Source organism: Quercus lobata, chromosome 11 (genome assembly GCF_001633185.2).
Source record: "Quercus lobata isolate SW786 chromosome 11, ValleyOak3.0 Primary Assembly, whole genome shotgun sequence".
In the NCBI taxonomy this organism is placed as follows: Eukaryota; Viridiplantae; Streptophyta; class Magnoliopsida; order Fagales; family Fagaceae; genus Quercus; species Quercus lobata.
The window spans coordinates 10,100,984-10,173,072 of record NC_044914.1 but is presented as its reverse complement, the minus strand read 5'-3'; the positions used below and the strand labels follow the sequence as shown (position 1 = coordinate 10,173,072).

Here is a 72,089-nt window from a genome sequence, read left to right as displayed (position 1 = left end):
ATTTGTTCATGGAGATTTGTCCTTTACAGATTTGTTCAGGAGATTTATCCCTTTTCAAAGAATTGTTCATGGAGATTTGTCATTTGAAGATTTATTCAGGAGATTTTTCCTTTTATGAAGATGTATTCATGGAGATTTATCCATTGAAGATTGAAGTGTAGGAGATTTATTTGTTGAAGATTGAAGTTTAGGAGATTTATCCCTTTTCGAAGATTTGTTCATGGAGATTTGTCCCTTGAAAATTTATTCAGGAGATTTTCCTTTTCGAAGATGTGATTAGGATATTTTTCCTTTTGAAGATCTGTTAATGGAGATTTATCCATTGAAGATCGATGTGTAGGAGATTTATCGTTTTTTCGAAGATTTGTCCATGAAGATTTGTCCTTTGAAGATTTATTCAGGATATTTTTCCTTTTATGAAGATGTGTTCATGGAGATTTATCCATTGAATATTGAAGTGTAGAAGATTTATCCCTTTTCGAAGATTTGTTCATGGAGATTTGTCCTTTGAAGATTTATTCCAAAGATTTTTCCTTTTATGAAGATGTGTTCATGGAGATTTATCCATTGAAGATTGAAGTGTAGGATATTTATCCACTTTCGGAGATTTGTTCTTTGAAGATTTATTCAGGAGATTTTTCCTTTTACGAAGATGTGTTCTTGGAGATTTAAACATTTAAGATTGAAGTGAAGGAGATTTATCCCTTTTCGAAGATTTGTTCATGGACATTTGTCCTTTGAAGATTTATTTTGAAGAATTTTCCATTTTGAAGATGTGTTTAGGTGATTTTTCCATTTGAAGATGCGTTCATGGAGATTTATCCTTGGAAGATTGAAGTGTAGGTGATTTATCCCTTTTTGAAGATTTGTTCATGAAGATTTTTCCTTTAAAGATTTATTTAGCAGATTTTTCCTTTTATGAAGATGTATTCATGGAAATTTACCTATTGAACATTGAAATGTAGGAGATTTATCCCTTTTTGAAGATTTGTTCATGGAGATTTGTACTTTGAAGATTTTGTCAGGAAATTTTTCCTTTTATGAAGATGTGTTCAAGGAGATTTATCCATAGAAGATTGAAATGTAGGAATTCATCCCTTTTCGAATATTTTTTCACTTAGATTTTTCCTTTGATGATTTATTCAAGAGGTTTTTCCCTTTCAAAGATGTGTTTAGGAGATTTTTCCTTTTGAATATGTGTTCGTGGAGATTTATCCATCGAAGATTGAAGTGTGGCATATTTATCCCTTTTCAAAGATTTGTTCATGAAGATTTGTCATTTGAAGATTTATTCAGGTGATTTTTCCTTTTACAAAGATTTGTTCATGGAAATTTATCCATTGATGGCTAAAGTGTAGGAGATTTATCCGTTTTCGAGGATTTGTTCATGGACATTTGTCATTTGAAGATTTATTCAGGAGATTCTTCCTTTTATGAAGATGTGTTCATGGAGATTCATCCATTGAAGATTGAAGTGTAAGAGACTCATCCCTTTTAGAAAATTTGTTCATGGAGATTTGACCTTTGAAGATTTATTTAGGAGATTTCTCCTTTCCGAAGATGGGTTTAGGGGATTTTTCCTTTTGAAGATGTGTTGATGTAGACTTATCCATTGAAGATTGACATGTAGGAGATTTATCCCTTTTCGAAGATTTGTTCAAGGAGATTTTTCATTTGAAGATTTATTCAGGAGATTTTTCCTTTTACAAAGATGTGTTCATGGAGATTTATCCATTGAAGATTTAAGGGTAGGTGATTTGTCCCTTTTCGAAGATTTGTTCATGGAGATTTGTCCTTTGAAGATTTATTCGGGAGATTTTTCCTGTTTTGAAGATGTGTTTAGGTAGAAAATCTAAATTGAATATTGAAGTGTAAGTGATTTATCCCTTTTCAAAGATTTGTTCATGGAGATTTGTCAGTTGAAGATTTATTCAGGAGATTTTTCCTTTTATGAAGATGTATTCATGGAAATTTATCCATTGAAGATTGAATTGTAGGAGATTTATCCCTTTTCGAAGATTTGTTCATGGAGGTTTGTCTGTTTAAGATATATTCCAAAGATTTTTCCTTTTCGTAGATGTGTTTAGGAGATTTTTCATTTTGAAGATGTTTTCATGGAGATTTTTCCATTGAATGTTGAAGTGCAAGAGATTTATCCCTTTTAAAAGATTTGTTCATGGAGATTTTTCCTTTGAAGATTTATTAAGGAGATTTTTCCTTTTATGAAGATGTGTTCATGGAGATTTATCCATTGAAGATTGAAGTGTAGGAGATTTATCTTTTTTCGAAGATTTGTTTATAGAGATTTGCTCTTTGAGGATTCATTCAGGAGATTTTTCCTTTTACGATGTTGTGTTCATGGAGAATTATCCCTTGAAGATTTAAGTGTAGGAGATTTATCTCTTTTCGAAGATTTGTCCTTTGAAGATTTATTCGGGAGATTTTTCTTTCTATGAAGAAGTGTTCAGGTAGAAAATCTCAATTGAATATTGTAGTATAGGAGATTTATCCCTTTCCGAAGATTTTCTCATGGAGATTTGCCTGTTGAAGATTTACTCAAGAGATTTTTCCTCTTATGAAGATGTGTTTATGGAGATTTATCCATTGAATATTGAAGTGTAGGAGATTTATCCCTTTTCAAAGATTTGTTCATGGAGATTTGTCCTTTGAAAATTTATTTAGGAGATTTTTCCTTTGATAAAGATGTGTTCATGGAGATTTATCCATTGAAGATTGAAGTGTAGGAAATTTATCCCTTTTCGAAGATTTGTTCATGGAGATTTGTCCTTTGAAGATTTATTCAGGAGATATTTCCTTTTTTGAAGATGTGTTCATGGAGATTTATCCATTAAAGATTAAAGTTTAGGAGATTTATCCATTTTTGCAGATTTTTTCATGGAGATTTGTCCGTTGTAGATTTATTCCAGAAATTTTTCCTTTTATGAATATGCGGTTATGGAGATTTATTCATTGAAGATTGAAGTGTTGGAAATTTATCCCTTTTCGAAGATTTGTTAATGGAGATTTGTCCTTTGAAGATGTATTCAGGAGATTTTTTTTTTTTTTTTTATGCAGATTTGTCCTTTGAAGATTTATTCAGGAGATATTTCCTTTTATGAAGATGTGTTCATGGAGATTTATCCATTGAAGATTAAAGTTTAGGAGATTTATCAATTTTTGCAGATTTTTCATGGAGATTTGTCCATTGAAGATTTATTCCGAAAATTTTTCCTTTTATGAATATGCATTTATGGAGATTTATTCATTGAAGATTGAAGTGTTGGAAATTTATCCCTTTTGGAAGATTTGTTAATGGAGATTTGTCCTTTGAAGATGTATTCAAGAGATTTTTTCTTTTATGCAGATTTGTTCTTTGAAGATTTATTCAGGGGATTTTTCCTTTTATGAAGATGTGTTCATGGAGATTTATCCATTAAAGATTGAAGTGTAGGTGATTTATCCCTTTTCGAAGATTTGTTCATGGAGATTTGTTCTTTGAAGATTTATTCAGGTGATTTTTCCTTTTACGATGATGTGTTCATCGAGATTTATCCATTTTCGAAGATTTGTTCATGGAGCTTTATCCTTTGAAGATTTATTTAGGAGATTTTTCCTTTTATGAAGATGTGTTTATGGAGATTTATCCATTGGATATTGAAGTTGAAAGCACGAAAATGTGTTAAAAACACAAGAGCTGTTTAGACCCCCAAATAAAAGTTACGGCTTGATAGATTTTACACTAACTTAATTCTAAGTGCGGAATAGTGTAAATGCGAGCGGATAAACAAACAAGCTACTCTAACACGTATTCATACAATCACAGCAGTAAAATGAAATGTAAAAGAGTAGGGAAGAATAATGTAAACACTGATAACACGTCAATGTGTTATCGAAGAGGAAATCGAAGAACTCGGCGAAAAACCTCTCCGCCGCCCTCCAAGCGGTAATCAATCCACTAGACAATCAGTTGGGATACAAAGTAAGAGACCCTCCAAGCCTAATCTACCTGCTGTACCTAAGCCCTCCAAGCTCCTATTCCAACAAGGCTTCTTGGAACCGTGTCTTGTCTAGCTCTTCGAATCCAGAAACAAGCTCCATGTTGCATCTGCCATCCTTGGCTTCTTCCAATGCTTCCCAACAGTACCAAACGATCACTTGACACTCTGAAAGGGTGTGTTAAGTGTTTGGGCTATTAACCTCTCTATGGTATGGAAATGGAGAGGTAGGAGTTAAGGAAAATCCACAAGCTATTGTGTAGAGGATTGTGGGTATAACAATCTCTAACTCTCAAGGTGTTTGGCTAGGGTTTTCTCTCAGAAGCACTCCTTTACATTTGTGGGTAATGTGGGTATATATAGTGTGGGTACAAAGTGTGTATCAGATAGTACAAATTGGCAAAACAGAATGTCTCGCGGGTATCTCATTGGAAGGCCTTACCCGCGAGATACTCGCGAGACACAGCTGTCTCCATCTGTACTAACTCTTCGCATTCCAGTCATGTACAGGGCATATGCATTACTTTGCGGGATGCTAAGTCGCGAGATACCCACGAAATCCTTTTCAGTCTTCAATAGCTTGAGTCTTCATACTCTCTCTCTATCACACAACCCTTACAATCAAATCCCACAATAAATATAGGGTACACAAGATTGAATAAAATTACAATCAAATTTGGCACGGAATAAAAGCCAACTAAAACCATAGTTGTAAATCACAACTTCACAATCTACCCCTTTGGCTATTACATGACCAAACCCCTATAACAGACTCTAGACTTAAACGTGAGTTTGGGAACAGTGGCAAAACTCACTCACACCAAATCTAGAAGTTGTGAAGCACTTGCACTTATATACTTGTAGCCTGAAACGCTTGCACACAAACAAAAGTTCCATTAAGCTTATGACAAGTTGAATACATGGTACGTATATGAGCAAGTAAAATGCGATTAAGTTAGTAAACACACTATAGCATGTAAGCAAAACTTGATCAAACAGAATCAGTCATTGAAGAATGACTACAATGAACATTTAGCAAGTAAATGCTCATCCGGACACTAAATGCAATAAAAAGCAATTCCACGGATCAATTGCATGTCCAACACTCGACCAATGTAAAATACGTGAAGTATATGCATCTAGGAACAAGATCCTACTAGGTCACAAGAGTGAGGTACTCAAGACATATAGGCAATATCTTAAGAGTACAAAAAGATGCTACAAAGCAATAAGGTAAACAACAAACTGAATATAAACTGAAATTAAAAACAGAGTATACTGAAGTTTTAAATGAAAGCTGTAAAAGCTATAAACAAAACCACTATCCAAGAGTATAATGTTGTGTGTTAGCTTTTCGATTTGAGCTCACAAAAACTCCACCTTTCACCATGCACACTTCCTTTCTTGTGATGCTCTCCCCCTTACTATATGCTATCGTCCAATCTATACATTCTGTACATGGGGTACGCTCTCCCTCTTTTTGGCACGAATAGCTAAAGGCTCTCCTCTAACTTGCGTTGAATCTCATCTAGCTGTGTTTCAATGGCAGTGAGTCGCATTTGAAGTTGGTTATTTGTGGAGTAGATGACATTTGTAAGTCTTGACACACGTAGACATGGCAAAACGGGCAAGTCAGGTCAGGTCAGGTCAATCAGGTTGGCGGGTCAAACAGGTCACGAGTCGAAACGGGTCAATCGGGTTGCGGGTCGGGTTAGGTTAACCCGTATTTTTCAAAGTTTTTATTTTTATTTTTATTTTTTATAATTACAAAAACAAATCAATGACAACCTGTTTAGAGAGAATGAATAAATCAATTAAGCAAATGAATTGCACATAATGCCACTTGTTAATATCCTTCCAATTCTAACAGTTTTGACTTTTAAGCATGACAAAAATTATTTATAGTCATAAATTCATGATGGAAAAAGTCTTCAATATTAATAGTTCACTATTAAAATGCATATAATTATAAGTTTACAACTTCAAAAAGAGATAGATCTTAAAACAAACAAAACAAGTAAGCCAGCAAAGTAGCAAGTTATTGGTCTTCTTAAGTGCACATGTTCCTGTTGCATTTAAAATAATAGAAAAGTTAGATTACTTAGAAAGATAAACTAAACAAAAAAAGATTTAAAAATAAACATAACATATTAAGTAAAGAAGAATAGTAAATATTTTATAAGAATTACACCTCAATCTCAATCTACTCAACATTGGCAGCAGATTTAGCACTGCAAATATTCATACTTGTAAATTGTAGCTCAAGTTGGCCAATTTCGTCAACATCTTCATCTACAATACAATATTTTAATATAACTTAATGTATCATAAAAGCAAATCAATAAAGAATTAAAATTGTATAATTATGACTATAAAGAAATTAAATTACCTTGAAATCCATATAGCCAACTTTTAGTACATAACGTAACTTCCACATTCTCAGATAAAAGACGTGATCGATACGGAGTAAGAATTTTTTTCCCAGTGCTAAAACTTGATTCAGAAGCAACAGTGGTTATCGGAATGCTCAAGAGAAGGGCAGAGGGCTGACTGCTAGGGTACTTTACCGCTTTGGCCCTTGACCCTTGTGGATTGTGGTCCGTGGATGTGGTTGTTGTGTTGTGTTGTCACGTTTTTGCTTCACTCTTCAAGTTTCATGTGACTCACAATTTTGGCTTTGGACTCTAGTCAACTGAATTAGATTTTTTTCTTTGGTTGTGTTGTCGAAGTCTTCTCATGTCAATTGTCATGTCTCTATGGTCTGTGGAGCAAAGCTGAAGCTTTTAGCTTTTTTGGTTTTGCCATTTCATTTGTGATTCGTGAAGCCCCAAGATCAAATAGGCAAGTTGCACTTGCATGTAAAAAGTTATTGTTTTGTCTTCTTGTAAGTTGTAATTTAATAATTTAATGACTATTAACTATTGACTATTTCCTATTGGTTTGGCTTTGCCATCTTGGTGCTTTGTGCTTTATGCACTTAGTATCAGGACGTAGTCTAAAAAAAAAAATTTGTAAATTTTTTTAACGGGTTGGGTCACGGGTTATTCGGGTCGGGTCGGGTCACGGGTCAACCCGTTTTTACTTCGGGTAAAAAAAATCGGGTCCGGGTTAGGTATTTTTTGGGTCGGGTCAGGTCGGGTTAGAAAATTCTGACCCATTTTGCCATGTCTAGACACACGCTCATGCAAACCTTCAACCAAGATGGTGAATCAGTCGACGTGAAAGCTAGATTAACTTGGTTGAGTGCTAACAGTCAGAGATGTAGGAATGTGAGAGGATGTAGTCTCGATATTGTGAGCAGCTAATCCATGACCTAAATGAGTGACATGTTGAACAGATTCACCTTTTGGTGGTGTGGACAGAGTTTGCTTTTTCCGCTTAGAAGAAGAATGACTTTTGCTCTTTTCAAGAGATGATATAGAAATTGGGTGACAACGAACTAAAAGCTTTCCATCTCTTGGTGGACTAACCCCTTCATGTAATATGATTTTCATGAGAAGACTGTAGAACGGAAGACACATTTTTGCTGCTGATCGTGCTGCTGTTTTTCCTATAGTCTGGAAGATATGAGCACAAATGTCAATCGGAGCTCCAGTGATTAGATCACATAAAAATTGTGCCTGTCCAAGATTGATAAACCCCGTGTTGGACAATGGATATAGATTGAAAAACATGATGAAGGTTAGAGTCTTTAGTTCAGGTTTGAACTTCGCTGTTCCGATGGATGTGCCTTTTGCTGAAACTTCATGTTCATCTCCAAGAATACGAAGAATATCCGTCATTGCAGGAAGTCTGTCATCGTAGGGAGACTTATCCACATTTGTAGGTTGGGTGATATGAAGAAGCTGTGCAATGTAATCTGGGGTGATGGTGAACTCTTTTCCCGGAACCCAACATTGTAGTTCTACTATAGTGAATCTTGCATTTGAATAAAACTCCTTCATCAATTCATCAGTCGGATACTCGAAGTCCCCAAATAAATCAGTCTAATCCTTGTCTGCAAAGATCCTAGGGATAAAGGTGGATCCTAAGGTATCAAACTTAACAATACGCTCCACCATAGTGGGTCGTCCTGAAAGATGCTAGAGAAAGTCTGAGAGTCCAAGTCTGAGAGTCTAGGGGAGACTTAAATCTCTCGCTGTTTGAGACTTCAGATGAGTGCCATGTCTGTTTTGACACTGGTGATGATGTGAGGTTAATAACAGGATCTTTATCACGAGAAGAACGACGATACATTTGCACAAATGGACACAGAACAAGGGAACAAATGCAAAACAACACAAACAGACCAGAAAACTTGATTAGATACAAGTTAGTCCAAAACAAAAGTAAAACACCCTAAAACAGAGCATAACTAACTCAAAACAGAGTAAATAAGCTCAAACAACATGCTAAAGATGTTAAACCAAGTAAGCATAAACACAATGCATGAAATAAGTAACTGAGTATGTGTGTGTTTGTGCTGAGCATGTGCTAATGCATGTGTGTGCAGCATGTGATGCATGGGGATGCAACATGAGATGCATGAGATGTGCCTAGAGGGCTATAGTGTGTGCCTAGTGTGTACAACATAGGCAAAGTGTGTGAAACACATAAGTAGTGACCAAAACAAGTTAAACAAGGTCAAACAAGTGTAAACCTAGAAATTGGAGGTCACTTGAATCCAATTTAGCACAAAAATGTCACTAGGACATTCTGTCAAGCATTTGACATGCCACAATGCACAAATGTTATGAAAAATGCATGATCATAGTGAAAAATACCTCAATACAAGCTCAAACTGCCATAAGGGGCCAACACAGATACACAAACATCAAATAGGACTCAGCCCAATCAAAGATTTTGAAAAAATTTCACAAAAATTAAGAACTCCAACCCATTTTCGAAAAATCCCCAATTTTTGAACCCTAACTTAAAATCTGCATAAACTAAGAAAAACATGAAGAAAATGTTTAGGAAAACATACCTTGAAGTAAGTTTGTAGAGATTTTAGCTTGAAAATGATGGCGTTTGAGTGAAAAATGAGTTTTGGGTTGAAAGGGGTTCGAGAGAGTTTAAGTGAGGGAAGTGAAGAATTTTTGAAAACCTGTCACATCTGCTACATAAAAACTTAAAACACGCATTTTTCGCGAGTCAGAATTTAGCGAAACAGTCGCGAGAAAGTCGCGAGACATACTGAAGCTTTCGCGAGAAGCCCTTAGTCGCGAAACAGTCGTGATAGCCTCTGTATAAATTTGAAAAAGTTCAGTTTTTGCCTAAAAACATTTCGCGAGAAGAGTTTGGTCGCAAAATACTCGCTAGGCAGTAGCGAGATTTTCTGTATGAAAATGTGACTTTTTAATTTCCCTCAAACACATTTTGCGGGAAGCTCTCAGTTGCGAGCTTCTTGCGAAAAGACCTCTTAACTAGTTTTTGAAGAAAAATACAAAAATGCATTTTGAACAAAAACTAAAAGCATGAAAGTATAAAATCACTTTCAAAAACATATAAAACACTCAAAAATCTTTTTGGGTTTGATCAGCAAGTACTTGAGCATACACATCACATTAGAACATGTACAATCACACAAATGAGATAAGCATTAATTGAATCGAAGTCTTGTGTGTTGTGGGTGAGTATCAAATGTGGAATAGTCCTTAGACCAGAGTGAAGCCTCAATGATCAATTCAATCAAGTCATACACAACTAGTACGAAATCAAGTGGACTATCTCAATTATAGAAATGAACATATATGACCTCCCACAAGAGAATGATTACAAAACTTAGAAGCTTTTCATTTGGCTTCTGCATAAATCATAACAATTGATCCTTTTTGGATAATACATCTCTTTTTGAGATTGGTGCTTGAAATTTTGATATTTCAACTTTTAGATTTAGCCTTTGGCTTTTTGAGCACCATACATTTTAATACAAAAGTTGTTTTCTCTTTTTCCTAGTCAAATACTAGAATGTGCAACAGGCTTTTGCAGCTCATTATCTCTTTTCATTTGGAGATTTACATTTGGAGAGCTCTATAGCAAAAACATAAAAATAAAGTGGGAAGAGATATAGGCACAAGTCTATGCAAGTATCAAGACCATCAAGACTATTGACCAATCATTCATGACAAGCTTGAAGATCTATTTACAACAATCACACATAGATTTCAAGATTTCTCACACACAGATAAATGTGCATACATAACAAGCTAGGCTCGTAAATGCACTACACCATTAGAATGAAGGTACTAGGCTAAACTCACAAGTGATACACACAAAACAAGTGATCAAACTTTTTGAAGATTTTTCAATTTTTATGGTTTTGAATTTTTGAACACACTTAAAAACAGAATCAAGAAAAGTAAGATCAATAACAACAAGTAAGAGCAAAATTTGTAAAAGAAACATGCTATATACAGAAAGAAATGCATGATATGATACATGAACCTATGATCCTAAGCATTGGAAGTATTGATGCATGGACATAGGAGATAATCATGCATGAGTACTCCTCTTCACCCACACGTAACGTGTGTTTGGGGTGATATCCCTATAGGATTGGGTACATGAATTGTGACCTTCAAACCTGTTGTTGAAGTTTGCCAAACATGTGGTGAATGCCTCAATCATCTTCATTACATCCATCACACCAGAATCTCCATTTTGACTTCTTGGTTGCCCAACAGCCCAATTCCTCTTCTCATCTCTTGGTCCTCTTGACCTTTGATCCCTAGCATTATTCAATGCTCTTAGCTTATGACAATTAGGTCTGGTGTGTCCTTGAAGTCCACAATGATGGCATACATGGTTCGTTCTTGAATCTCTTTGTGATTTTGAAGGTGATCTCCCTTTGGCTTTAGACCTGAAAGTTGATTGGCTACAAGGCTTGTTCAACATCCTTAGGTCAGCCACATTCTTCTTTTTTTCAACCTTTGTCTTCTCCATAGGAGGGGCAAGTACAACTGGCTCTTTGGCCTTCACAAACTTCACTTCTTTGGAGATATTCATGGCTAAACTACTTTCTCCGGTGTATCCCAATCCGGTTTTGTCAGAGAAAGGTTTTTGATGAGAAAGGACTTTATCGAGCTTCTTAGAGGAGACTTGCTCTACTTTAGCATTGGCTTGAACCACTTCAAGCTCAAGAAATTTTATCTTTGAGTAGGCTTCGATCAATTCTCCATTCAACGTCTCTATTTCACATTTGGCCTCCTTATAACGCACTAGAAGACTTCTATAGTCCTCCTCTGCTTTCTTCATCTTCTTCACAGCCGCCATGGCAACCTTTGCATATTCTCCTAACTTCTCAAGGAGAGAGTTGTAATTCTCTCGAGGACTGGCTGTATCTTCATCTACTTCAGCATCCGATTCTTCTACAATTCCCATGGATTCCTCATCACTATGCTCCCCAAGTTCTTGCACAGGCAAATTCAAGTCCTCTAAGGATTCAACATGAGCAGTAGTCATAAATGTTGAGAAATTCCCTTCTTCATCATTGCTATCCTCTGAATCTGAATTGGAAGAATCCGAATCGCTGAGAGTTGTGGCATATGCCTTGCCCTTCATTCTCAAATAATTAGGACATTCTCTCTTGACATGTCCATGTCCATTGCACTCGAAGCAAATGATTCCTTGAGTAGATTGAGGCTCCTCATATTTCTTCTTGAATTCCTTCCTATCACCCTTGTAAGATGAAAACTTCCCTTTGTTGAAAGGCTTCCCACTGTTTTTCATCTTCAAAAATTTTCGGAAGTTCTTTGCAAGGAATGATACTTCCTTCTCCACATCATCCTCTTCGAAGGAGTTGTCCATTCTCTCGGTGATGGTTTTAAGAGCAAGTGATTTGCTCGATCTATGAGAAGGCAGTCCCAACTCATATGTTTGGAGAGATCCAATTAGCTCTTGGATTTTGATCTCATCCAAGTTTTTACTCTCTTCTACAGCTATGACTTTTACTCAGAAACTCTCCGATAAAGACCTCAAAATCTTTCTCACCACTTTAGAATCTTCAATCTTCTCTCCGAGATTGAGTTTGGCAATTGCAATTTAATTGAGCTTTCCATAGAAAGAATCGAAAGCCTCATCATCTCCTATCTTAAGTTCTTCAAATCTGGTGGTAAGCATTTGAAGCTTCGTGTCCTTGACTTTCTTAGTACCCTCGTAGGTCGTTTCAAGGATCGTCCAAGCTTCCTTAGCTGTCTTCATGTGCGATATCCTGTGAAACTCATCAGGGGACACACCACAAAATATAACATTAATGGCCTTACTATTCGCATTACCTAATGCAAGAGCTGCCTTGTCCCATTCAAACTTGGTAGTTGTGGGTTTAACATACCCATTCTCAACAGAATCCCATACAGACTCATCTATAGCACACAAGAAAGCTCTCATTCGGACCTTCCAAAAAGCATAGTTGACTCCATCAAAGAATGGTGGGGCATTAAAAGATTGTGACCGGTCCATCACAAAGGGTCAAGGAACACACTCAGGTATTTAAACCACAGCGAGTGTACCCGCTTTGATACCAATTGAACTCGAAAAAGTGTTAAAAACATAAGAGCTGTTTAGACCCCCAAATAAAAGTTACGGCTCGATAGATTTTACACTAACTTAATTCTAAGTGCGGAATAGTGCAAATGCGAGCAGATAAACAATAACACATATTCATATAATCATAGTAGTAAAAAGAAATGTAAAAGAGTAGGGAAGAAGAATGCAAACACAGATAACACGCTGATGTGTTATTGAAGAGGAAACCGAAGAACTCGGCGAAAAACCTATTTGCCGCCCTTCAAGCTATAATCGATTCACTAGACAATCAGTTGGGATACATGGGTTAGCAAGATACCCTCTAAGCCTACTCTACCCACTGTACCTAAGCCCTCCAAGCTCCTACTCCAACAAGACTTCTCGGAACCGTGTCTTGTCTAACTCTTTGGATCCCACAACAAGCTCCATGTTGCATCTGCCATCCTTGGCTTCTTCCAATGCTTCCTAACAGCACCAAACGATTACTTGACACTCTGAAAGGGTGTGTTAAGTGTTTGGGTTATCAACCTCTCAATGGTATGAAAATGGAGAGGTAGGAGTTGAGGAAAATCCACAAGCTATTGTGTAGAGGATTGTGGGTATAACAATCTCTAACTCTCAAGGTGTTTGGCTAGGGTTTTCTCTCAGAAGCACTCCTTTACATTTGTGGGTAATGTGGGTATATATAGTGTGGGTACAGAAAGTGTGTATCGGATAGTATAGACTTGCAGAATTGAATGTCTCGCGGGTGTCTCGCGGGAAGGCCTTACCCGTCAGATACTCGTGAGACACAGCTGTCTCCATCTGTACTGACTCTTCACATTCTAGTCATGTGCAGGGCATATGCATTACTTCGCGGGATGCTAAGTCGCGAGATACCTGCAAAAACCTCTTCAGTCTTCAATAGCTTGAGTCTTCACACTCTCTCTCTCTATCACACAACCCTTACAATTGAATCCCACAATAAATACAGGGTACACAAGATTGAATAAAATTACAATCAAATTTGGCACGGAATAAAAGCCAACTAAAACCATAGTTGTAAATCACAACTTTACAGAAGTGTTGGAGATTTATTCCTTTTCGAAGATTTGTTCATCGAGATTTGTTGTTTGAGGATTTATTCAGGAGATTTTTCTTTTATGAAGATGTGTTCATGGAGATTAATCCCTTCTCAAAGATTTGTTCATGGAGATTTGTCCTTTTGAATATTTATTCTGGAAAAGTTTCCTTTTATGAAGATGTCTTCATAAAGATTTATCCATTGAAGATTGAAGTTTAGGAGATTCATCCTTTATCGAAGATTTTTTCATGGAGATTTTTCCTTTGAAGATTTATTCAAAAGATTTTTCCTTTTTGAAGATGTGTTTAGGAGATTTTTCCTTTTGAAGATGCGTTCATGGAGATTTGTCCTTTGAAGATTTATTCAGGAAATTTTTCCTTTTATGAGGATGTGTTCGTGGAGATTTATCCATTGAAGATTGAAATGTAGGAGATTCATCCCTTTTTGAAGATTTGTTCGTGGAGATTTGTCATTTGATGATTTATTCAGGAGATTTTTCCTTTTGAAGATGTGTTCATGGAGATTTGTCCATTGAAGATTGAAGTGCAAGAGATTTTTCCCTTTTCAAATATTTGTTCATATAGATTTGTCCTTCGACGATTTATTTGGGAGATTTTTCCTTTTATGAAGATGTGTTCATGGTGATTTATCCATTGAAGATTATGTGTAGGAGATTTATCCATTTTTGAAAAATGTTTTAGGAGATTTATCCTTTTAAAAATTGAAATTCAGAAGATTTTTCCTCTTTTATCCATTGAAGATTGAAGTGTAGGCGATTTATCCCTTTTTGAAGATTTGTTCCTGGAGATTTGTTCTTTGAAGATTTATTCCGGAAATTTTTTCTTTTATGAAGATGAGTTCGTGGAGATTTATCCATTGAAGATTGAAGTGTAGGAGATTCATCCCTTTTCGAAGATTTGTTCGTGGAGGTTTGTCATTTGATGATTTATTCAGGAGATTTTTCCTTTTCGAAGATGTGTTTTGGAGATTTTTCCTTTTAAAGATGTGTTCATGGAGATTTGTCCATTGAAGATTGAAGTGCAGGAGATTTTTCCCTTTTCGAAGATTTGTTCATATAGATTTTTCTGTTGACGATTTATTTAGGAGATTTTTCCTTTTATGAAGATGTGTTCATAGTGATTTATCCATTGAAGATTGAAGTGAAGGAGATTTATCAGTTTTTGAAAAGTGTTTTAGGAGATTTATCCTTTAATTTTTTTTTTTGGGATTTATCCTTTTAAAAATTGAAATTCAGAAGATTTTTCCTTTTTTAATTTCCTGCATGCAGAACAAGAGTTGATTTCTAGTTAGTTAACTTGTATTACTCATGAACTACCACTCTTTGATCTTTGCATTTGATGATTTTGATATGTATGGACTTATTCTTGTAAGAGCTTGATTCAGAAAAGTTTAGAGTTTACCCGATGAAGCTTTGTTGTGCAAGGGTTTTAAATTTACCTGATAGGTTTTGACATAGGTGATCTTACCTGAATGAGGCATAGCTGAATGCCCCTAGTCTACAAATTGAAGCATTATTTTGAAAACCTTGACTTTTGAGGAAAAATGATTTCTCTTTTTTCAAAATGGATGAGGCATGGCTGAATGCCCCTAGTTTAGAAGTGGATGCCTGATTTTTGGAAATCTTTTTTTTTTTTTTTTTTGAAAATGAATGAGGCATGGCTGAATGCCCCTAGTTTGTGAATTGATGCATGACTTTTGAAAACATGCATGATTTTTGAAAATCTTTATTTTTTTTTTGAAACGATAATGATGATGATTTTTTTTTTCTTTTTTTTTTAAATAAATGAGGCATGGCTGAATGCCCCTAGTTCAAAAATTAATGTGAATTTTGAAAAATCTTATTGTGTAGGGACCTTCAATAAAGCAAAATTTGAGTAAAACAAGATCAAAATCACAAAAATGGGAAAAACAATGACTATTGGAATGATGGGCCAATTAGCACTGTTGGAGTGCCGATTGGCACATCTTGAGCCTTGTCCAATTGTTGCATTTTCAGCCTTTTTTCTAGGACATATGGTAGCATCTAAACTGAAGATTGATGGTGAATGTTGAGTGGATGAAAGATCCATGTCCACCTCCTCCAAATGATTCTTTCCATAAGCTTGTTAGTAATTAGTTATTATAAAAATATTTTGGGCCAATGCCCCTAGTTTAGACATGCTTGCATAGAAAACTGATGATATGCTTAATGCAAAACAGATGCTCCTAGCCTAAATTCACACAAATAAATGTCTTGATTTTGAGTCTTTGAAAAAATGTTTTTGAGTGATTGTGACCGGGCCTTTGGAAAGGCTGCCTATGTACCTCTCTCATAGAGGATTTGGTGCAAACATAGTTTGAACAAAGTTTTGAAATTTTTTTTTTTTTTTGAAAAATGAATTTTTTTGAAATGAGTCTTTTTTTTTTAAAAAAAAAAAAAGCAATTTAATCAGAATGAGATTTTTTGAAATTTTAACCTTTTCAAATGAACAAAAGGTGATCCTTTGAACAACCTCTTTGACCAATCATAATGCTTAATTGTTAACTCGATCTCATTGGCTAGGAAGGATTTGAAATCATTAAAAACATGTAATCAAATTTGCTTCATTATTTTGAAAATTTTCAGATTATGTCCCTAAAGACAATCAAAGAAATGAAATGTGAGGACTCTTGGAAATCCCATATGTTAGGAACAAGCAAGAAAGGGGAAAAAAAAAATCCTAAGTTTGAAGATTTAAGAATTTTTGAGAATTTGGAAATTTTTTTCTCTTGAGAGTTATTTTTTTGTTGGAAGCAAACAAAGGGAGTGTTTGAAGCTTAAAAAAAAAAAAAAAAAAAATTTAAGTCACTTGAGGATTTGTGAAATTTTGCCTTTGAAAGATATCAGCCAGTAGTGCTTGATAATCCTGAAAAATTTTCATTCTTAATCCAAGAGAAAATATTATAAGAGCTAAAGGTATGCCTTCAATCAGTAGGACTTCAAGGAGGTCTATATTCAAAGGTTGTAATGTAGGCCGGGTTCAGGTTATTGAAAGGAAGGATATAAAAGGCTCAAAACCCTTATGATATTTCCCCAAGTATGCAATACTTTAAATTCAAGCATTGGAAGATTTTTCCACATCTTCCATCATTGACTCTTGTGCTAAAATCCTTGTCATGTTCATCATCTTCTCATTGGTCTTCATTGATTCCTTTCATTTGGTCTTAATTTTTTTTAGCTTGACAACTTCCTCTTTTTGGTCTTCTTAGCATCCAATCTTATGGTCAGATCACTCATTTTCATTTTTGTTTTTCTCATTTTTTTTATGGTCAGCCCTTTTGAGTTTTCAACCTAGCGAGCTTTTTTATTTATTTTTATTTTATTATTTTTTTATTGGCTTTCACTCAACTTCATTTTTTTTTTCTTTCAATTTGACAGACTTTCATCTTTCTTGAATGAATTTGCAATTCTCCTCGATACGCTCTTATTCTTTCTAATGCACTTTCATTTTTCTTGACTTGACTGAACACATTTTTTTTGATGAAATGTATCTTACTTTTTCTTTTCCTCATCTTCCTCAATTTGATTGAATTTTGCTTTTGATGAATCTTCATTTTTGCTCATCCTTCTCAACTTGAATGATCTTTCTTGGAATCTCATATCTCTTGTGTCTTCTAATGAATCAATATTCTCACACAACTTGATGAAAATTCTTGCCTCCACTTCTCTATCTCTCTCTCTCTCTCTCTCTCTCTCTCTCTCTCTCTCTCTCTCTCTCTCTCTCTCTCTCTCTCTCTCTCTCTTTTTGGTTGAAGTCTTTTCTAGCTTGATGGCCTTCTCTTTTTTCTCATAGTTTGATGCTTTCTCAAAATCTTATCTCTCCTTGATGGATTTCCTTCCTACCTAGCTTGATGGGGTGAACTATCCCTTTTCTTTGATGAACTCTCTTTCCTAAACTTGATGAACTCTTCATCTTTTTCTTCTTCTGAACCGGTCTCATTGTCTTCATTTTATCAAGTGGTGCTGAATCCATAAGGTCAACACTTCCTCATCTTGAGATTTAAGCATGCACACTTAATTTTCCCACCCAAGGTTTAAGTCTTTAATGGGTTCACTAAAAAAAAGGCTAACTGTTTAGAGGCTCAAGTTGGCTAGCAATGGGTAATTATTGTAATAGGTGTTAAGGAATAATGTGGGTTACCAAAGGCAGCCTCCTATCCCTAGTGATGCTTTCTTGTAAGCACAGTGACTTAAACTCTTTTAATAAATAGTTATTGGAATAGAAATACAAATTCTCCAATGATGCAACAAAATTCTTTAGAGATTGGGACTGAGTGCATGTAGCTTGAGAATTTTGAATGAACTGATGAATTTCTTTGGTTGCCTTTTAGGACCTTTTCTTATCATATTTTGAATGTTTAGCAAAAGTCCTTACATGTATTGAATGAAGTTAAATCCCTTATTGGCACAAATTGATTGGTAGAGCAATTAATCATCATGATTTGGAAGAAGTTTTGTCAAATTGATCTTCTTGTATTCTCTTCAAAAGAGGGATTTTGGAAAAAAAATTGGAGTCTTTGAAAGGAAGGTTTTGGAGGCCCAATGCCCCTAGTCCAAAAGATTTTTTTTTTTTTGGGGAAAACTTTTCCTTTTTTTTTTTTTTTGAACTTTTTATGCACATATGAACAACATGATGAATCAAATGCATCAAACACAACATGGATTTTATTGAGTAAAAGACAACTAGAAAACAAATCCTAAATAAACAATAAAACCAAATAGTCAATCTAAAAAGTTGTAAAATGAAAATCAAGCAAAGTCGGGGTGGGTGGCTGATGAAGGCAGAGTGATGACTTGTTCATCCATCAGATTTTGAATGGCATGCCTTAAGTTATAACACTTATTAGTTGTGTGGCCTCCCCCTTGATGATATTTGCAATGAGCATGAGGATTGTAACTTCTATGCATGGGATGTGGTATTGGCTTGGGATCCAATGGCTTCAGTAATCCCTTAGCTTGTAATTTTTCCAAAGCTTCACTCAAAGTCATGTGTAAATTTGAAAATTTCCTTCGACGCCTAAAATTGTTGGTCGATGATTTGATTGCACCATTATTGATGAGGTAGGGCACTGCCTCCTTGGGGATCGAGTCCATTGACATGTTCTTGTTGATTGGGGTGGACAGTTGGAAAGACAACTCATTGAAATCTCTAGCTCTTTTCTTTAGGAATTGAAAGTGTGGGATCTCTTTGGGTTCTAGTGAATCATCCATGCACAAGGTAGAGAGCATAGCTTGATTGGCTAAGTTGACTTGTAATGTAGAGTTGGCTATCCAGGAGAATTGGGCTAGCTCTTCATTTGTCTTCTTTTGACCTTAAAGGATGGAGCTGAGAACATCTTCAATACTTTCTTGACTCATTGGGCTTGAATCTTCCTTGAGCTTGATAAGCTTGACTTTGATGAACTTATGATCCAAGGGGTTGAAGTCTTGATGGACTTGATGGGCTTTGGCAAGATTAGGCCTAAATTGCATCAATGCGTGTCATATTTTTCCAAAAAAACAAAAACAAAATCAAATTCATACAACACACAACATTCAAACAATTATGATGGGCCTAAGTATTGAACTTGGGCTCACCATGGCTCAAACAATGGTCCAAACACACACAATATGTAATGCAATTTTAACATGGACCAGCCTAAGAACAGGTTCTAAGTCATTACATTGTAAAGTGGGTTTGTTGTTTTATTGTTTCCCATGACTTGGACGTTACACCTCCTAACTTGTAATGTAATGAACATTATGTTGGTCCAAACGGCATGGTCTATCCTTTTTAGTCAACAAGAAATGATCTAGTGACTTTGGGCTATGAGTTGGTGAGTTCACCACTAGACACCCAAATCTAATGAAGACCGGTGATCCATGGTTACTACCACCATATGTTGAGATGGATACATGCATATTTGTTGTTTAATGGCACACACTATGACAGTTAGGGAAAGCTTTTAACAACCAACATGGCATTTTCAAATAAGATATTATACAAACAATACATAGACATAAGAAACCAAACAAACAAAAACATCATACAAAAACAAGGGTATTTATTTGGTCATTTAAAGTCTAATGTGAAGCTTAGCCCAAGACATTCCCAGTGGAGTCGCCACTGTGACAGGCCGAGAAAAATTGGGTGCTCTCAGAAAAGGGGTTAGACATCGGCAACCTCCCTTTTCAGGATTATATGCGGAGTTGCCACTTTTTTTTTAACAAAAAATAAGAAAAAAAAAATACACATGGTACATACTTGAATAATACAACCTCTCATTAATTTGAATGAATTACAATTTAATAAATGAAATATACATGGCTTTGTTTCCTAGATTACAATCTAGTAAAAAATTACAAGGCTTTGTTTCCTAGATTACAATCTAAAAGAAAAGAAGAAGATAACACACTATCTAGGAACCAAAATCTAGATTCGGGGGCTAGGTTATAGAATAGGAAGGTGTCAGGAATCTGTTTTGCTCAGAGAGAGTCTGGTCTTTTAGACTTAAAATGACCATTTATATACCTATTTGAATGATGCATGACATATTGAAATTCCCAAATTTAAGATTAAATCATTGTTTTAGAATTCAAAATCTGCAATTTCTTTTTTTTAATTTAAGAAGAAACACAAAAAGTGGTGATATTTTACATTGAAGAAAACCTTCTTTTTTTTTTTCTTTTTTTTTTTATTATAAAAAGTTTCAGATCTGTATTTAATGATCATACAAATCAGTTTTCATATGCAAAAAAAAAAAAAAAAAAAAAAAAAAAAAAAAAAAAAAAATCAGATTTATATTTAATGAAAATACTGATCAGCTTTTATACAGAAAATTTCAGATTTATATTTAATGAAAATACAGATTCGTTTTTATATGTAGAAAAATTTAGTTCTATATTTAATGAAAATATAGATTTGTTTTCATATGCAGAAAAAATTTCAGATCTGTATTTAATGAAAATACAGATCAGTTTTTGTTCAGAAAAAATTTTAAATTTGTATTTAATGAAAATAAAAAAATTCAGATATGTATTTAATAAAAATATAGATCTGTTTTATATGCAGAAAAATTTTCAGATTTGTATTTAATGAAAATACAGATCAGTTTTATATGTAAAAAATTTTCAGATTTGTATTTAGTGAAAATGCAGATCAGTTTGTATGCAAAAAAATTTCAGATTGGTATTTAATGAAAATAAAGATTTGTCTTGTATACAAATTATTTCAGATCTGTATTTAATGAAAACAGAGATCTGATTTTTGTTGTTGTTCTTTTTTCTTTTTAAAAAAAATGTTTTTAGTAGTTTATTGTAAATCTCAAAATTTAAAGAAGAATCAAATCTTAAACTTAGGCATGTTAATCAACAAATAAAAAATCGAATCAAGCATGTGAACATGGTAGAAAAATATGAACAAAATTGTATTGACGATAAAATCAAACATACATCCATGAAAATATACGATGAACAAAACATATATATCAGATAGGTAAGAAAAGAAAAAAAAATAAATAAAAGGGTGAGATTAAAGACATACTTGCATGAATGTACCCTTCAATAAAAGAATATTTTAGAAATCAAAGAAGTTTAACCTCTTTGAGAACTAAAATATGTACACTTACGGAAAAGAAATTCTTAAAGACAAGGCTTCCAAAACGTTTTTAACGTAAGAGGAGCAAAGAAGTCAGAAAAAGAAGGGCCTTGAATGTTGGGAGGCCTCCTCTATTAGTAGAGCTGTTAGTTGTTTAGAAAATAAGCTAGGTTTGGTTAAAAATTAAGTCCAATCAGCTTAAAAATAAGCAAAAAATGTATGGGGAAAATCCTAAAAAAAAAAGGAGATTTGGATAAGAGTAAGCTAATTTTTCAGATCAGAACAAGTTTCAGTAATTTGATCATATCATTTTACTCAAAATTCGGATTTATCTCCTTCTCAAAAAAAAAAATTCGGATTTATCTAAAATTTCGATATCTAAAGGGAAATTTGATTCTCTACAACTTTTCCAGAAATAGCCTAGTCCGAATTTTGAGTTATACTATGCCAAAAGTGTCTTGGAACGTGAATCTGAAATCTGCTACTTAGCACGTTTTTGAAGTGTTTTCCAAGTCTAAAACTGTATTTGGACGAATTTTAGAGTTATTTTCACGATAAACCTCATCCCAAAGTGATAGTTAGGATTTTGAAAATAATTATCCCAAAAGCCTAATTATCTACGCCTTTTAAATATTATCAGCTTATTTGTTTTAATCCCATGCAACAAATCTCACTTTTGAGAAAAATACTTAACCACCCACAAAAATTAATTTTAATCATTAACCAATCAAAGTTAATTTTAATTGATCACTAACCAATCAAATTTAATTTTAATTAATTACATGTGATCAGTTGCACCCAAATGAATATATGCAAATCGTGAAAACTGGATCCCGTGATATCTTTCAATCCGATGATCCGATTTGGGAATTGGGCATACTGTTGTGATCGTTATAATTTAGTTTTGAAATGGTTGTTTTAGTCATCTTCCAAAACTAAATTATGGGTGCAAAATTGAGTGTCTACAAGGATGAAGATGACAATGATGATAACGTTGGTGGTGGTGGTGGTGCATTTGGTTCACATGATGATATTAATTTCAAATATCTTTATGACAAATGAGGCTTGTGTTGTTATCAAATGAACCTTAGAACTTAATACTTCTTTGTTTGAAACTTATTTGTTATTTGGATGTAATGAACTTATCTATTTGGTTTTGTTGATAGTTTATTATGTTAGGGATGATTATTTTGGAATGTTAGTTCTATGGTTTAAGGATAGTTGTTTTGTAACGTTAGTTCTATGGGTAAGGATGATTATTTTGTAATGTTAATATGTTGATGTTTAGTACTCTTTGTTACATTTTGGTATTTTTATTTAGTAAATATAAGATATAAATTGCTGAAAAATTACATAAATTCTTTAAAAAGAAACATATGTATTACTATTAGTTTATGAGTATATAAAAATTTATTTATTTATTTAATCTAAATATTACTAATTAAATTATTATTGACATCATTGATTTAACCACTTATCCAACCTCGGTTGAATTTCAATATCGATAATCAGTTACTTTTTCGGTTTTTTTACTATATCGTTTCTTAAAACTATGAACATAACTAATACTTTTTGGTGTTTTTAATAAAAATGTCTAGGGTATAAATCTTCCATTTTCCTTGTTGTGGCTATTTAATTAACTAAAATAAAATAAAAAATTGGGCTCAAAGAGGAACAAGGGTAAATATTGTAATACCTCCTAACTTTTTTGTTTTTACAATAATACCCTTTAACCCTTTTTTTTTTTCATTTCAAAAATTTATTATATAAACTTTTTTGTTTTTTTTGGTAAATGAAAATGGGGGGATTTATGGTTATATTACACCCCTGAGCAGGGTGCCAAGCGAACCGGTTGCTGCCTGTGCGGGATTTTAACCCCACTAAGGATGCTCATCAACGGACTCCTGCGGGCAGCGAGACTCAAATCTAAGTGTGTTACACAAAATGCCCGAGCCTTACCCACTATAGCAATTAAATCCTTTATGTCCATTCTCAGCCTATTTTAATATTTATTTTTTTCACTCAATAATATACAGGTGAGGTAGGTGTGGTGGAGATTATCACTTACTTTAAGGCCACGAGGGAAGGTACTCCGAAACATGAGTAAGAAGGATATTTTTTTTGGTTTGTCGACTCTCCAGCTAGAAACAACTAAAAGCTTTGCACCTTATAATCACATGACTTTAATTAAAGCTACTTTTGTCGATAGGCTGGATTTGTCGTTTTGAATTTGGGATTACAAACTTGCATATGCTATATTTTCAATGGAGGGGCCCGGGTGTGGGGAGGCCTGCATTATTAACTTGCATTTAATTTTTTCAACATCCCAATACCACGCCAACTTGGTTCATAGGTAATTATTCAGCATTTCGAAAATATAGTTATATTCTCTTTTCTTTCAAAATTGTGGACTTCGTCATTCCACATGTGAGATGAAGAAGCAGCATATCCCCACAATTCTAGAATAATTATTAATTTTTCTTTGGTTCAGAAAAATATATTGTTAAATGGAATTCTTTTTGTTTTTTCCACAAAAAAGTGGATTTCGTCATTCCACTAGGAAGCATTATTGATTCATTTTTCTTTAGTTAAGAAAAAAAGAAAAAGAAAAAGTGGTAACAGCATTAGGGTCTATTTGGTACGTGTATTTAAATAATAGTTTTCATTTTTTTTTTTTTAAATACATGTTGGTAAAAAAGTGTGTAAAAATATATTTAATATTGTTTAAAAATTAAAAACATGGGTTTAAAATGATCTACATTCTCAACAAGCCATGTCAATTGTCAACTTCTTTCTTAAAAACTACATGGGGTGTGGCTTGATGGTAGGAGTCCTCGTTTTGTATTCAGTGAGGAGCGGTTCGAGTGATAGCCCCAACGAAGACCCCTTTTTTTTTTCAAAAAAAAAAAAAAAAAAAAACTTCTTTCTTTAAAAATAAAGAATTGGTATTGGTAAGTGCATTACCATGTGCGTAAATTTTAAAAAATAATAAAAAATTGTGCGGGTAAATTTCAACATGCTCTAATGCTCTTCGACCAAAGTCTTATCCTAGATCATTTTTTTTTCCCCTGAGAATCGTCTTATCCTATTGGAGTTGGCGTATTGTAGGTTTGTGTGTTTCCATTAAAAAAAAAAAAAAAAGAATCGTCTTATCCTATATGGTTGGAAGTACATAAAGAAATATGAGTAGAGCGAGGCTAGGAGAACACAATTCTCTGCATTTGTTAATATTTTATTTTAATATTTGTTCATATTCTTTCTCTATTCCATATTTGGAGCAGTGGTAGATTTGAATTTTCGTTGGGGTCCTATGCATGAGATTAGGATTTGACACTAATATATTTAGTAATTGTTAAAGCATCCACATCGGTGGATGCAAAATCTTATATAATAGAAAAAGACACAATTTTTACATATTTTGCTTCAAAAATGCTCCACATCAGTGCTTCTAAAAGTGTGTAAAGATGTGTATATTTATATACTTGCTACAGTAACCGTTTATATTTACATGATTACTGTAACTCGTCCATTTATTATTTTATTAATTTCACGTTCGCACCTTTTTTTTTTCTCTCTTCTCCGTGCACAACGAACTCAGTAACATCTCCTCTTCTCATCTTCTTTTTCCTCACACACACACAAACACAAACACATCCACACAAACAAATCAACACATATTGTTATATGGAATTCTTTTTGTTTTTTCCACAAAAAAGTGGATTTCGTCATTCCACTAGGAAGCATTATTGATTCATTTTTCTTTAGTTAAGGAAAAAAGAAAAAGAAAAAGTGGTAACAGCATTAGGGCCTATTTGATACGAGTATTTAAATAACAGTTTTCAGTTTTTTTTTTTTTTTTTTTAAATACGTGTGGGTAAAAAGTATATGAAAATATATGTAATATTGTTTAAGAATTAAAAACATGTGTTTAAAATGATGTACATTCTCAACGACTCATGTCAATTGTCAACTTCTTTCTTAAAAACCACATGGGGTGTGGTTTGATGGTAGGAGTTCTCGTTTTATATTCAGTGAGGAACGGTTTGAGTGATAGCCCCAACAAGACCCGTGTAGTACAGGTGGTATTACTCATTGTTGTCATATGACGTAGAGTTGATGAGCCTACACCAAATACCATTTTTTTATTAAAAAAAAGAAAAACTTCTTTCTTATAAATAAAGAATTGGTATTGGTAAGTGCATTACCATGTACGTAAATTTTTAAAAATAATAAAAAATTGTGAGGGTAAATTTCAACATGCTGTGATGCTCTTCGACGACAGTCTTATCCTAAATCTTTATTTATTTATTTATTTCTGAGAATCGTCTTATTGTTTGTCCATTCTCCAGCTGGAAACAACTGGAAGCTTTGCACCTTATAATCACATGACTTATTAATTAAAGCTACTTTTGTCGATAGGCTAGATTTTTTGTTTTGAATTTGGGATTACAAACTTGCATATCTATATAAATTTTTTTCTTTTGGGATTCAGATTCTCTAGATTTCCTAGGGTACTCTACCAAATAGATTTTCTTAAATCCTAACAATTCTTTAATGATTTAATGGTCTAGATTATGTCATGTCAGCATTCTACTAACAATAATCTTAATTGTTTTGTTTGCAACATTATTTTATTATTTTAAGAATATTGTTAGTGGAATGCTGACATGACAGAATCTTGACCATTGAATCATTAAAGAGTGGTTAGGATTTAAGAAAATCTACTGGTAGAATACTCTAAGAAATCTAGAGGATTTGAATCTTGGGGGGGGGGGGGGGGGGGGGGGGGCCTGGGGCGGCGCTCGCTTTTCATTATTAACTTTTTGCATTTAATTTTCTCAACTTCCCAATACCATGCCAACTTGTTCATAGTAATTATTCAGTATTTTGAAAATATAGTTATATGGCATTCTCTTTTCTTTCAAAATAGTGGACTTCGTCATTCCACATGTGAGATGAAGAAGCAGCATATCCCCACAATTCTAGAGTATTTATTAATTTTTTTGGTTTAGAAAAATATATTGTTATATGGTATTTGACGAGTAGTGCATAAATGGCTGTCTGTATTTGCAAGTCGTCCATGTTAATGATGAGTAAGAGTATGGACAAGCGTTCATTAATTCCAGATAGTATTCAATGACCAAATGATAAATGAGCATGGAACCGTTACTGTTGTCCAATGATGTGTATTTAAATGGCCATTACAAATGTTAAAGGGTTGGGATTAAGTGGTCATTATTGTACAATAAATCCTTCAGTTGTGGTACAACGTTAGAGAGGCCAGTAGGCTAAGCATTTACTCGATCTGAGGCTATATAAAGCCAGAAGAGACAGGTAAATGTTCATATTTTTGAACACACACAAAAATTACTCTACAAATTAAAGATTTCTAAAGAGTTTTAAGCTAACTTAAGCATTGGAGGGTCCTTGATAGGCCTCAAACCAATGTCATTATCTACTTAGTGTTTTCTCTCATACAGGATCTGAAGGTCATCCATCGTATTGACGAGGAATATACTGACGAGGCGAAATCATGTTTTAGCAGTTTGGCGCTGTCTGTGAGAATGACAGGCTATCAATTAATAAGCTGGTGAATTCTCTACTTACTAAGTTCCTTAGAACTGATGGACTCAACCACAACTACACCACTCGACCTGATGGTGATGGCTCAACAAATTCAAGCACTAACGACTAACGTGCAAGAATTGATGAAACAAAATGAAGACTTGAAGTAGAAAATGCGTCTAGAGGGCACGAGTATGTCGCAGTCATGGCGTAACTGCAATGATAATGACGACGAAGCCCACAGCCCAAGAAATAGCAGAAGAGAAACTTTAGAACACACCGCATAGTCGACTCGTGGTAGCGATCAGATGATGAAGAACATGAGGAAGGAGTTAGATGTAGTAAAGAATGCCAAGAAGGGAAAAAAAAAAAAACAGTAAATCTTGATGGTATGATCAAGAGGACAGACTCACCCTTCATTGCCAACATTTTGGAGTGTCCCTTGCCTCCCAAATTTCGTCTCCCTCAATTGGAAGTATACAATGGCACTAAGGATCCCCTAGACCACATAGGGGCATTTAAGATGTTATTAAAACTCTAGCAAACTTTATATGAAGTCATTTGCAGATTGTTCCTAGCAACCCTTAAAGGAGCACCAAGGGCGTGGTTCAGCAAGCTGCCTATGGCATCTATTGCAAACTTTGATCAGCTAAGCGACCCTTTTGTTTGCCATTTAATTGGGGGCTAATGCCATAAGAGTCCCACCTCCTATCTGCAAACTGTAAAGCAACAAGAAGGGGAAACCCTGAGAGAGTATGTGAAATGCTTCAACAAAGTAGTGCTGGAAATTGACGAAGTAGATGATCAGGTGATAATGAGAGCCTTCCAAGTAGGGTTGAACAATCTTGACCTCGTTTTCTCTCTAGGGAAGACCCCTCCAACCTTGATGACAGATTTGTTGTTCAAAGCACAGAAGTATATGAATGGTGAAGATGCATTGACTGCAAAGGAACCGACGAGTAAGCGAAAGAAGGAAGAGAGTGCTGAGTCCCAGGGCAAGAAGAAGGATCGCAAAGATAATCTCTTAGAAGCCAAGGCTAGCAAAAGTGGTCCAGAGGCGTCATCAAAGAAAAAGCTGAATTTCACTCCTTTGTTGATGCCCGTGGACAATCCTCATGCAGATAAAGGACAATCCTGCACTGAAATGGCCTAAACCATTGAGTTCATCCTCAAAGCAAAGAGATTCAAAGAAATACTGTCGCTTCCATAAGGATCATGATCATTATATTGACGAATGCAGGGATTTGAAAGAAGTGATAGAGGAGTTAATCCAGGGGGGAAAACTTAAAAAATTTGTCAAAAGAGACTATGGGGCCCGCCACCGAACGAAAGAGAAGTCTACAAGTCGTAGGAGAAATAAGGGTGATTGTGGGAGAATCAGTTGTTGGGGGATTGTACAAGTCCTTGAGAAAGGCAGTCTAAAGACAAGTCAACAATGTTCATGTCAAGCACCCGATAGCCAAAAATCCTCGTACTGAAAATGACGACATTGTTTTTTTCGAGTGAGATACAAAGGGAATTAGGCAGCCACACGATGATCCCCTCGTTATCATGCTAAATATTTAAGGGTACAACACCCGAAGAGATTTGGCAGATAACGGAAGCTCAGTAGATGTGATGGATAAGACTGCATTCCAGTAGATGAAGTTGGATCCAAAATGCCTCAGACCCTTTGGGTCTCCTTTGGTCAACTTCATTAGGGACCGCGTATATCCAAAAGGCATCATTTCCCTACAGATTATAGTAGGGACTCACCTAGCTCAGGTAATAAGGGAGGTAGACTTTCTAATTGTTGACTGCCTTTCATCTTATAATGTGATTCTTGGATGACCAACCCTTAATCGCCTCAAGCCTGCAGCTTCCACATACTGCTTAAAGGTGAAATTCCTAACCCCTTACGAGATTGGAGAAATTTGTGGAGACTAACTATTAGCTAGGAAGTGTTATCAGGCGGTGTTGGCATCCAAAGAGAATCAAACTTGGATGGTAGAGGAAGAACCACCCAATCCCATGGAAGAGGAAAAGAATATAGAATTGGTAGAAGGAGACCCTTCCAAAACTACCAAGATAGGAAAGGAGCTCCAACAGTCCCTAAAGGACGAGTTAGTGAAGTTTTTGAAAAAGAATTTGGATGTCTTTGCATGGAGCCATGAAGATATGCCGGGAATTGACGGACGTGTGATAGAGCATAGTCTTAATATCAACCCAATGAAGAAGCCCGTCCAAAAAAAGAGACGAGTATTCGCCCCAAAGCGAAACAAAGCAGTTATGGAAGAGGTAGAAAAGCTCTTGACTTTAGGATTTATTCGAGAGGTTTACTACCCCGAATGGCTTGCCAATGTTGTCATGGTAAAAAAGTCCAATGGAAAGTGGAGAATGTGTGTGGACTTCATAGACTTAAATAATGCATGCCCTAAAGACAGTTTTCCCCTTCCCAGAATTGACCAGCTCGTTGATTCAACAGCTATCCATGAATTGCTAACCTTCATGGATGCTTTTTCAGGTTATAACCAGATCCTTATGAAGAAGGAAGACTAGGAGAAAACTGCATTCGTCATTAGCTAGGGCTTATATTGCTACAAAGTCATGCTGTTTGGATTGAAGAATGCAGGTGCCACGTACTAGAGACTGGTAAACCAGGTGTTCAATAAACAGATACGCAGGAATATGGAGGTCTATGTGGATGACATGTTCGTAAAAAGCAAAGAAGCCAAAACCCACCTTGAATACCTCCAAGAGACGTTTGATACTTTGAGAAGGTATAGAATGAAGCTCAACCCTGCGAAGTGTGTTTTTGGAGTCTCCTTAGGAAAATTCCTCGGTTTCATGGTGTCTTAGCGAATAATTGAGGCAAATCTAGAGAAGGTGAGAGCCATACTTGACACGACTTCTCCCAGGACGGTTAAGGAGGTGCAAAGGCTGACAAGATGAGTGGCAGCATTGAATAGGTTCGTCTCAAAAGCCACTAATAAGTGCCTCCACTTCTTTAAAACTCTTAAGCAGGCCTTCCAATGGATGGACGAGTATGAAGTAGCCTTCCAGAACCTCAAAGAGTATCTGGTAAAATCCTTGCTTTTGAGCCTGCCTGTAGAAGTAGAAGATCTGTTCTTGTATCTAGCTATATAATAAACAGCCATCAGCTCAGCTTTGATTTATGAAGAATCCAAGGTGCAATGACCCGTGTACTACACAAGCCAGGCTTTTCAGGGCGTTGAAGCGAAGCACCCACGGATAGAGAAAATTGTCACTCTAAGAAAGCTTCGTCCATACTTCCAAGCACACACTATCATTGTAATGACGGATCAACCAATTCGAAAAGCAATGAGCAAACTAGATGCAGCAAGGTGCATGGTCCAGTGGGTTGTTGAACTAAGCCAGTTTGATATCGAATACAGGCCAAGAACAATGACCAAAGCCTAGGTGTTAGCAGATTTTATCATTGAATTCACTCTTCTAGACCCAGATCAGGAAGCAAAGTACTGGATGATCTATGCAGATGGCTCGTTTGTCGCAAGACTTAGAGGCTTCAGTGTAATTATGACATTGCCTGAGAAGGATGTCATTAAGTATGGAGTTCAACTCCAATTTCGAGCGATGAACAACGAAATGGAGTACGAAGAAATCCTTACTAGCATGAGAATTGCAAAAGCCTTGGAGATAAAAAATTTGAAGCTAAGAACCGATTCTAAGTTGATTGTTGGGCAAATAACCAATGAGTACAAAAAAAGAAGAAGAAAGAATGAAGAGGCACCTTAAGCTGATGAGCCAACTTATTGATGAGTTTAATGAAGTTAAGTTCAAACAAATCCCACGGGAAAACAACTCAGCTGCTAACGAGGTCACTAAATTGGCGTCAATTGAAGATGCCTCACCAAAGCCAGGGATATTTATGGAGGTCTAGACAATCCCTAGCATAGACGGATTGCAAACCTTCTCAGTCCACTAACCAAGCACCTAGATGGACCCAATCCTTTCTTACATCAAAGACAGCTAACTCCTATCTAACTCGTCTGAAGGAAAGAAGGTTAGAGTCAGAGCGGCCAGTTTCATTGTTGTGAATGGTGAACTTTACAAAAGAGGATTTTTTTTGCCTTACCTAAAATGCCTGACTCCTGAAGAAGCAACGTATGTGTTGAGAGAAATCCATGAAGGCGTATGTGGTAATCATTCAAGACCACGATCTTTGGTGGGAAAGACAATCAGGGCAGGCTACTTTTGGCCAACTATGCAAAAATATGCAGTAGAACTCGTCAAAAAATGCGATAAGTGTCAACGGTTCAGAAATGTACAGCACATTCCTAGATAACTAATGACGAGCATTTCCTCACCATTGCTATTTTCCACCTGGGGGATTGACATCATTGGTCCACTCCCTAAGGGAAGAAATAGGTTAAGTTCCTACTTGTCGCTATTGATTATTTCACTAAATGGGTTGAAGAAGAGCCATTAGTAGTGATCGCTGAGAGCAAGATACAGAACTTCATCTGGAAGAACATTTTTTGCAAGTTTGGGATCCCAAGGACGATTATCTTTGACAATGGCCGGCAATTTGATAGTCGAAGATTCAAAGAATTTTATGCAAAGCTGGAAATAAGAACCACTATTCGTCACCAAGACACCTATAGGCGAACGGGCAGACAGAGGTAACAAATCGTACTTTGCTCAAACTCATCAAAGCACAACTTAAGGGGGTAAAGGGTGCATGGCCAGAGGAGTTACCATGCATTCTATGGGCTTATTGAACAATTGCAAGAACACCAATAGGAGAAACGCCATTCAAGCTAGCTTTCGGTACAGAAGCAGTTATTCTGGTTAAAGTGGGGTTGTCTAGCCTTAGGTGAGCCCATTATGACGAAGGTTTAAATAATGATGAGCTAAGACTCAACTTGGATTGTTTACCTGAAGTTAGAGATGAGGCAGCCTTAAGAATGGCTTGATATCAACAGAAGATGGCAAAGTACCACAATTAGAGGGTAAAGCTCAGAAGGTTAAACATTGACGATATGGTACTGCAAAAAGTCTCACAAGCCACTAAGGACTCAACCCAGGGAAAGTTAGGCCCTACTTGGGAAGGTCCATATAAGGTCGTTCGTTACTCAAGAAGAGGAAGCTACTACCTGAAGGATCTCAATGGCAATCCATTGCCTCGTCCCTGAAACGTGGAGTACCTCAAGAAATACTATCAGTAAGAAGTACTTAGATCAATAAGCTCCGTCCTTGGAGTACCTCGCTTAACGATGCATCAGATAAGTGAGATTTCATTGTTTTTCCTTAAAGCATTTTTTCTTTTAGTATTTTAGTTTGGTCAAGTTATTTTCAGTAATTTCCCTTGTAATCCCTTTACAAATAAGGGTGCTTGAAATAATAGGCTCCATAAGCTATCTCTTTTTCAATAAGTTTGACAAAGCCTTATGGTGAAATTTACAGACAAGATTGAGCCATGAAAAGGAGATGCCTATGTCCAAATGGTAAAAACTCCATTAACGAGTTCAAATCATAAAAGACATCTTCATATGGTAAAAACTCAAACGACGATTTTAAATCATAAACATGGTAAAAACTCTAACAACGAGTTTAAACCATAAATATGGTGAAAACTCTAACAACGAGTTTAAATCATAAACATGATAAAAACTCTAACAACAAGTTCAAATCATAAACATGGTAAAACTTTAACAACGAGTTTAAACCATCAATGGTAAGAACCACAAAAGTACATCATCAATGATGAAAACTCCAAGTTTAGATCATGCATTCCCAAGGGAAATATAATGTATGATCAAAAGAACTTCAAACAACAAAGTCTAGTGTTATAACAAAAACTTTGAGGTTTAAGTCATAGCAAAACTTCTTGAGCAAACTACAACAAAGGCTGAAGGCATGAATAAAGCTAAAAGTATAAACAAGAAGGCATTTGCTGTTCTTAAAGACGAAGATATAAAAAGCCTCAAAACAGGAGGCATCCAAAATATTAATTGTCTTTGAGTTCAAACCTCAAAACGAAAGGCAACCAGAGTCCCCCCCCCCCCTCCAAAAAAAGAGAGATATTGAAAATTTTCTTTCAAGGAGCAGTGACGACCTCTTCAACATGGCCCCCATCCATGCGAGCCTCGTCCACAATTCTACCCATAGCAGTACCATCTCCTTCAGCAGCTTTAGCAAATTCAGCAAGAGCTTTTCCTTCCTTCTCTTTAGTCTCGTCGGCAAGGATCTTAGTGTCAATGGCTTCGAAGTCAAGGTTTGTGAAATCCGCTACCTGACTATGATGCTTCATCATCCACCTACAAAGAAGCTCGAAACCCTTGAAGTACTAGACGAATTGGAGATCAGAAAAGCGATCAGACTCTAGAAATTTGGTGATCACTTTCTCACATTCTTCGTCTATCTTCAAAAGGGCAGCTTGAACCCTTGTCCTTCTAAATGACAAGCTTTTTTTCCACATTCGGCGCATCCTTGAGCTCCTTCACCTTATCCTTAGCCTTCGTCACTTGCTCCATTGCCTTGAAAGTGTGGGATCTCTTTGGGTTCTAGTGAATCATCCATGCACAAGGTAGAGAGCATAGCTTGATTGGCTAAGTTGACTTGTAATGTGGAGTTGGCTATCCAGGAGATTTGGGCTAGCTCTTCATTTGTCTTCTTTTGACCTTAAAGGATGGAGCTGAGAACATCTTCAATACTTTCTTGACTCATTGGGCTTGAATCTTCCTTGAGCTTGATAAGCTTGACTTTGATGAACTTATGATCCAAGGGGTTGAAGTCTTGATGGACTTGATGGACTTTGGCAAGATTAGGCTTAAATTGCATCAATGCGTGTCATATTTTTCCAAAAAAACAAAAACAAAATCAAATTCATACAACACACAACATTCAAACAATTATGATGGGCCTAAGTATTGAACTTTTGGGCTCACCATGGCTCAAACAATGGTCCAAACACACACAATATGTAATGCAATTTTAACATGGACCAGCCTAAGAACAGGTTCTAAGTCATTACATTGTAAAGTGGGTTTGTTGTTTTATTGTTTCCCATGACTTGGACGTTACACCTCCTAACTTGTAATGTAATGAAAATTATGTTGGTCCAAACGGCATGGTCTATCCTTTTTAGTCAACAAGAAATGATCTAGTGACTTTGGGCTATGAGTTGGTGAGTTCACCACTAGACACCCAAATCTAATGAAGACCGGTGATCCATGGTTACTACCACCATATGTTGAGATGGATACATGCATATTTGTTGTTTGATGGCACACACTATGACAGTTAGGGAAAGCTTTTAACAACCAACATGGCATTTTCAAATAAGATATTATACAAACAATACATAGACATAAGAAACCAAACAAACAAAAACATCATACAAAAACAAGGGTATTTATTTGGTCATTTAAAGTCTAATGTGAAGCTTAGCCCACGACATTCCCAGTGGAGTCGCCACTGTGACAGGTCGAGAAAAACTGGGTGCTCTCAGAAAAGGGGTTAGACATCGGCAACCTCCCTTTTCAGGATTATATGCGGAGTTGCCACTTTTTTTTTTAACAAAAAATAAGAAAAAAAAATACACATGGTACATACTTGAATAATACAACCTCTCATTAATTTGAATGAATTACAATTTAATAAATGAACTATACATGGCTTTGTTTTCTAGATTACAATCTAGTAAAAAATTACAAGACTTTTTTTCCTAGATTACAATCTAAAAAAAAAAAAGAAGATAACACACTATCTAGGAACCAAAATCTAGATTCGGGGGCTAGGTTATAGAATAGGAAGGTGTCAGGAATCTGTTTTGCTCAGAGAGAGTCTGGTCTTTTAGACTTAAAATGACCATTTATATACCTATTTGAATGATGCATGACATATTGAAATTCCCAAATTTAAGATTAAATCATTGTTTTAGAATTCAAAATCTGCAATTTCTTTTTTTTAATTTAAGAAGAAACACAAAAAGTGGTGATATTTTACATTGAAGAAAACCTTTTTTTTTTTTTTTTATTATAAAAAGTTTCAGATCTGTATTTAATGATCATACAAATCAGTTTTCATATGCAAAAAAAAAAAAAAAAAAAAAAATTCAGATTTATATTTAATGAAAATACTGATCAGCTTTTATACAGAAAATTTCAGATTTGTATTTAATGAAAATACAGATTAGTTTTTATATGTAGAAAAATTTAGATCTATATTTAATGAAAATATAGATTTGTTTTCATATGCAGAAAAAATTTCAGATCTGTATTTAATGAAAATACAGATCGGTTTTTGTTCAGAAAAAATTTTAAATTTGTATTTAATGAAAATAAAAAAATTCAGATCTGTATTTAATAAAAATATAGATCTGTTTTATATGCAGAAAAATTTTCAGATTTGTATTTAATGAAAATACAGATCAGTTTTATATGTAAAAAATTTTCAGATTTGTATTTAATGAAAATGCAGATCAGTTTGTATGCAAAAAAATTTCAGATTGGTATTTAATGAAAATACAGATTTGTCTTGTATACAAATTATTTCAGATCTGTATTTAATGAAAACAGAGATCTGATTTTTGTTGTTGTTTTTTTTCTTTTTTAAAAAAATGTTTTTAGTAGTTTATTGTAAATCTCAAAATTTAAAGAAGAATCAAATCTTAAACTTAGGCATGTTAATCAACAAATAAAAAATCGAATTAAGCATGTGAACATGGTAGAAAAATATGAACAAAATTGTATTGACAATAAAATCAAAGATACATCCATGAAAATATACGATGAACAAAACATATATATCAGATAGGTAAGAAAAAAATAAAAAATAAATAAAAGGGTGAGATTAAAGATATACTTGCATGAATGTACCCTTCAATAAAAGAATATTTTAGAAATCAAAGAAGTTTAACCTCTTTGAGAACTAAAATATGTACACTTACGGAAAAGAAATTCTTAAAGACAAGGCTTCCAAAACGTTTTTAACGTAAGAGGAGCAAAGAAGTCAGAAAAAGAAGGGCCTTGAATGTTGGGAGGCCTCCTCTATTAGTAGAGCTGTTAGTTGTTTAGAAAATAAGCTAGGTTTGGTTAAAAATTAAGTCCAATCAGCTTAAAAATAAGCAAAAATGTATGGGGAAAATGCTAAAAAAAAAGGAGATTTGGATAAGAGTAAGCTAATTTTTCAGATCAGAACAAGTTTCAGTATTTTGATCATATCATTTTACTCAAAATTCGGATTTATCTCCTTCTCAAAAAAAAAATTCGGATTTATCTGAAATTTCGATATCTGAAGGGAAATTTGATTCTCTACAACTTTTCCAGAAATAGCCTAGTCCGAATTTTGAGTTATACTATGCCAAAAGTGTCTTGGAACGTGAATCTGAAATCTGCTACTTAGCACGTTTTTGAAGTGTTTTCCAAGTCTAAAACTGTATTTGGACGAATTTTAGAGTTATTTTCACGATAAACCTCATCCCAAAGTGATAATTAGGATTTTGAAAATAATTATCCCAAAAGCCTAATTATCTACGCCTTTTAAATATTATCAGCTTATTTGTTTTAATCCCATGCAACAAATCTCACTTTTGAGAAAAATACTTAACCACCCAAAAAATTAATTTTAATCATTAACCAATCTAAGTTAATTTTAATTGATCACTAACCAATCAAATTTAATTTTAATTAATTACATGTGATCAGTTGCACCCAAATGAATATATGCAAATCGTGAAAACTGGATCCCGTGATATCTTTCAATCCGATGATCCGATTTGGGAATTGGGCATACTGTTGTGACCGTTAGAATCTCAAGATCATTTTTATGATATGCAATGAATGATTTCATGCATATAATGCAACTATAATTTTTGGTTTTTGAAATGGTTGTTTTAGTCATCTTCCAAAACTAAATTATGGGTGCAAAATTGAGTGTCTACAAGGATGAAGATGACAATGATGATAACGTTGGTGGTGGTGGTGGTGCATTTGGTTCACAAGATGATATTAATTTCAAATATCTTTATGACAAATGAGGCTTGTGTTGTTATCAAATGAACCTTAGAACTTAATACTTCTTTGTTTGAAACTTATTTGTTATTTGGATGTAATGAACTTATCTATTTGGTTTTGTTGATAGTTTATTATGTTAGGGATGATTATTTTGGAATGTTAGTTCTATGGTTTAAGGATAGTTGTTTTGTAACGTTAGTTCTATGGGTAAGGATGATTATTTTGTAATGTTAATATGTTGATGTTTAGTACTCTTTGTTACATTTTGGTATTTTTATTTAGTAAATATAAGATATAAATTGCTGAAAAATTACATAAATTCTTTAAAAAGAAACATATGTATTACTATTAGTTTATGAGTATATAAAAATTTATTTATTTATTTAATCTAAATATTATTAATTAAATTATTATTGACATCATCGATTTAACCACTTATCCAACCTCGGTTGAATTTCAATATCGATAATCAGTTACTTTTTCGGTTTTTTTACTATATCGTTTCTTAAAACTATGAACATAACTAATACTTTTTGGTGTTTTTTATAAAAATGTCTAGGGTATAAGTCTTCCATTTTCCTTGTTGTGGCTATTTAATTAACTAAAATAAAATAAAAAATTGGGCTCAAAGAGGAACAAGGGTAAATATTGTAATACCTCCTAACTTTTTTGTTTTTACAATAATACCCTTTAACCCTTTTTTTTTTTCATTTCAAAAATTTATTATATAAACTTTTTTTTTTTTGGTAAATGAAAATGGGGGGATTTATGGTTATATTACACCCCCGAGCAGGGTGCCAAGCGAACCGGTTGCTGCCTGTGCGGGATTTTAACCCTACTAAGGATGCTCACCAACGGACTCCTGCGGGCAGCGAGACTCAAATCTAGGTGTGTTACACGAAGTGCCCGAGCCTTATCCACTATAGCAATTAAATCCTTTATGTCCATTCTCAGCCTATTTTAATATTTATTTTTTTCACTCAATAATATACAGGTGAGGTAGGTGTGGTGGAGATTATCACTTACTTTAAGGCCACGAGGGAAGGTACTCCGAAACATGAGTAAGAAGGATTTTTTTTTTTGGTTTGTCCACTCTCCAGCTAGAAACAACTAAAAGCTTTGCACCTTATAATCACATGACTTTAATTAAAGCTACTTTTGTCGATAGGCTGGATTTGTCGTTTTGAATTTGGGATTACAAACATGCATATGCTATGCTATCTCTTCAAAAAAAAACTTGCATATGCTATATTTTCAATGGAGGGGCCCGGGTGTGGGGTGGCCTTCATTATTAACTGGCATTTAATTTGTTCAACTTCCCAATGCCACGCCAACTTGGTTCATAGGTAATTATTCAGTATTTCGAAAATATAGTTATATAATATTCTCTGTTCTCTCAAAATTGTGGACTTCGTCATTCCACTAGGAAGCATTATTGATTCATTTTTCTTTAGTTAAGGAAAAAAGAAAAAGAAAAAGTGGTAACAGCATTAGGGCTCAGTTGGTATGTATGTTTAAACAACGGTTTTCATTTTTTTTTTGGAAATACATGCGAGTAAAAAAATGTGTGAAAATATTTGTAATGTTATTTAAAAATTGAAAACATGTGTTTAAAATAATGTACATTCTCAACGAGCCATGTCAATTGTCAACTTCTTTCTTAAAAACCACAAGGGGTGTAGCTTGATAGTAAGAGTCCTCGTTCTGTACTCAGAGAGGAACGGTTCGAGTGATAGCCCCAGCAAGGCCCGTGTAGTACACGTGGTATTACTTATTGTAGTCATGTGGCGTGGAGTCGATGAGCCCACACCGAAGACCCCTTTTTTTATTTTAAAAAAAAAAAAAAAAAAAAAAACTCTTTCTTAAAAATAAAGAATTGGTATTGGTAAGTGCATTACCATGTGCGTAAATTTTTAAAAATAATAAAAAATCGTGCGGGTAAATTTCAAAATGCTCTGATGCTCTTCGACCAAAGTCTTATCCTAGATCATGTTTCCCCCCTGAGAATCGTCTTATCCTATTGGAGTTGGCGTATTGTAGGTTTGTGTGTTTCCATAAAAAAAAGAAAAAAGAAAAAAAATAGAAAAAAAAAAAAAAAAAAAAAAAAAAAAAAAAAAAAAAAAAAAAAAAAAAAAAAAAAAAAAAAAAAAAAAAAAAAAAAAAAGAATCGTCTTATCCTATATGGTTGGAAGTACATAAAGAAATATGAGTAGAGCGAGGCTAGGAGAACACAATTCTCTGCATTTGTTAATATTTTATTTTAATATTTGTTGATATTCTCTCTATTCCATATTTGGAGCAGCGGTAGATTTGAATTTTCGTTGGGGTCCTATGCATGAGATTAGGATTTGACACTAATATATTTAGTAATTGTTAGAGCATTCACATCAGTGGATGCAAAATCTTATATAATAGAAAAAAACACCATTTTTACACGTTTTGTCTAAAAAATGCTCCATATCAGTGTTTCTAAAAGTGTGTAAAAATGTGTATATTTATACACTTGCTACAATAACCGTTTATATTTACACGGTTACTGTAACTCGTTCATTTATTATTTTATTTATTTCATGTTAGCACTTTTTTTTCTCTCTCTTCTCTGTGCACAATGAACTCAGTAACATCTCCTCTCCTCATCTTCTTTTTCCTCACACGCACACAAACACACCCACACACAAACACATCTACACAGACAAATCAACACAGAGATACACAATCACACCCACACACAAACAAACCCACACGGACAAACCAACAAAGAGACAGATCGGCGCTTGATCGGAATGATCGGAGCTTGATCGGTGCTTATGGAACAATAGGTGCTTGACTGGAACGATCAGTGCTTGTGGGTCTTGCTTGATCGGTTCTTGTGGGTCTTGTTTGATCGGTGCTTGTGGGTCTTGCTTGATCAGAGCTCGTGGGTCTTGCCTGATTGGAGCTAGGGAGATCTTACTGAGATGGGTCTTGCCTGATTAGAGCTAGGGAGATTTGACTGAGATGAGTCTTGCCTGATCAGAGCTAAGGAGATTTGACCGAGAGGGTGTGGATTAGACCGAGAGGGAGAGTTGATCTGTGTTCAGAAATGAGTATAGAGATGGGTAGAGAGATGGGTATAGAGAGAGAGCAACAAATCAGAAAAAATAGGTAGAGAGAGAGAGCGCGCGTATGTAAAGGGGGTAGTTGAGAGAAATAATAAAAAAATTGAGAAAATTGATTATTTAAATAAAATAGATTGTAGAATAGATGAACTGATGTAGAGTATTTTGAGAAGTGGGTATGTAAAATAGAAAAAGTAGGTTTTTAGTATAAAATAGACGGAAAATTATATGTGAATGCTCTAAGATTTAAAATTTATGAACTTTTATATACACAAGACACATCCCCCTTTGCAGCACTGAGTTGCTTGATTTATGGACATTTAACTACGATAGAAGTACGTTTGGGTAAACGGGTGCTGTTCTTAAAATTAAGGTGTAAATGCACTTTTAGTCCTTATATTTTGACGTTTTTCCATTTTAGTCCCTACATTTTATTTTTCCCACTTTTAGTCCCTAAAACCAATTTACGCTTTCCGTTTTAGTCCTTGAAGCACTATTCCGTCACCAAACTAACGGGGAAACTGGACGTGGCTGACGTGAGTATTAAAATATTATTAAAAAAATTATTTGACATTTTTTAAATGCCAAAATTAAAAAAAAAAAAATTTAATTACTCAATTTTCTTTTCATTATTTGTGTTCTTCTCGTGTTCTTCCCTATAATCAATCTCCAGCAAAATACAAACCCTAAACCCAGATCCTAACCAAACCCCAAACCCATATCCCAGTAAAGCAAACCTTAGCCTTCAAACCCATAAATTTTCTTGGCAAACAAACACAAAAAAAACCCGCTGGAAAAAAAAACCCCAAATCACCACCACCGAATCAAAGAACATGAAGATCATACCCAAGCAAAAGAATAGAAACCCAGCAACCAGCAAAGCACCACCACCGAATCAAATCATCCACTACCACATCAACAAAACCACTCCCAGACCAAACCATCCAAAGAATAGAAACCCAGCAAAGCACCCAACTCATCCACTCCCAAACCAAACCATAATCAAAGAGGCTGAGATCGAGTGCGATGGGTTTGAGATAAAAAGAGGCTGAGATCGGCTTGATCTGGGTTAGAGAGATGCTGTGATCGGTTGGTACCTGGTGAGAGCGAGCGCCGAAAACGGGAAGTGGAGAGAGGCCATGACCTGAGTGAGGCGCTGAGCGGCGGCTTTGGCGGTGAAGTTCTGAGTGCGCTTGACGGTGAGCAAAATCTGGGTTTGGGTTTTTTTTTTTTTTTTTTTTTTGTGAGCCTCATCGTGATCCGTTGATTGTCTTTGTGTCGTGTATCAGAGCCATCAATTATCTTCTTTTTCTTGTTCTGTTTTGTTGATGAAACTTGTACAGAGAAATGAAACACTTGTGGAGTAGCAATAATTTATAATTTGTTCAAACAAGTTAGTACAGACTACAGAGGAGCTTGACTAATACGTGGTCTCACACTCTCCACAAAATAAAATAGCAATATCTCACTGGTGTGTCTCTCCATCTCTCACTCACACTCGCTCACAGAGTTTCTCAGTCTCTCTCTGTGCGTTTGAGATATTTTTAAAAAATTTGAAATTTTCAGATCGATAAAAAAATATCTTGGATGGTGTAAAAATGTCGTCCACCAAACTTATTATTATTTTTTGCCATTTGGTTGCTGGGTTTCTATTCTTTTGCTTGGGTTTGATCTTCATGTTCTTTGATTTGATGGTGGTGATTTGGGGTTTTTTTTTTTCTTTTTCCAGTGGGTTTTTTTTTTGTGTTTGTTTGCCAAGAAAATTTATGGGTTTGAAGGCTAAGGTTTGCTTTACTGGGATATGGGTTTGGGGTTTGGTTAGGATCTGGGTTTAGGGTTTGTTTTTTGCTGGAGATTGATTATAGGGAAGAACGGGAAGAACACAAATAATGAAAAGAAAATTGAGTAATTAAATTTTTTTTTTAATTTTGGCATTTAAAAAATGTCAAATAATTTTTTTAATAATATTTTAATACTCACGTCAGCCACGTCCAGTTTCCCCGTTAGTTTGGTGACGGAATAGTGCTTCAAGGACTAAAACGGAAAGCGTAAATTGGTTTTAGGGACTAAAAGTGGAAAAAATAAAATGTAAGGACTAAAATGGAAAAAGGTCAAAATATAGGGACTAAAAGTGCATTTACGCCTAAATTAACTGCATCCAATAAGGGATATTCCTCCCCCTCTCCCCTCGTAAACGGGTGCTGTTCTTACAAAAAATCATTTGGTTTTGGAGCCTAATCGGTTCTCCCTCCCCCTCTCCCCTGTCCTCCTCTCTTTCTCCGGCCCACCTGCTAATGAAAAACGAAACTGCCGTTCAGTAAGTACCCACTTGGAAGCAAAATCGCTATAGATGCCGATGCCTACAGGTACTAACTTTAGTAATTGAGCCAACTTTGAGGAGCAACATGTTATTAGCTAACTGTTTAGCAAAAAAATAAAATGTTTATAGCTAGCTCTTGTTAACTTTTGTAACAAAAAAAAAAAAAAAAAAAACACTTTTATTAATTTTAAATTTGTGTATTTCTTTTATCGTTTTGTTGATTGCTAATCACTTGGAGTAGAACCAAAATGTTGAATCGGTTTATTTGTTTTTTGTTTTTTTTGTTTATTTACATAATAATGCGTATAAATTTTTAGTTGTTAGCAATATGATGATGTTTGTCAAGAAGAGGAGAATGGTGGAGGTGATTCCTCCAAAATTGAGAAATCTATGGACAGAATGGCAGCTACGAGTATTGATTCTACTTAGTCTCACTTCTCAAATCGTTCTCGTCCTTCTGGGCAAGCGCAGAAAGTATAATGCCCAACCATGGATCAGATTTACTGTGTGGTCAACCTACTTAATCGCCGACTCAATTGCATTAATGGCTGCTGGAGTTATCTCAAATGACATAGGAGATGTCTACGATACTGGTGGTTTTCTTGATCCAAAGAACGAGCTAACAACATTTTGGGCGCCGCTCTTATTATTGCACCTGGGTGGCACTGATGCCATTACTGCTTACTCCTTGGAAGACAACGAGTTGTGGAAAAGGCACTTGGTTGGAGTAGTTGTCCAAGCAATTGCAATATTGTACATCTTGCTCACGACCTGGACAAGCTCTCTTATTTCCCTACTCTTTCTTGTGATGTTCTTTGTTGGGCTTGTCAAATACTGCGAAAGAGTGTGGGTCCTCTACTTGGCAAGTGAAAAAAAAATTTAGAGACTCAATTCCGGATGTCCCTACAAGTGGTTCTAAATTAATGGAGAAATGCAAGTTGAAGGCGTTGGAGGGGTACCATCTTACAACACATGAGGTGATTGAGGTTGAGATGCTGGATGATTCAACCCATGAGGAGTATATTCCTCATGCAAATGAATTACTTACTGCCTACAATTTACTTGAGATGGTCAAACGTTTCTTCGTAGATCTAATACTTAGCTCCGAGGATGGAGCTGAATGCAGAGAACTCATGAAATTGTTTACTCCGCTAAAGTGTTTCAAGGTTATTGAGATTGAAATTGGGATGATATACGATTTGTTGTACACCAAGGCAAACGTAATCTACTCTCTTTTGGGCATTGCACGGCGAATTATTGGAATATTTGTCACCCTCATTGTATTGGTGCTATTTCTCACCTTGGAAGATAAACATCTTCACTCCAAGATTGACCTTACCATAGCTTTGGTATTGTTGGCAGCCGCTCTTCTTCTGGAGTTATATGAATTTAGGGAACTACTTATCTCCGACCAAACCGCTCATTGGTTAATTACGCAAAAGAAAATCTCTTTCTTACATCTCATCAATAGTACTTTACGACCTAATTGGAATACAAAACGCAGGTGCTCAAATTCCATTGGTCAGTGTAGTCTGCTAAGCTTTTCCCTAAGGAAGACAACCCTGCTTGATGACATGCTTGGGTTTCAAACATATGATATTCCACAACCACACATGGATGATATAAAATATCTCATCTATTCCGAGATTGAGAAAGTAAAGGACTGGGCACAAGTCAGAGGCACAGAGAATAGTCGTCCAGGACGCCAAACCCTTGAAAAGATGGAGCGTCTTGATCTTGCTTGGAGCGTTGAGTTGGGGTTTGACCAGAGCATCCTTATCTGGCAAATGGCTACAGAAATCTGCTACTACGAAAATTATATAGATCCAGAAAGTAGCAAATCCCAAGCCAATGATAATGGTGAACTAGAACCGATGGATGAAAATCATGAAATGAGTGGAAGCGGTTTAATGCGCCAAAGATGCAATTACCTGTCAAGATATATGCTCTACCTTCTAGTAAATCATCCAAATATGCTTCCACTTGGGACGGGGGACATCAAGTTCGGTCGCATTTATGCCAAGGTTAGAGAGTTCATTGAGGAACAGGTGGGCACTTCTTATAAACACTTTGAACTAAAGGATGCTTGTAAAAGATTGAGTGAAGTGAAGACCAAGATCATGCTCACTGATGGTGCAAGGGACAAAAATAGAAGTGATAGAATCAATTTTGTGATATTTCATGCGTGCAAGCTTGCATCAGCTTTGGCCTCTGTAGAGGAAAACTGGGAAATAGAGAAAAAAAAATGGGAAATAATTAAAGGTGTTTGGCTGGAAATGTTAATTCATGCTGCTAGCCAATGCAGAGGAAGATATCATGCTCAGCAACTGAGACGAGGAGGGGAGCTTCTCACTCATGTCTGGCTTTTCATGGCACATCTTGGACAAACGTATCACTTCCAGATATCGCGTGGCTCTACAATAGCTGATGCGATCGTAAGATAGACATAAAATGATTTTAGTACCTTAAGTCATTAACTACATTTTGGTTTTGATTAGTGCTCAATCCCCCGGAAATGCGTCCTATTAATGATGTCCAAAATACAATTGTATCAAACATTGTATTTTTTTACCAAGGGAAAAGTTAATAAATGCTGGCATTGGTTCAACAATTATATTAGAAACTTTAGATGGGATTTTTTTATTTTTTATTTTTTTATTAACAATTTCTTTATATTTTCTATGAAAGTGATATTAAAACTTTCTTAAAATGATTTATTAACAAATGATGAGAGGTTAACCTAACTCATTTATCAAAAATACCATATTTTACTTTTATACATCAATTATGTATTTATACTCAACTTGGCACGCATCGTGTTAATAGAGTTGTTATAATTGTTGAGGAAACAATTTTTTTTTTCTTACATTATAACCTGGCAATCCCTGTGCTTATACTATAAGGATAAGCTCAAATCTACAAAACTGATTTGAAGCATTATTAAATATTAGCATTGATACACCATGTTGAATATGCTAGTATAGATGCGGAAGCGAAAGCATAAAGTATAAAACATAGTAACACACGAAAATTACGTGGTTCAGCCTAACGGCCTACATCCACGGAGGAAACCCTAAAGGGCTACATCAATAATATATTATAGTGTAATACAAATCCTGTGTTATAATGAATCATAACATGTGTATATATAGTAGACTAAACCCTAAACTAATAGACTTCTAGTACAAGTAGGAGACTTGGCTTGCACACAAAGTAGAATTAGGCTTGGGCCTATGCTAATGGGCTAATATATCTTTAACACCCCCTCTCAAACTCAAGATGGAAGCTTGATGAAATCTTGAGATTTGATAAGGTTGAAAAGATCCTTTGAGTGAAATTTGGCTCTGTGACGGTAGTTTGAGGAAGGCAATGGTCTTGCAGTGTTGATACGACTTCTAACGGTGACTTGACTGTACCGGAGAGTTTTGACGGCAGCAGTAGGAAGCCAAAGAAGATGAACGCAGCGAAAAAAAATACCGAGGAAGACAAAGATTGCTCTTAAATATACCGTAAGGACAGAAAACCATGGCCACAGGAAGGTGGCTCTGATACCATGTTAAATATTAGCATTGATACACCATATTGAATATGCTAGTATAGATGCGGAAGCGAAAGCATAAAGTATAAAACATAGTAACACACGAAAATTACGTGGTTCAGCCTAACGGCCTACATCCACGGAGGAAACCCTAAAGGGCTACATCAATAATATATTATAGTGTAATACAAATCCTGTGTTATAATGAATCATAACATGTGTATATATAGTAGACTAAACCCTAAACTAATAGACTTCTAGTACAAGTAGGAGACTTGGCTTGCACACAAAGTAGAATTAGGCTTGGGCCTATGCTAATGGGCTAATATATCTTTAACAAGTATCAAAACATAGTAGATGTTAACTTACCCATCTTCATTCGTTCTACATTGATATGCTCTAAGGATTTCCACTAAGAAGGGGAATGCACATGTTTATGAAAATTTCGAAAGGTTGACAACTCGGAACAAAGACTGTCAAGTTATAACCATAGTCTCAGCTTGTCTCTAAAATTCCGCTCTCAACTGAAATTATGGGTGACTAGCGAACCACACCTTCAAATCTCCTTCTTTTTTTTTTTTTTTTTTTGATGGATCAAATCTCCTTCTTATTCTTATCTCACATCTTAAATCTCAACAAAGCGAGAGAGAGAGAGAGCGAATAACGACAAAAAAGAGTAATGGAGATCAAGAAAGTGAATAGTTTTGACAGAGATCTTAAAACTTTGTTTGGTCCTAGGGGAGGCCGCACACTTGAAGATCTTCCTGATCTTGCTTGGAGTGTTAGTTTGGGGTTTGACCAGAGCATCCTTATCTGGCACCTTGCTACAGAAATATGCCACTTCCAAGGTTACATGAGTACAATTAAAATTAAAGCACCGGCCAATAAGGTAACAGGTGAACGAGAACCGAAAGACGCCAACAGTGAAAAAGGTTTACTGCGCCAAAGATGCAATTACCTATCCCGATATATGCTCTACCTTCTAGTAAAGCATCCTAATATGTTACCAATTGGGATCAACATCAAGTTCCACAGCATTTATGCTGGGATCGGAGACTTCATTGAAAAACAGAGAGACGTAAAAGACATAACACTGGAGCACGCTTCCGAGACGTTGAGTAAAGTTTCAAGTGAGTTCATGATAGCAGTTGACGAAAGGGACATAAGCAATTTTGTGATGTTCCATGCATGTAAGCTTGCTTCAGCATTAGGCCCTGGAGAGGAGAAATGGGAAATAATTACAAATGTTTGGCTAGAAATGTTGTGTCATGCTGCAGGCCAACTTAGACGAGGCGGGGAACTTCTCACTCATGCATGGCTTCTTATGGCACACTTTGGCTTAACCGATCACTTCCAAATACCAAGTAGCCCTGCAATTGCTGAAGCGATTCTAAGATGAACTGAAAATTATAGTAGTACCCCAATTACATTAATTTTGGCTTTAGTTAGCGCTCATTTTCTTGGAAACACGAACATTTTAAATTAATGACCTATGATTTATTTATTTTTGGCTTTCTAGGCATTGTATTAATGGAGTAGTCATAAATTATAATATATTGTCGGGGAAAAACAAAACTATTAGTTCTTTATTTTTGCCTCATAGTAGAATGATGCTCAATTTTAACTTACCCATGTTTATGCATTCTACATCTATGTGCTGTAAGGATTGCCGCTTAGAATGAGAGCATAACTGTTCATGAAATTAACTCACCGTTGTAACCCACACGACTCAGATGAGTGGGTTCATATAAATTTTTTTTTTCCAGAAGTATTTTTTATATTAACTATATTGGATTTTTAAACTTGATTTTTTTTTTTTTGAAAGCAAAATTTAACAGCAACATCTAACGGAAGTAAAAAAAAAAAAAACTTTAATTGAATAAATTTAAAATTAAAAGTCTCAATTGAACAAAAATAAATTTAAAGAACTGAAATAAATTTTAGTCAATAGAGAAGTGTAATTTGCATTTTAACCTTAATTTTTTCTTATGCCCTTACCTCAAAACTTTTAAAAGCCACAATTTCTAAGTCATTATTATATAATATATTTTTTATTACAAATCAATTTCCTAGTTATATCTCACTTTTTATCCGAATAAACATCCAATATTTTAATTCTGCCCAAATTGCATTATATTTTTTTACGTATATAAATTCTTTGATTTTATTTTATTTATTGATGCACGAACTACAAAAAATTTGTAGTATTCTTAGGTTCCATTTGGATACAACTTATTTTACTGAAAACTGAAAATATTATAGCAAAATAATTTTTAAACATGTAAATAGTAACGTGGGACCCGTGAACAGTGCATGAACAGTGCACTTTGTCTCTTGCACAGTGAATCCATGTGCATTCACTGTTCATACACGCTAAAAAAAAGAAGAAAAAAAAAAACGCAAACATGAGGGAAAAACGTGAATCCAAACACACACTTAACATCACTAATTAAAAAAATAAATGCATAATTTTTAAAATATATATAATTTTATAAAAATTTAGCCCTTTAACAATGGGAAGTAGAGCCTTTCCCCCTCAGGAGAATTATTTATTTATTTATTTGGTGAGGCCTTAGACCTAGGCCTTGGGCTGGCCCTATTTTTAATACAAATAGATTGTTTATATGGTCAATAAATTATAAATAATAATTTGATAACATGGTTGGTGGCATTACTATTATCTGGCTTGTCAAGGCAACTATTTTTCCTTCCCTTCATTATCTCGGATAATTATTCCAAGACTAGCCTCATCAATTCCACATAAAGGACCCATTAAATTGGAGCATTTGAATCTTTGTTTTAGATGTCACTTTCCACAAAAGCATATTGTAATCATTTGAAAATTCCTACCGACATTAAAATTGAGTTCCTTTGGCTGGATTTCAAAAGTCATGAGCAAAGCATTGGATTCTGTAGGGGTAAAGTCCCAAGATCAACAATGGGCCTTGGGCCCCATATAAAATTCGACCACGTCCGAGGAGAAGGTGTGGGCGCCAAAAGGGCTCTCGGCCCAATTCCTATGGGCCCAAACTTGTTTAACAGGCAGTCCGAGGAAAAATGTCTTCTCGGACATACCAAGTATGGCTCAAACATGCACCCTACCAGCAATAAATAATCACTCCAACGAGTATTAGTAGCAGGGATGAGTCCCACAAGCCTGTGAGAGGGAAGAGAGTATAGGATGTCAAAGGAGAGACCACAGATGCCACATTAAATGCATGGTAACTACTTTAATGTGGAGAAGACTGGCGAACAGTATTATCTTGGCTACAACAACTCACAGAAAGATGGGGGAGATGTCCGATGGTACGGGCACTCAAGTGAAGGTCTAGATGATCAACAGGTGTAAGGTTCTGATGACTTCAAGGGGGCTATATAAGAAAAGGGAGTCCCCATGAAGAAGGGGACTGGAAAAAAAGAGGAACTTAGAACAGAGGAAGGAGAGAAGAAACACATCTCCGGACTAAAGACAGAGATACTCCCCATACGTCTCCTCGGACAGTATATTCAATGGACTTGAAGGAGATTTTCCTATTTTAGATTGCTGTATGGCCCAAAGTTAATCAACACGCACTTCGTTAGGGCCCAGTTTTGTAACCCACCCTCTACAAATTCATTGTCTAGGGCTCCTTGGGCCGAAACCACATAATTGTTGGGCCTGGACCCCAAATCGAGACCCTACAATTGGCGCCGTCTATGGGAAGAACTCGTGCCTCGACAAGTGAAACCGCTAGAAATGGAAGGATTAGGTCCGCGTCAAATGGGACACGCAGACTCTTAACGGCAAGACAACTTCTTCAACCTCGAACGGGAGAGAGACCAAGATAAGCAACGAGAGGGTAGTGTAAACACCTCCAACACAAGCAGAAGTCGCTCAAGAGGGAAAGGTCTCACATCCCATAAGCGAAATGATCATAGAGCTCTACAACAAGAAATCGACGACTTGAAGAAGAAGTTACGCTGAGCGCAACGAAAGCATCCTTCCTCCGGCTCGGACACTAGCGAAGAGGAGGACAATGAGTATAGGCAGAGGTCGAGAACCCCTCCAAGTGAAACCTTTTCCTACGAGGAAGAGCAACCTCGCAAACGCGGCCACAAAAGCCCATCTTACCAGGGCCTAGCAAACGACGCCATGAGCAAGGCCCTGGACCGCGTCTCCTAGTCGCCCTTCATGCGTAGGATAGAGGGGGCTGAGCTTCCTCGGTGATTCCACCAACCCGCTTTTGCTATATATAATGGTCGGACGGACCCAGTAGAGCACGTAAGCCAGTTCAACTAAAGGATGGCCGTCCATTCCAGGGACGAGGCGTTGATGTGCAAAGTGTTTTCGTCCAGCTTGGGACCCATGGCGATGAGATGGTTTGATGGCCTCAAGCCAAACTCCATAAACTCTTTTAAGCAGTTGACACAGGCTTTCGGTTTTCGCTTCATAACAAGCAGTAGAGTCCCTCGGCCCCTAGATTTCCTTCTATCCTTGTCCATGCGAGAAGGAGAGACCCTGAAGGCCTAGTCAGACAGATATTGGGAAATGTATAATGAGATAAAAGGAAATTACGATGACATCGCCATTAGCACATTTAAGAGGGGCCTGCCGACAGAGCATGGTTTGAGAAAGTCCTTGACTGGGAAACCGGTCACTAGCATGCGCCAACTCATGGACAAAATCGATAAGTAGAAGAGAGTCGAAGAAGACCAACAGACGGGGAAGGGCAAAGCGAAGGTTGTCCCTCAGGAGAGGAGGGACTTCAGGTTGGAATGGTTTAACAACAGTAATCGGCCGATAAGGGATTACTCGGAGCAGTCTGGATCCACAGGGGCACAGGCAATCCATGTTGTGTTCCAAGAACCATTACATAAGATCCTAGAGAAAGTGAAGAACGAACCGTTCTTTCAATGGCCAAGCAGGTTGGCAGGCGACCCCGCGAAACGTAACCAGAATCTGTATTGTACGTATCACCAAGAGATGGGCCACGCCACCGATGATTGTAGAAATCTGAAAAACCACTTGGACCGGCTGGTCTGAGAGGGGAAGTTGTGACATTTGCTACATCACCCTGTTGGATGGCGAAAGCAGTCGAACATCGAAACAAGGCAAAGCATATTGAGACCACCCATTGGCACGATAAATGTCATTCTCGCCGCACCGAGAAGGACCGGTTCCTATCCTTTCAGAGTAATGTTAGTGGGCCGGTTTCTCGCTAAAGCTAACAACCGGGAGTCCAAAAGGGCTAGAGGGATAGCCGCGCCCCTAATCGGATTCTCGGATGGGGACAAATTAGGAACCCTCCAACCCCACGCCGATGCCCTAGTCGTCACGCTCAAGATTGGGGGGTATAACGTGAAGAGGGTGCTGGTCGATCAGGGTAGCGCCGTGGAAGTAATGTATCCCGACTTATACAAGGGGTTAAAGCTAAAACCAAAGGACCTGACAGCATATGACTTTCATTTAGTGAGTTTCGAGGGAAAAACTAACACTTCGAAAGGCATGATTAGGTTACCTATACAAACGAACTCAAACGTGGTGGAAGTGGACTTCATAGTAGTAGACGCATACTCCCCTTACACCGCCATCGTAGCCAGACTGTGGCTTCACGCCCTAGGGGCTGTGTCATCAACCTTACTCCAATAGCAATGGCCCGGTAATGCATAGTGTCAGCCATATCGCAACGACCGAATACTGTGCCATCCACCTCAGCCGAGAACGGCTTATAGCGATTAACGACTCCGGCCCTGGCCTCGGGTAATAAGGGACCTATCGAGGAAGCGAGTTGTGAGGACCTAGAGAAAGTTCTTGTGGGCTCCGACCCGAAAAGATTTTTTTCAGATCGGCTCAAAACTACCGCCCCAAGAGAAGGAAACACTAATTCACTTTCTCAAACAGAATGTAGACGTGTTTGCATGGGACGCCTACGAGGCTCCGGGGGTCGATCCAGATTTCATTTGCCACCACCTTAATGTTAGCCCGGTCGTAACACCCAAGAAGCAACCTCCTCAACGACCGTCGAAAGAACAAGCAGATGCGGTGAGAGAGAAGGTTATAAAATTGAAGAAAGCAGAGGCTATCAAAGAGGTATTCTACCCTGAGTGGCTAGCCAACACAGTCGTGGTGAAGAAGAAGAGTGGGAAATGGTGGGTCTGCGTGGACTTCACGGACCTGAATAAGGCCTGCCCGAAGGATCGTTTCCCTATGCCGCGAATAGACCGATTGGTGGATTCGACCGTGGGACACCCTCAAATGAGTTTCTTGGATGCCTTTCAAGGCTACCATCAGATACCCCTAGCTACTGAGGACCAAGAAAAAATGACTTTTGTCACCCCCATTGGAAACTACCATTACAAGGTAATGCCCTTTGGCTTGAAGAATGCCGGGTCGACTTACTAGAGGATGATGACTAGGATATTTGAACTACAGATGGGTAAGAGCATTGAAGTCTACATAGACGACATGGTGGTGAAGAGCAAGTTAGTACCCAACCACGTCAGAGACCTCGACGATGTCTTTGGAATCCTGAGAAAGTACAGGCTACACTTGAACGCCTTCCAAGGCTACCATCAGATACCCCTGGCTACCGAGGACCAAGAAAAAATGACTTTTGTCACCCCCGTTGGAAACTACCATTACAAGGTAATGCCCTTTGGCTTGAAAAATGCCGGGTCGACCTACCAGAGGATGATGACTAGGATGTTTGAACTACAGATGGGTAAGAGCATCGAAATCTACATAGACGACATGGTGGTGAAGAGCAAGTTAGTACCCAACCACGTCAGAGACCTCGGCGATGCCTTTGGAATCCTGAGAAAGTACAGGCTGCACCTGAACGCATCCAAGTGTTCATTCGGAGTGGGGTTAGGGAAATTCCTAGGTTACATGGTGACCCATAGAGGCATTGAAGTCAGCCCCGACCAAATTAGAGCTATCCATAGCCTGCAGCCTCCTCGGAACCCCAAAGAAGTCCAAAAACTCATTGGCATGATTGCTGCCTTAAACCGTTTCATCTCCCACTCGGCAGACAGCTGCAGGCCTTTCTTCCTCTTATTAAACAAGTGGAAAGGCTTCGAAATGGACGGAAGAGTGCGCCTTAGCCTTCCAACAACTTAAGGAATACCTGGCTCTGCCACCAATCATGTCCAGTCCAGAAGCCGACGAGGTACTATTTGCCTATATTGCGGTAGCCCCTTACGCAGTAAGTTTGGTGCTGATTTGGGAAGATAACGGTACACAACGACCCATCTACTACGTGAGTAAATCGTTGCACGAGGCAGAGATCCGCTACCTCCCCCTCGAAAAGGCCGTCCTGGCAATCATGCAAGCCACGCGAAAGCTCCCTCACTATTTCCAGGCACATACCATTGTTGTACTAACCCAACTTCCGCTCAGATAAATACTCCGGAGTGCCGACTACACAGGCAGAATAGCAAAGTGGGGGACGATTCTGGGCACTTTCGACATTAGGTACATGCCTCGTACCGCTGTGAAGGGTCAGGTTCTCGCGGATCTAGTAGCTGAGTTTGCAGAACCCACACTCGAAGGAAGGGGAGGGCCACTAAACCCAGACGTGAAACTGATCGGCACAGTCTCTTAGCAAGAGCCCACTTGTTGGAAAGCACACATTGATAGCGCAGCCAACCAAAGAGGCTCAGGGGTAGGGCTCGTCCTGATTTCCCCCGAGGGGATTACCATCGAAAAATCGTTGAGGCTGGGCTTCTTCGCCACAAATAATGAAGCAGAGTATGAGGCATTATTGGAAGGAATGTCAATGATCCAGAAACTGAGTGGAAAATCCTTAAACATGTTCTCGGACTCAAGACTTGTTGTGGGACAAGTAAATGGGGAATTGGAGGCGAGGGATGAAAGAATGCAAGAGTACCTAGTCCAAGTCAAGTGCTTGCGGGCACATTTCGATCACTTCAATCTAGTGCACATGTCCAGGAGCGGGAACACCCATGCTGACTCTCTTGCAACGCTCGCCACCTCCTCGGCTCAGCCACTTCCTCGTGTTATTCTCGTAGAAGATCTCTACAGCCCAATGATGGCGAGAACCAACTTAGTATTGGTTCACAACATCAGGGCAGGGCCTAGCTAGATGGATCCTCTAGTACTATTCTTAAAGCACAACACCTTACCAGAAGATAAGAACGAGGCCGACAAGATTAGGAGAAAGGCTTCTTGATTCTGGCTGTCCGAGGACTCCAAACTGTATAAGCGCTCATTCTCAGGACCGTACTTGCTATGCATGCACCCAAATGCCATTGAACTTATCCTGGAGGAATTACACGAAGGGATTTGCGGAAGTCATACAGGGGGTAAGTCCCTGTCCCATAAGGCCATAACGCAAGGTTATTGGTGGCCGAGCATGCAGAAAGAGGTGCAAGAATATGTAAAGAAATGCGACCAGTACCAAAGGTTCGCCCCGAATATACATCAGCCAGGCGGAACCCTTAATTCGCTGTCCAGCCCTTGGCCATTCGCACAGTGGGGCCTAGACATCCTAGGACCATTTCCTAAAACAACGAGGAACAAAAGGTTTCTTCTTGTCGGCACAGATTATTTCACAAAATGGGTCGAAGCTGAACCGCTGGCAAACATTAGAGATGTTGACGCCAAGAAATTTGTTTGGGAAAATATCATCACTAGGTTCAGAATCCCTCACACTCTGATCTCGGACAACGGTCTCCAATTTGATAGTGAAGCTTTCAGAAGATATTGTAGCGAGTTGGGAATCGCCAGTAGGTACTCCACACTGGCTTACCTGCAGGGTAATGGGCAGGTTGAAGTCATCAATAAAATCATAGTGAATGAGTTGAAAAAGAGGTTAAATGACGCGAAGGAAAGGTGGGTAGAAGAACTGCCCCATGTCTTGTGGACGTACCGTACCACGCCACGCAGGTCCACAGGGGAAACCCCCTTTTCGATGACCTATGGGGCCAAGGCTGTTATTCCTCTAGAGATAAATTTCCCAACACAGAAGACCAATACATTCTGCCCCAATGCTAACAACGGACTACTAGAAAAGAGCTTAGACCTCATCAAGGAAAGAAGGGAGAGTGCAATGGTCCAACTTGCCTACTACCAGCAAAAGTTCAAGCAAGGTTATGATGCCAAGGTGAAGCTAAGGCCCCTGGCACCCGGGGATTTGGTATTGAGGAAGGTCCTAGGCACTGCAAGAAATCCCGCGTGGGGAAAACTCGGACCAAATTGGGAAGGCCCATATCGTATCACCTCTGTGGCTAGCGTAGGGGCCTACTTTTTAGAAGATTTGGATAAACGTGTAGTGCCATGCCCTTGGAATGTAAATAACCTAAAAATGTACTATTATTAATGAAAGTTGTAATTCTTGGCGCCACACTACTGTGCAATTTCTTTCAAGTGTTAAACAAAACCTAAGTCCTACCTGGCACCACGGACCACAGGCTTGGGGGAAACTAACCAGAATACAATTTCTTCTAAGTGTTAAACAGAACCTAAGTCCTGTCTGGCTCCTCGGACCATAGGATGGGGGAAATTAACTACTGTGCAATTTCTTCCAAGTGTTAAACAGAACCTAAGTCCTGCCTGGCTCCTCGGACCACAGGATTGGAGGAAATTAACTACTGTGCAATTTCTTTCAAGTGTTAAACAAAACCTAAGTCCTCCTAAGTCCTGCCTGGCTCCTCGGACCATAGGATTGGGGGAAATTAACTACTGTGCAATTTCTTCCAAGTGTTAAACAAAACCTAAGCCCTGCCTGGCTCCTTGGATCACAAGTTTGGGAGAAATTAACTATTGTGCAATTTCATCTAAGTGTTAAACAGAACCCAAGTCCTGCTTGGCTCCACGGACCACAGGCTTGGGGGAAATTAACCAAAATACAATTTCTTCTAAGTGTTAAACAAAACCTAAGTCCTACCTGGCTCCTCGGACCACGGGATTGGGGAAAATTAACTACTGTGCAATTTCTTCCAAGTGTTAAATAGAACTTAAGTTCTGCCTGGCTCCTCGGACCACAGGATTGGGGAAATTAACTACTGTGCAATTTCTTCCAAGTGTTAAACAGAACCCAAGTCCTGTCTGGCTCCTCGGACCATAGGATTGGGGGAAATTAACTACTGTGCAATTTCTTCCAAGTGTTAAACAGAACCTAAATCCTGTTTGGCTCCTCGGACCACAGGATTGGGAGAAATTAACTACTGTGCAATTTCTTTCAGGTGTTAAACAGAACCTAAGTCCTGCCTGGCTCCTCGGACCACAAGATTGGGGGAAATTAACTACTGTGCAATTTCTTCCAAGTGTTAAACAAAACCTAAGTCCTGCCTGGCTCCTCGGACCACAAGATTAGGGGAAATTAACTACTGTGTAATTTTTTCTAAGTGTTAAACAGAACCAAAGTCCTGCCTGGCTCCTTGAACCACAGGATTGGGGGAAATTAACTACTGTGCAATTTCTTCAAAGTGTTAAACAGAACCTAAGTCCTGCTTAACTCTTCGGACCATAGGCGTTGGGGAAATTAACTACTGTGCAATTTCATCTAAGTGTTAAACAGAACCCGAGTCCTGCCTGGCTCCACAGACCACAAGCTTGAGGGAAATTAACCAGAATACAATTTCTTCTAAGTATTAAACAGAACCTAAATCCTGTCTGGCTCCTCGGACCACAGGCTTGGGGGAAATTAACCTCGATGCAATTTTATTTAAGTGTCAACTATCATTTTTCTCATACATTCAGTCATGCTTAACCATGTTGCTTAAATTTCGAGTAACGTTCGGCTCTCAGCAGTTAATAGCATAACAGAAACTCATCCATAACAAAGGCAGAAAAAGAAGCAGTGAAACAAGATTCAAAGGAGAAATAATATCATTCATTGGGCTCAAAAATGCATTCTCTTACAAACATTGGCAAAATAAGGAGATAAAAGACAAAAGAAGATAACTACAAATGAAGTCCTACGCTAATGTTCTCGGCTTTATCCTAGGCAGAACTCTTTGTAGGGACCTCTACTTCAGATTGATCACCTCCTACCTTGGGCTCGGGGACGGCCTCCTTGTCTTGCGCAACAACATCCCTTATGGTAAGGGTATCCTCAGGTGACTTGTCCTTTGCAAGTGGCTGCACCTCCCCGGCTTCAGGCATGAGGGAATCCGAGGTAGTGACCTTAGCAGAGAGGGGCTCCTCAGGAGGAACTGAACCCGGAATCTCACGAATATCTTCAGGGAAGAAGATATTCTCAATCTTCCTAAGGTCGGAGTTCACAGGAACTGCCGCTCGGTCCAAGGCTACCCCCCAAGACATAGTGATGTAGTCCCTACATACTGTAGCCACCTCCTCGGTCAGCCTGGCCTTGGTATCTGCCACTCCATGTTCGTAGAAGGCTGCCACCGCAGCCTCAGCCACCTCCTTGGCCAGGCGAGCCGCCTCTTTTGCCTTCGATATCTCGGCCTTAAGGTCTGAGACCATCTGCTTCTTGGTCGCGAGGTTTATTTCGGACATGTGAAGCTGTTTGCGCATGTCCTCAGCCTGCTGGGTGGTCGTCTTAAGTCCGGCCTCGGCGCTGTCGCGGGCCTTCAGCGTATCCTTTACTTCCTTATTTAGGCAATCCTTTTCGAGCCTGAGGGTGCCGGTAGCCTTCTCCGCAGCGATGCGAGACTAAGCCTTAGTATGCAGGTCTTCGCAAGCCTTCTTGGCCGACTCCTCAGCTACGAAAATTTGTTGAGTGACCTGCGTGGGAATAATGGAAAATTGATTAAAAGAAAATAACAAATAGACAGGTGCGGAATAAATAAACTGAATAAGGAAGAGTCTTGGTTTACCATGGCCATGTCTCTCTTCAGTGACATAAAGAGATCCAGTTGCTAAATAGCCCGGAGCCCTTTCATATCACGAGGCAGGAGAAGGGGCTGCTGCAAAGCCTCAGCCAGATAAGACGCCTGTCCTCATTGGGACTCCCATAGAGTTGCATCCCACCTCATAGCCACCTCGTCTTGGCTATCAACAGATTTTGTTCTTTTTTCCTTGGGCTCCTTACCCTTCTTCTGTTGCTTGGCATTCTCGGGGCTGACCTCTCCCTTCTCCAGCTCTTCCACCTCAAATTGGGAAGAGGTTGTAGCGCTGGGTCAGTTGTGGGTGGAAGAGGAGGAGGAAGCTTGGATGTAGCCTGTTCCTTGGGGGCATCCCTAGAAGACTGCCCTTTATTTCTATTGGACAAAAGGCCCCTAAGACCAGAACTTGGCTTCAAGTCCATGCCTTCTTCTTCGACCTCTTGACTAGTGTCAACTTATGCAATTACCAAGCCAAGGGTGGGGGCTGCCGAGGAATGGTCTATGTCAGAGTCAGAGTCCGAGAGCTCTACAGGCCTGGCCTATACCTCTCCTTCCTCGGTGAAGTGGAATTGGTCAATTTGATCCTCAAGAGATGAGTGCAAGGAATCAGCTCCTTCTCCTGGGACAACTACCTCCGGAAGAACACGTTGAGCAGGCAATTGGACGGGAGGTAAGTCTCTCCGAGCAAGAAAGCCTGGTATAGAGACGTCGATGCGAGCTAATCGGGGACTTCCAGCCCTGATGGCTTGACCGGCGTCCACTAAAGCGCGTGAAAAGGGCTCGTAGTCCAAAATAAGAGGAGCAGCATGCAGTTACCCGTCCTCACTCACAAAGATTTCGGACCTTAGGAGGAAGTTGAGAGCCTGGATGTTGACCAAAGTTAGCCGAGGAGTTGTTCGTTCCTTGTTTGCAAACCAAAGGAAGGGTTACGTTAATCTGATGAGGCAAATAATCAAAGCTAAAACTGAAACAAGGAAAAGAAAACTCGAGGCTAAGATCCCCTCTAAGGAATCTGACCCTACTGTGCCCCACCTGTTGTTCCTGCCCTAACTGGGCAGTGAATACCGTCGTGCCATGCTCCGGAGACGATCAAAAGATCGTCCTTCAAGCCTTTGTTGGACTTGGAAGATAGGATATCAGCCTCACCTCGTCGGACCTAGATTTCAGGTAATACGACTCATTGAGGCAATGACATTCATATAGGTGAACTGCGTCGTGCCATGAGAGGCCAAGGTTCATTTGTTCGTTCAGAGCGTCTATGCACCCCAGGATCTGGAACATGTTCGCGGCGCACTGGTGGGGGGCCAACCTATGACCACGTAAATAATCCCTAGTTATTCTCCCCATAGGGATCGTCATTCCTCCCTCCATAAAGGCTATCATTGGAATGACGACCTACCCCGTCTTTCTCTGGATTAAGACCTCTTCCAAGGAGTAATACTCTAGACCTACTCGCGGCAGGATACGGTATTTGGCCCTGAAGCCTTCCATACCGGCCGGAGAGTCTACCAGTTTCTTAAGCTTACCCATCCCACTAACCCTAGGCGACGCGAAGAAGGATTACTTAAGGAAGAAAGCCAGGAAAGACAACGGAAGGGGAATGAGCACTTACGGGTGAAGAACTCGCCGAGAATCTTCAAGGGAGTGTATGTGGAGTTTTGAATGCTTTGCAAAAGAAAATGCCGGAGTGCTCTAGGACGCTTGAGTGCTTTTTCAAAAAATGGAAGTAAGTCTCCTTGGAAATCTTATATAGCAGGGAGAAACTAAACGGTCTTACTCCCGCCTAGAGAAATGAGAAAAATATCAACCGTTGATCAGGTGCCCCACCGTTGGATTAAAGGGACATAAAGCCACCTAACACAATAATTAGCGCCTCGTGGGCTACGAAACGCCATCAGCAGTAATGAGGCACGTGGGGCTGTACCCCCACACGTGTAAGACAAGGATTTACAATAAGTGACCCTATAAGTGTCAAAATCCCGCCTTTTCTCCTCGGATAAGAGGGAAAGAACCGGAATTTTGAGGGGCTATTGTAGGGGTAAAGTCCCCAGATTAAACAATGGGCCTTGGGCCCTATATAAAATTCGACCACGTCCGAGGAGAAGGTGTGGGCGCCAAAAGGGCTCCCGGCCCAATTCCTATGGGCCCAAACTTGTTTAACAGGCAGTCCAAGGAGAAATGTCTCCTCAAAAGTACCAAGTATGGCTCAAACATGCACCCTACCAGCAATAAATAATCACTCCAATGAGTATTAGTAGCAAGGATGAGTCCCACAAGCCTGTGAGAGGGAAGAGAGTATAGGATGTCAAAGGAGAAACCACAGCTGCCACATTAAATGCATGGCAGCTACTTTTCTGGCCGCATTAATGTGGAGAGGACTGGCGAACAGTGTTACCTTGGCTACTACAACTCACAAAAAGATGGGGGAGATGTTCGATGGGACGGGCACTCAAGTAAAGGTCCAGATGATCAACAGGTGTAAGGTTCTGATGACTTCAAGGGGGCTATATAAGAGAAGGGAGTCCCCATGAAGAAGGGGACTGGAAAAAAAGAGGAACTTAGAACAGAGGAAGGAGAGAAGAAACACATCTCCGGACTAAAGACAGAGATACTCCCCATACGTCTCCTCGGACAGTATATTCAATGGACTTGAAGGAGATTTTCCTATTTTAGATTGTTGTAGGGCCCAAAGTTAATCAACACGCACTTCGTTAGGGCCCAATTCTGTAACCCACCCTCTACAAATTCATTGTCTAGGGCTCCTTGGGCTGGAACCACATAATTGTTGGGCCTGGACCCGGAATCGAGACCCTACAGATTCCATATGAAATGGAAGCAAAAGTCATGAGCAGAGCCCCACCTAATGAATAAAGTTGTTAGGACATATGTGATTTGATGTTAGAAATATATGTTAAAATTTTATATAATTGGCTAATATTTTGACAAAACGCACTTTACTTGTAATTTGGTAGATCTAAGATGAGTTTCATACTTCAAGGAACAAGGTTTCAAGTTCAAGTGTTAAAACCATGGAAGTCTGTCCCATAAACAAGTGAAGAAGTGCTAGATTTTAAAACTCAACAACTAGCATTTATCGAGATTTAAAAGTTGTTTCAGCCAGTGGCTCGACAGCTACCTCGATAGATGGCTATCTATCGAGGTTTATGAAACTCAGTTTTTGAAAACTGTTTTTCATCCAATCTGTGAGTATGTGTTTAGGTCTTCTTTTCTCACAACCCTAAACATATATAAAGATTATTTTAAGGGTCGTCAAAGGTTGCATAAGTGTGAAGCAAAGTTGTGTTCATGCAAATTGTGATCAGAGACAAAATTTACTTGAGTTCATCTTTCTCTTGAAGAAGCTGCTATGTTTGTACACCGTAGGATTTTGTGACGAAGGAGTCTTGTGATCTTCATCGTGTGATGAACTGAAGAACTTTGCAGTCAACATCCTTCTTAAGTTGGTGATCAAGTCGCGTACTAGGATCCGCGCATTTGTTGGTTAGTCACATACTGGGAGCCGTGCATTGAAAATGAGAGATTGTCACTACAAAACAAGTCCAATTGGATATTAGGGTAAGAGTTTAATTGTAGGTTGGTATAAAGTGCTGAAATTCCTTTACTTGTAACAGCTTGTTTTGATAATAGTGGATTCTCGAGAGTGTTGACCTTAAAATCACTCGGTGGGGTTTTTGCCGTGTAGGTTTTCCTCATTCGTAAACAAATTACCGTGTCAACTTAATTTCCGTTGCACTTTAGTTTAATTGGTAATTTATTTGTGCTACCATAAATTTTGCATGTTAATTTGATTAATTAATCAATTAATTTATCACATGAGTCAATACATTCTTGACCTATCATAAGCAAACCAATTAAGCAATTTGGCGCGTTTCATTTTGTATCTTTTCTAACTTTGTATCATTTCTTCCTATTATTTGTGAGCTTAATAAAGCAGTCAAGCTTTATGTCATTTATATTCACTTTTTGAACCTAACTTTTGAAACCACGTGAAGTAAAATTGATTTAGATCGTGCAAATCTTAGGGGTTGTTTGGTTTAGATTTTTTTTTAAAATGGTATATTTTGTTTTCATTTTTAGTTTTTAGCAAGACCAGCCTCATCAGTTCCACATAAGAGGACGCATTAAATCGGAGCATTTGAATCTTTGTTTTAGATGCCACTTTCCACAAAAGCATATTGTAATCATCTGAAAATTCCTACCGACATTAAATTTGAGTTCCTTTGGCTAGATTTCAAAAGTCATGAGGAGAGCATTAGATTCCATATGAAATGGAAGCAAAAGTCATGAGCAGAGCCCCACCCAGTGAATAAAGCAAAACCAATTAAGCAGTCAATCTTGGCGTGTTTCATTTTGTATCATTTCTTCCTATTATTTGTGAGCTTTAATAAAGCAGTCAAGCTTTATGTCATTTCTGTTCACTTTTTGAACCTTACTTTTGAAACCACGTGAAGTAAAATTGATTTAGATCGTGCAAATCTTAGGGGTTGTTTGGTTTAGATTTTTTTTTTAAAAAAGGGTATATTTTGTTTTCATTTTTAGTTTTTAACAAGACTCAGCACTTAAAAAATTAGTTCATTTGGTAGCATTATTCGTTTATTTTTATATTACTATTACGCACCTAAGTTATAATTAGATGCTAGTGGATGTTATGAATTGTGTCCCAATCAAGCAAAAGTATCTGGGGGTTTAGTTTTCTTATTCGTAATGGATTTACCAGCATTGTGCTAATGTTTACTTAATTTTCATATTGGAGTGTATTCAGTTCTTGTTTAGTCTCTAAGAAATTCAATAAAACAACCTAAAATCTTATCATTTTGATCTGTATTTTCTTGGCAACCAAATATGACCTAAGTGGCCCTTGGGCTTTTGCTTTTTTGGTAAAAAGATTTGGTCCAGGCCCTCATATTTTGTCTTTTAATCAAACATCCCTATCCACAATAAAATTCATTAACACTCGTGTGCTAACACTTCTAGCCATACCTCACCTAACCCCCCTTCCAATAACCGTTATCTAACATGAAGAGGAGACCCATGATGACCTCATCTTACCATGATGACCTCATCTTCCATATTCACTCCACAAAACCTAAATTCATTAAAATACTTGAGACTGACAAAGTATTTGTAAGAACGAGAAAGAGGAATCTGAGGGGCCGCCACCTCCGTCATACTAGTCTCCCACCACCATCAAGCCGCCGAAACCCTTATGGGTTTTTTTTTTTTTTTTTAATTTTAATTAGAGGCTTAAATATGATTTAGGTTTGGGTAATTTAGTTGGATAGTTTTTGTTTTGCGTATATAAGTAGAGAGAATATTTGGTGCGCAATGTAAAGCCATAGTCTATCGTGGTTTTAAATTATCTATTAGATACATGCATACACACTTGTCCACAATATGTCTTAACATCGCACTATTGAAGAGTAGAAAATAGTGAGAGAGTTGGGTATATTTTTATTTTATGGTATACAATTTGTGAACACAACACAAATTAGTTAATTTTCATGGTCGTGTTATTCTTTTGCATTTATTTTTGGTCTTATGATTTAAAAAATAATAATAATAATAATCTTACCTTGAGAAGTCTACAAATGTGCAGTGACTAGTGAAACTATTAAACTAATTTTTAATATCTCAAAAATGTACTTACTTTTTTTATTCTAAATTAGTTTAGTTTTTTTTATATATATATAATATATGTACAATATTTTTCAAAAACATTTTATATAAAATATCACAAAATTATTTGTGGATTACACGGACAATTTACTATTTCATTATAATAATAAAAAAATTTACAAAATCGTCTCAATTTTATTTTCAGTTCTTAAGGTAGCATCAAATGCAATAATACATCCTCTGTAGGAATTAATACAACTCTCTTGAGATCTTTCACGTTAGATATTACAATTCTTTATGTTTACAATAAACACATAAAAAAAATTTAGAGAGAGAGAGAGAGAGAGAAAAAAAAAAAAAGAAAAAAGATGATTGTAGAATTGTCTTTGCTAGATCGATAGAAAAAGAATATGAGATATTAACAACTTACTCAATTGTCTTTGTGGAATTTATTTTTCTTTGTTCCAAGTTGTAGAACTATTAGTTTGATAAGAAAGAGATGCTTATGATCACAGAAAGTTCGTGGGTCATTATGAAATTATCAAGGAAAAATTACAAAGAGTTGCTTTCCTATTTTTGTGGTTGAAAACACGCGGCAGGCCAGGACAGTGGATCAAAGTAGACAGGTTAATTTGGATTATCGATAGGTCGTCTGGTATATACTATTCAATCTCAATTATTTATGCAACTAGTCCTTATGATGCCTATATTTATGTTTGTTTTCATTTCTATCCTCCCCCCTACGTTATGTTCTCTCTAGAGTCTAGACAGGCGCTAAGATGCATGTGCTTTTTGTTAACCAAATTGATATATCCTGACTAGTCAGCGATTCATGAATTTGTTCTGATTCGTGCCTATGATTCTTGGGTCAGTTGGTTCTTCGGAGACGTCAAGATTTGAATTCCCTCAAAGTAATTTTTTTTTTAATTTTTAATTTATTATTAATTCTGCTTTGATTCGTTAATTGAATTTAACTTTCCAATTAAAAGATTGACGTGGTATCATATTTTGTTTGTCTTTCTTATAGGTGTTGGAATCCAAAATTGAATCCAAAAAAATTTCAAGACTTACATTTTTTACCTTGGGATCATGCGGATCATGGTGATTGATTTAATTGGTCATGATTGGATGTCAGATTATCCAACTTCATAAATTAAGAGCCAAAATAACCAATGCCATATTTGACCAAGTTTCATCGGGTTGACTAATGGTCAAACGAACTCACCAATTATAAACAAACAATTCATATATCAAATGCAGTAACATTTGTAGTATCTTTAGCATTTTACCTGTTAAAAAGATGCATAAATCTCATTATGTTGACAGCTCAACTGCCGGTCAAATACTGCATAATGTCTTATCATGTGCCAATTTAATTTTGCATTTAGTTTTTTTACCTCTTTTTATTATGATTTTTTTACTATTACTCAAAAGTTCATATTAACTTATTTTTATTGCTTTCTCAAAAAAAAAAAAAACTTATTTTTATTGTTATCTCATTAATCTCTTATTAATTTATTGAGCTTACACCACACATTTCTAATTTACTCAATTGTGTCAATTTGGTTTCTAACCTTTTAGTATCGTGTTAATTTAGTTCATGCCGTTATATCTAGAATAAAAATTGCTGAGTTGGCAACGACCAAAATAAAATTTTAATTTATTACCACATCAACGGAAGCTAATTTTTTATTTTGCCATTAGACACATCATCAATTTTCATCCAAAAGATAAAGACAGTGACTAAATTAACACGCTACTGAAAAATTAGGGATTATATTAACACAATTGAAAGGTTAGAGATCAAATTGAAATATGATGTATAAGATAAGAACCAAAAATACGTAGTTTACTCTTAAAAAAATAATGTTTTCCAAACCAACTTGACGAAAAAAAGTATCCTTCAAGACCTCCCCATATATATTTTCCCACAATATTAATGCACTAACCAATTGTTTGTCTTTTCTGAACCAAGTTGCCATGAAGGTTAATTATCAAACCAACTTGACGAAAAAAGTATCCTACAAGACCTCCCCATATATATTGTCCTACAATATTAATGCCCTAACCAATTGTTTGTTTTTTCTGAACCAAGTTGCCATGACAATAATTATCAAACCAACTTAACGAAAAAAGTATCCTACAAGACCTCCCCATATATATTGTCCCACAATATTAACGCACTAACCAATTGTTTTTTTTTTTTTTTTACTGAACCAAGTTACCACGACGATTAATTATCAAACCAACTTGACGAAAAAAGTATCCTACAAGACCTCCTCCTGTATATTGTCCTACAATATTAATACACTAACCAATTGTTTGTTTTTTCAGAACCAAGTTCCTATGACGATTAATTATCAATATATATGGGCAGTAAAGTCAGATTCCAATTCAAAAAATTAATTGTGTACCAATTTCCAAAAACCTAGTTGGCATCACGTTTGGAATATTAATTGCAACATAATGCTGAGGGCCCTCTATTGAAAACGACAAATCCATCCTCGGGGAAAAGAAAAGGTAGGAGTGTAGGAAAGCTTTTTTTTTTTTTTTTTTAAATCGACAATCATTCTAATTAGAGCTGTCCATCAACCCGTCAGACTTGACTCACCCGTCCAAACTGAACTGACTTGGAATGGCTATCAGACGATGTGAAATTCGTTCCAAAATCCATCTTTAATGCATAAAAAATTGTCTTTCATAGTTTCTGGAACCCTAACATGCGTACGCATGCCCATGTATGCATACACATGCATAAAACATACGTACGTAGAGCTTGAGCATGTGTGCACATACATGTGTATACGTATGCATGCCCTAGGGTTTCCTTAGTCTTTATTTTCCAAAAATAGCTTATTTTATTCATTAAAAAGTTATATTTTACCTAAAACATTTTCCTCAAGTCAATTTCAATCTGATTGGGCCCTAAACCAATATTAGGCTTTAGAATTTCGACATCATTGGGAAACAGGGGCCCGAGTCGTAAAGGACACAAAATGCGGTGTCTACACTTATGCATTCATATGTCATCCTAGGATATGTTCAAATGTCACGCATTCGCATGTCATCTTATCATGGATTTTTGTATGCTCAAGCATTCACATGTCATTCTAGGGTAGACGTTGATGCCATGTATTCAAACTTTCACATGACCTGCACTTGTTTAACTTATACATGATCACACATGCAAAACAAAAAAAAACAAAAAAAACAAAAACAAAAAACAAAAAAAAAAAAAAACAAAAAACCAAATCAAACCAAATGCCAAATTCTTTAGTTATTATTTAAACAATTATCTTTAAGACTAAATTCTAGACAATGTACTATCCTTTAGAATAAACATTGTGAGGTTTATAACATATTCTCCACCAATAACCGAGTGTTTGAGTCCACATCTTCTAGTTCAACACATTTGCCTACCTTTTCAGTTTAGGACCCATTAAGAAGAGCCCTTAGCTAGTAGGTTAATTAGAAGTAGGTAACGACTCCTTAAAAATGGAAAGATAAATAAAAGACTTACTTACACATACACATCACCCTATTGTAGGACGTGTCACACACTTTACATTACATCTCACGGGTCACCGAAGTGAAAACCCTCAAAGGTGAACACGGTAAAAATTAGATTACAACAATCCATTAACTATATCCCTACATTTGCACAAGCGTGAGCGCAATTGACTTTAAAAAGACTCACTCAAGGTTTACTCATTTGATTTAAATTTAAATTTCAAAAAATAATTAAGATATTACAACAAAGGAAATCGAGTCTGACTCTATGGGTAAGCAACTTAGACAATTGCCTAAGGGACCCAAGTAGAAAAAGTCCCTCAAAATTGTGGGAAAGTAAAAATTCTAGGTTGGTTTCACCAAAAAGAAAAAAATGATCTTCGGTACACTCATTCTATTCCCCTTCTCAAATAGTGATTCAATTTTTTCCCTCCACCTTAATCTTCTGTGTTGAGAGAAAGAAGCTATAAAGCCCCAAATTATGGACCAATCTTGGTTTAGTCTCAATAAGAAGACCAGGAGGGAGGAGAGAGAGAGAGAGAGAGAGATCCCATGTTCTATAATTTATAACACAGTAAATATTTTTTATTTATAAATGTCGATTGGAAAAATATCAATATGGATATAAAATATAAGGAAAAAAAAAAAAGTGTGACCATCACTGCAACAATTTACATGCAGTGACTGTATGTACATTAAAAATAATTTTATCTAGAAAAATGTTGTACCTAAAATGTCTTTTTATTTTATATTAAAAAATTGAGGACTTTTTCATAAGAATTTTATATTTTTTTATATATAAAAAAGAAAAAGAAAAAAAAGAAAGATGTAAAATATTAAAGATTAAAAAAAATCAGTTTTCGACTTATATTTGGTAATTTCTTAAAAGGAAAAAATAAAAGAAAAAGAAACACTTAAATTTGAATGAAGATACCGATATTCACTTCATTGCAAATATTAAAAAAAAAAAAAAAAATACTAGTTCCACAGTTAAATTCAGGTTTGAAAATATATCTCTATTTGACGAAAGAAAAAGGAGGGAAGAGTGGATTATCCCTCATTAATTTGAAGTCTACATCTAGTCAACTTTGCTGTCTAAAATCTTCTTCCACTTTTTTTTTTTCAAGTTTTATGTATGCTCCCTTTAATAATACTTTTCAACTATACCTCCTTCACACTTTGACTTGTTCTTCTCAATTTATAATTCCATTAGACATGCTCCTACTTGGATGGTCTATAAATATGATTAGGATAGAGAAACTTAGCATATCAAGTATCAAATCTCGAAATGAAAGCCATTCTAGTGGTCTGTTTTCTCTTGCTTTCCACATTTTTCATTCCTTCTTCAAATGCAGCTAGAGATTTAGCTGGTGAGAACACTATAGTTTCTAGTAGATAGTTGTGTTTTAATCTATTTTGTAGCATACTTATTAAACTGAACTTTTGATATTGTTTATTAAAAACAGTTCATGAGTAAGAGTTTACATAGCAGTTGGTCAATTATGTTAGAATTATTTGGTGCGTTTCTGATAAATTATTACCAAATACTAGCTACGTACTATAATTTTTTACTTTTGTCGGTTTTACAATATATGGAACTCTTATTCCCAAATCGCATCGCATGGTTCTAGGCCATGTTTTACTTTTCAGATTTTAAGTTATATTCTGATAATTACTTCATATCATATCTCAGATCTATCTGCAGTAACAGTACCTTCTCAGGATCCTCATAAGCGAGTAATTCCGTGTGGTCGTGGAAAGCCTTAACGTGAATGTCTACCCGTCAACAGGAAGCCATCTCCACCTAGCAAGTCCTACCCATGAGTGTGGTCGTGGAAAGCCATATACTTCATGTATTCCAAAGCCACCAAAACCTTGTTTCATCTACGGTCGCGAAGGTTGCTCATCACCTTAAACCCCTTTTGACTTTTAAATAATGGCTATAAATAAGTCATCTTTGTTTGATGTATTATATATGGTTTGGGGTTTGTGATGCCTCTAATTCGCAGTGTTGTAATAATTTGCATTCAATAAGCTACGGCCTTTTTCTTTCTTCTTTTTTGCCCCTATTGTTACAATGAACCCTGAGAACCATGTAGTTTGCAGTATAAGATTTGCAAAATAAAAGAGCTGACTAAAGTCAGTCCATTAAGTATTTCTGGCACTTCCATGCAAATTCTAATTTTAATCTCTTCCACTGTTCGACAATAAAAGAGGTAAAGGAATTTTTTTGAGGCCCAGTCATGGGTGCAAGGGGGTAAGGACAAATGATAAAAAGTAAAAACATTGTTAATTAGGTACAGAGTTGACAAATCCATGACAACATAAATCTTGTTGGGTTTTAATGTACAAAATCAAGTTCGAGACTATTAAAGTAGTGTGGAGTAGCGTGATTATATGTGATGATTAAATAATGAATGGAAGAATAAAAGAGGAGTATAAAAAAAAAGTTTTATGTAGTTCAACCTGTCTACATCTACGGTATAAAAGTCCTATTAAGTTCTCATGTTACAATAAACCCATAGTAAAGTTTATATATTAAAAAATACTTTATTAACTTTTTAGATTAACCTAAATTGTAAATGAATTTTTGATATAAAGAACCAGTATTAGAAAATAGAGAGCACGAAAATGGATTTATTGTATTATTATGTGTGTAAATTAAATGTGTAGCTTCTCTTTTATATACAAGAATTAGCACAAGAAAAGAAAATCCAAGTAAACAAACTAATCCACGACTAACAAGACCAACAAATCAACTATGTCTGATTCAATAAAAATAATAAATTCCAAAAAAACGTGGAAAATATGTTGTGAAAAGTACAACCTCTAATTCTTGCATATTAAGAAAGAAACTATCTAGTGGGACTCAAGAGAAAATCAGATTGTGAGACTGGGTGTGAACTGTGATGAATAAGAAGGAATCTTGTGCATTAGGATTGAAAGGCTCCATGTAATTAAGCTCAAATAGAGGCCATGATCAACAGGAAGGCCTGGTGAGAATGACGGCCAGAGACCGTAAAACACCAACAATGGGTTAGAGAGAAAAACAGACACAACAATGTATCATTGGAAAACATCAAAATTGGAAAATAATGCTGGAAACAACATAAAACTTACTGCGAACCAACAGGGAATGGTCTGAAAAATACCAAGTATGGTCGGAAAACGACCAAGAATGACCAAAAAAGCTAGTTAGGGAGATGGAAAACATAAATAAATTCCAGAAAGGTCATCAAAAAGCCAGAAAATATTCTATTAAGATTGAGAAAGAACATTAAAGCAATTGAAGGAAATCACTGCCGTTGTAGTAGATGAAGCATATATAATGCTAGCTCCATTTTGCTAGAAACACCCTTTTTTTTTTTTTTAGTTTTAATTTATAGTATTCGCTTTTAATAATAACACTTTATCATAACTACAGATTTCTTATCGTAGTTAGGCACACCTTAAATATTCTAAACCAGCTCTTTTAAATTATTTGAAAAAAAAAATTAAGTGAATCCAATCAATAAAAACCAAAACGGTCAAAAAACCGGAAAAATAATTGGTTCTCGGTTTTTTCCAGTTCTTGACCGGTTTTCACCAGTTTTTAACCAAATAATCTTCCTCTTTCAACATTAAAATCAAAATTAGAATTATATTTTAGGTTTCCTTAACTTTGCATCAATTTAGCCAATAACTTTCATTTTTTTTTTCTTTTAAATCAATTATGTCACAATAACGTTAAGTTGATTAAACATACTATCTATTGAAAAGTAAATATTAACAAAATCTAATATAAAAACTTAATTAGCAGTTATGTACCTCAAGTCTCAACAAGTGAAAAAATGGGTTTTAATATAGATATATATATATATATATATAATATAAATATAAATATAAAAATGCCCTCCTTAAATAGCAATTTTGTATCTCAAGTTCTCAAATTAAACCCCACAATTTTTATTTTTTAGTTAGTTATAATATGCTGTTAATTTCGCAACTCAAACTCTTTTCCTCCAAAAACCACTAAGCACTTTATCCATAGGGAGTTGTTAATTAAGTTATAAGACTCTCAGAAAATCACAAAATTAATTTGAATAAGAGATCTGTAAGGTTGAATTTAATCAACCAGCTTATTGACTTTATTCCGTGCCAAATTTGCTTGTAATTCAGCATTTAGAAACCCTGTATTTAGGTGGGATTCATGTAAGGGTAATGTGCGAGAGAGTGTGAAGAAATGCTTGAGAGTGTGCACTCAGCAAGGCCTCACGACTGGATCTCATGTCTGGCTCGCGGCTGGCAAGTCGCCAAAGCTAGCACACGTGTAAAGCATGCAGAGGAGCTGAAGAGTCATGCCAGCTGGAGCACTACAGGACAAAACTTCCAGTCTGGCCGGGCAGTTAGCTCGCGACTTAGACTCGCGACTCAGTCAAGTCGCGTGGTCAAGTCGCCAAACCACTCTGTTTAGGAAAAACTGACCTTTCACATTCCAAACACACATCAGTATAAATACCCCTTATACCCACGTATTGTAGAGTGGTTTCAAAGAGAATTTTGAGAGAGAACCTCTAGAGAAAAACAAGATTGACTCATCCACAATCTTCATCCTTTGATTCTCCAAATTTCTCTACTCTCACCCTCTCCATTGTTACATCCTTGAGAGGTATATTTAACCAAAAAATTTTCTCACCATACCCATATATGTGAGGAGACTATTTGGTGCTTGGGAAGCAGTTAGGAAGGAACCAATTGATATTGGTTGATGTTATATGCTATAGCGGGATCTGGTAAGCTAGAGAAGACAAAGGTTCGGCGTAACCCCGTTGGAGCAAGAAGCTTAGAGGGCTTAGGTAGACTGGGCAGACTAGGCTTGGAAGGTCTTCTGCTGTTCATGTATCCCAACTTCATTCTCTAGTGGATTATTGACCGCTTGGAGGGCGACGGAGAGGTTTTACGCCAAGAACTTCAATTTTCTCTTCAATAACACATTGTTGTGTTGTCTTTGTGTTTGCATCTCTCTTCCCTTAATCTTTACCATTTAATTTCTACTGTGGTTGTGATTTTATTTGGTTTAGATTATTTTATCAATTCTTTTTTAACTTATTTTCATATTCCACACATACATTGTTTGATAATAAGCTTGAATTGGTAATTTGTAATTTGGGGGTCTAAACGTTGAAGGTGTTTTACACACTTTTTGAACATTCAATTGGTATTAGAGCAGATACACTTGTTGTGGTTTAAATACCTAAGTGTGATCCTTGACCCCTTGTGTTTATTTGCCATGGATAGTGCTTTGTATGCCTTTATGCATGTTTTGGATGTTGATGATTGTAGCATGCCATGTGTTTGTGAAAATGCCTCTATGAGTGTTTATCCTCATGATTGTGATGACATGTTACTTGAATCATTGGGTGTTTTTGATATTCCAAATGACAAACTCTTGAAGAAAAAGGCTAAGAAGTTTTGAAAGAATTTGAGCAA

At 36.7% G+C, this 72,089-nt stretch overlaps 1 protein-coding gene and 1 long non-coding RNA gene across 2 annotated transcripts; both read left to right on the top strand.

The window, feature by feature from the left end:
• The first annotated feature begins 42,095 nt into the window (after nucleotides 1–42,095).
• On the top strand, nucleotides 42,096–43,881 carry LOC115969355. Its single transcript, XM_031088974.1, has 2 exons — nucleotides 42,096–42,188; nucleotides 42,460–43,881. Exons 1-2 carry the CDS (start codon nucleotides 42,173–42,175, stop codon nucleotides 43,023–43,025), a joined length of 582 nt encoding a protein of 193 aa, XP_030944834.1. The 5' UTR covers nucleotides 42,096–42,172; the 3' UTR covers nucleotides 43,026–43,881.
• A 23,918-nt stretch (nucleotides 43,882–67,799) lies between these two features.
• Nucleotides 67,800–68,679, top strand: LOC115968930. Its single transcript, XR_004086828.1, has 2 exons — nucleotides 67,800–67,990; nucleotides 68,314–68,679. It is a non-coding gene; the product is annotated as an uncharacterized LOC115968930 (long non-coding RNA).
• Nucleotides 68,680–72,089: the final 3,410 nt, after the last annotated feature.